Here is a 72089-nt window from a genome sequence, read left to right on the forward strand (position 1 = left end):
GAATTGTGCAGCTATGAACATAGATACACACGCATTAGTTTGGTAGTTTGGTTTCTTTTCTTTTGGGTAGATACCCAACAGTGGTATTGCTGGATCAAATGGTAGGTTTGTTCCCATTCTTCTGAGGATTCTCCATACTGTTTTCCAAAGTGGTTGCACTAATTTGCAATCCCACCAACAATGTCTTAGAGTTCCCACTTCTCCACATCCTCGCCAGCATCTGTTGTTGTTTGTGTTTTGAATGATGGCCATTCTAGTTGGAGTTAGGTGAAATCTCAGGGTTCTTTTTGAATTTTGAAACGGGGTCTCGCTAGGTTGCTGAGAGTTTCACTAGGTTGCTGAGGCTGACTTGGAACCTCCTGTCTCAGCCTCCCAAGTGCGGGGATCACAGGTGTGCGGCACCATCCCTGGCTCCAGGCTCATTCTGACCACTCTGTCCTGCAGAACTTTGGGTTCCACTTTCTCTCACCTCTGCGTTGCAGGAAACACTGCCCCCTTCAAGGGTCAGTTCCAAGGTCACCTTCCCCTTGAAACTTCATTGAAACTTCCTCTCTGGCGGTTGCACTGCTGGCGCGTTCACTGCAGTCATCAACACTGTGTAGCTAACAGATGGATTTTACACACCTGTGCTTCGTCCCAGGGTTAGCACAGTTCCTGACACACAGTAGGTGCCCTGTCAATGTTTGCTGAGCACTTTGAAAGCACTCAGAGAAAGAAGAAATGACTTAAGTGTGCGCAGGTGAAAGGGAACACAGGAGCCACCTGGCCTGGGGCGTCCCAGCCACAGGTTAGGAGGAAAAGCCAACAGCGCAGCGGCGCACACCTGCAATTTCAAGGACTCGGAGGCTGAGACAGGAGAAGTGCAAGTCTGTGGACAGCCTGAGCAACTCTCAGACCTTATCTTGAAAAGAAGGTTGGGGGGGGGGCGCTGGTGCTCAGCTGTAGAGCAAATTTGGGTTCCATCCTCAGCAATACAAAGGAAAAACAAAACAAAACAAATAAATGTAGAGACCACAGTCCATCCCTGTTGTGAAGCCACTCCGGTTTCCCTTGTTCACAATGGCCAGGAGCAGCGGAGTTGGGGGCCACTTGGGTTCAGTCAGCTGGACAGATAATGTGCCCAGAAGCCAGTCCCGAGAACACAGTGGAATCACGATTGCAATTTTAAGAAGTTTTGGAGAGTATGGAGGCTGGGAGAAATGCTGAATCCATTTTTTAGAGTAGCTTTAAAATGAGAAGATTGTTTTAAAGTTTATTTTGTACTGGAGGCATAGCGCTCGATGGTAGGGCACTTGCCTAGCATGCATGAGGGCTTGGGATCGACTCAGCCCTGCAAAAAATATGACTGAATGAATGAATGAATGAACAAGTAAGTAACTATAATTTACTTCATTCTCTCATGCCAAACTCTTCCTAAGACTGCTACAATAATATATTTGTTCCTATTCACTTACAACTGCAAAAGTAACTTTTTTCACTTGGCATCATTTCAGTGCAAATGCCCGCACTCCTTACTAACCCTCCCAGGTATTCCTGGAGTAACAGCCCTGCTTGCTTTTTTCTCCATCCAGTCCCAAACTCTGCCTGAGCTTCCCGGGACTGCACGAATATGAAACGTATGTATCACTTTCTCACTGCTTTTTAAAAAATCTCACATCATTACTGTTTCTTTTCTTTTTTGGGGGGGGGGGGGTTGGGGTTGGAACCCAGAGGCATTCGACCTCCAGGCTACATCCCCTGCCCTATTTTTTATTCTTTATTTTGAAACCAGGTCTCACTGAGTTGCAGAGGGCCTCACTAGGTAGCTGAGGCTGTCCGCGAACCACAATCCTCCGGTCTCAGCCTCCCGAATGCTGGGATGACAAGCGTGCGCCACCACGCCCGGCTACATCATTACTGTTTCATGTGAACATATCCAATCTCTTAAGTGTGACTTTATAATCATCCTAATGAATTAGAAATATGCTTTAACTCTAAACATGCTTGGCTTATCAGACACCATCATACTGAAATGTTGTTGGCATATGCTGATCAAGTCAGTGAAGGAAGATTTATGACCAGGCTCAATGAGTTTGAACTTGGAAGGTTGATCTGCACTACTGCAAGTCCTCCAGCAGGGGGCGGGCCTCAGGAGAGGAGCGCGCCCCCAGCCCCAGCAGGCTGCAGCTGCCATCTCTAGGGTCCACCCAACTTTTGCAAGCGCTCCAAGTGGCTGCCCGCTCTGCCTTGTTCTGGCCTTGACTCCCGTCCTGGGAGGGTGGCTGGATGCAGCGAGAAGTGGGCTGCCCAGGAAGCCAGGCCAGTGGGCGGCCGGTCCCCTGCCTCTCCTGGGCCCTCATCTCACGCTCCCAGGCTGGGCTCACGCCCTTTTCTCTTAAGGCCAGACACAGGTAGACGGCTAAGCTTGCAACACAAAAACCATGTCACAACGCTAACTTCTCTACAACATCAACATTTTTACCATCCAACATTCACAGAGCAGAGCTGAATTAGAATTTGTGAGTTTGGGTCTCTGGTCTGCAAGAGATCGTTCACCTCCTTCATAGGACCCCTCAAAAAATGAGCAAGGTAAAGCAGAGGGGGTGACTGGGACCGGAGGTAGGTACTCAAACATTCATCTGATCTTTTTGGATGTCTGGGGCTCTGGTGCTACTGAGGAGTCAGGACCACTACTAAAGGGGAGGGAAATCGACTCTGGGGGGCACCTGTCAGAGCAACGCTCACTGGGGTAAGATGGCCCGTGGAGCCCAGCAAAGCCCAGCATGTCTGCAGATGACACCATGCCTGCTCCTCCTGCAGATTCTCTTACCTGAGAACAAACACACAGACGCCCGCTTGCCGAGCTAAAAACTCCTACAGCCATTCAAAGACGGCACACCAGAACAGAATCAACCACACAGAAACTCAAAGCTAGTCCCCGAACACGCACCTCACAGGACACACGCTGATGTGCTGAAGGCGCGCAGGGTGGGACGTGTGCCTTGCAGACCGAGCGGGGCCCAGCAAGGTGATGGTTGGCGGGCGGTGGGGACCACAGTAACCCAGGGGCTGCGGAAACCTGGGACCTCCTGGTGTGGTAATATTTTATCTTAGCAAGATGCTGGGACATGTCAGAGCTTATGTAAATGACTAAAAACAGAACTTTGGCCTTCCTAATTACTTCAGATCACGAAACTAGGCCTCACAAAAGTTCCTAATAGACTATTAACTGTCCTAGAGGTAGAGATCAGGCGTGGGGACTGGGGTTGCTCTTCTGCTCATAACTAGGATTCCTCAACAGATAGAAATAGTGCAGGAGGAGCCTGCGTAATTACTTCTCAATAGCAAGTACACTTCCTCAGAGAGGGCGCTTTACATCCCTCCCCGCCACCGTCCGTCAACTCCAACACAGCCTCTGCCTCTGGATCACATCACAACCAGCATGCCCGCTGCTAAGCAACAGGTATTCAAATGAGCAAAAACGGGCAGCTTTGTAAGAAACAATATATTTTATTTTTTCTGACACCACAGCTCTGGCGAGTGGTTTTGTACCAAATTTAATGGAGTTACACAGAACGTTTTACGCGTGGGAGGGGGCGGGAGGAAGAAACCACGGAATTTAAAACAGAAACAAATCCTGGATAGCTTTTAGCATCTGTTCCATTCCCACATTAATAAAATTTACCGGAATCTTAATAAAAAGAGAACAGAAAACAGAAGAGGGCAGGAAAGAGTATGTGGGGAAGAGAGGAGGAGAAGAGGCCAGAGGGCATTCCCAGGATAGAGCCCTCCTGCCAGAGCCGGGAACCAAAGAACACCGGGTATTGCAGCTGCCAGAGGGAAGAGGAGAGGAGGAAGCAGAGGACTGGGGGGTGGGGGGGTCGAGGGGGGAACACAACCCAGGAGACGGGAAGAGTGGGGAGAAAAAAGTGGCGTGGGTTTGTGGACTGGGAGAGAGAGAGAGAGAGAGAGAGAGAGAGAGAGAGAGAGAGAGAGGAGAGAGAGAGAGAGAGAGCGAGAGAGAGAGCGCTGAAGAGCATTTGAACTGAAAAACAAATGTCCTAAGCTTTGTTATTCTTAAAAAGAAAAATTGCCCCCCACCCCCCACCCCTCGCTGAACTTAGTTCCTTTTTTTGTGCTTTTCATTAATACTCTGCTCTGAGGTTGTAGTTTGGTTTTTCTATACACTGGAGTTGAAAGAAAATAGTCCAAAGGTCTGAAGATGGATTGTCCACCTAAAGTAAACAGCCCAGCATTCCTGTTCTCCTCTTGCCCCAAAGACTAAAATCTCTGCTAAAATCCCTTTTACAATATAGTACAGTACACACACACAAAAATATAAAGCCCAAATCAAAAGAACAAAATCAGAAAAGAATCCTGGGAGAAGCCAGTCCGAAGGACGTAAACATACAGGGAACGGTGCAACACAGGACCGATGGCGAGGCTCGAGGCCGGCTACAGGCTCCCGGAAGTAGGTGCCGTCACGGGATACCAAGTCCACAAAAATAATCTTTAAAAAATAAATCTTAAAAAAAACACACCTGTTGATTAAATGAATCATTTGTTTTCAGGTAAATCCGTACATTCTCGAGCCCCCCTCCCCCACAGCAGCCCTCGGGTCTGTTCTATTGCGTGACCAATAGTAAGTACTCCTGGAAGCCTTCGGAGCAGCTCTCAGGACCTGGAATCTCATCTTGACAGGGATCGGCACATCCAATCTTAGCAGCTTAAAACATCATGTTTCCTGGGTTGCCAGGTCCTTGGCTAAATCCACCCATGCCCACGTCAGCAGCCATGCCCCGGGGCCTCATTTGTGGGGGGATCATGATGTTCTGTTGGGGTCCCATCATGCCCTGCATGGACATCATCATGCCCGGGGAGCCCACAGGCCCAGGGTGGGTATAGAGCCCGGCAGGACCCCGATCCTTGCCAGGAATCATGCCCACGGCGGCAGCCGGATTGCTCATCAGGGTGGGCTGGCCGGGCATGGCAGATTGTGCTGGTGACATCATCCGATGGTGAGGTCCCATCATGCCTTGCTGGAGAAAGGCCGGAGGTCTCATTGGGTTGTGGCCTGGCATGGATGGAGCTGTGCCAAGAGGGATGTCTGGAGTGCCTACTGGCCCTGGGCCTCCCATGCCAGGTAACGCTAGTCCCATTCTGGGGGCTTGATCGCCCATCATCCCCTGCATGTGCGAAAACCCAGGTCCAGGCCCCTGGGGCTGTTTACGGCCTGGGACTTCCCCTCGAGGGAAATATTGCAGTGTCTGGCTGGGCTTCTCCGATGGAATAATTCGGGACAGATCGAACTCAGGGATCCCGGTGGCTCCGGGCCGGATGACCTCCTGCAGATCTGGGTCAGTAAACACCGAAGGCATGCTGTTCCCCAGGACGGCAAAGGAGTCGGGACCCCCCGGGCCACCAGGCTTGCAAAGTGCTGCGTCTGCTGAACTTTGGGGCAGGTTGCTGGGGCGGCCAAGGGGACCTTCTCCTGGGAAACCCATCGCTCCTGGGAAGTTGCCTTGTCCTCCGCTGGGGCCGTTGTGCGGGAACGGAACCTGCTGCGGGGGAGACTGTACAGGAGGGAAGCCCTGGGGGAAGGCCATCCGTCCTTGAGGTACCATCGGAGGCTCCTGGGACCCGGGCCCCATAACTGCATTGTGTGACATCAGGCCAGGCCCCATCGGGACACCGTGAGGAGGTATGCTGGGTCCCATGGCATTCGGAGAGGGCATCTGGTTGGAGTGAGAGAGTGGCTGGGTCATCCCCATCGGGCTGAGGGTTGGCATCGGAACCACGGGGTTTGGACCTGAAATTCGAGGATTCTGTGTATTAATGCCCATTCCTAGAAAGATAAACATATCAAAGGAATCAACTCAACCAAAAGCAATGCAGGAAAACTGTAGTAAATCAAGTTACCAACATTACTGTACATCTAGTGTGCATGGTCCTATGCACACCACACACAATCCTTGTCATCAAAAAGACTGCAATGCACTGAGGGGGTACACATACCAGGTAAGATCTGACCATGCAGAGGAGAGCAAGGAAGAAACGCTCCTAACGAAGGACAACCTCCATCACTGGAGACACTCAAGACAGGAAAATAATTTGCCTGTGACTTCAGAATGACCCTTTTTGAAGACAGAAAATTAATCGGTTCTACAAATCTAATTAAGAGAATGAGTAGAGAAGATAGAATTTTATTAACTCTCTCATTCTAAAGAAAGGGCTCCTCTAGGAAACGGGCTGGGATTTCTCTACTGTCTGAAATCCTGTGGCTGCTTGTGGTTTGAGGCTGCCTTTCCAGGAAAACACTTGAGAAGTAAAGATATTTCAATCAACATGTTAAAAAGAAATGGCTTTGTGGACTGTTGCAGGACCAGAAAAGAAACATAACAAAACAAAAAACCCATCCAGGTACACAGGAGCACTGGAAGCATGCAGAAACCTGCTCCCGTACAAATACAGACGTTCCTCTAGTCGAGGCGTTTCAATTCTACTGAAATGAACGTAGGCGGAACGTTTTCCAGCTTGTTCACCTTCCAGCCGTGTGACAGCCATTAGGACCCTTAAAGGAGCGTCTCTCTCTCGTCTTTCTGACTTCTTACCTGGCATATTATTCATTGATGGCAAGTTGGGAGAACGTGCTGGAGGGGAGTCGTCGTCGGAGCTGGCCACGGTCTTGATGGCATCATGGTACAGCGGGGTAGAACTGGGCATCGCAAACTTGGACATTCGAGACATCATAATCGAGAGCGGGTTCTGGGAAAGGGTTGGCTCCGGAGGCATGGTGTAAGGTGTGCTGGAGGGAAGGCTTCCAGGGATATTCACAGAGGCAGGCTGGCTGGCTGGAGGAGGTGGGGGGCCACCTAAGAGAAGCAAAACAGAACAAAAATGGGCAGGGAATTCGATTTCTGTTGAAGGCCATCGGGTGCTCTGAGCAGGCACAAGCAAAGCCAGGAATGAGACAGCGAGCAGGACAGTGTTATGAGACCCAGGACGTGCGTCATCAACCTCCCAGTCAAGCTGTGGGTACACAGGCGGAGCCCCGCGTGGCCCGGCGGTGACGCATCAGCACTGGTGGACACACACACTCTGGGGTGCGTAGGCGGTATTAGTTTGAGCTTGGAGGGAAACACGGTTTACAGACAAGCATTTCACTGAAAAGAATGTAATACACGGAGCTCTTTCCCTGGCCAAGAAGTCACGCGACCGCTGCGACCCCAGGTACTGACATCATCAGCCTTCATAGACTCTCAGCGAATTTCCATACCTAAGGTCCTTGTGTCAGAAAGGCCTGAGGGGACCAGCTGTTCACTCTGTGGCTTTCCTGAACCAGGACAACTCTCCTGTCTTGTTCTGGTTCTAGCCTCTTGAGTGGAGGACTCCTTCTACCGACTACCCCTGGTCCCATTCACAAAGCCACGGTCATCAGCAAGAACCTGTCCTGGGAAGAAACTACTGACAAACTGTAGCTGGTCTGTGAAAACGCAAGTTTACCAGGGAGAACTTTCTGCAATTAACACGTATTTATGAGAATCAAGGGCGTCTTAGAGCAGCCTCCCCTCCCTTTGCTTGGGTTCCGCTGCTCAGGATCTCTTGGCCTGAGGGCTCAAGCGGGTGGATCCAATCTTTCAGGAAGCCACGTTTATCCAGTTAAGACATTTTATTTCCCCAGCATGTGTTTGCTGGGCAAATGGAAATTACTCTGTGAATGGATCCGTATTTCCCATTTTCCCTCCTCCTTTCTTTTTTTTTTTTTTTTTTTTGGTGGTACTGGGGTTCCTGGAAGCCCGTCTACCTCCAGGCTACACTCCCAGACCTATTTTTACATTTTTATTTGGAAACAGGGTCTCCTAAGCCAGCGTTCGCCGCTGGCTTCGAACCTGCACGATCCTCCTGTCTCTGCCTCCCAAGCGCGGGGATTACAAGCGTGCGCCACCACGCCCGGCCTCCCTCCTCCTTTCAACAGTCACGTGACATTCATATTGTTTGCTGGTACTAGACACTTGGGCGTAACCCTGTGCAGGTGGTCATTATTACGCCCCTGCACAAATCCTGGCAGAGGCCTCTGCCGCTGGCTGTGTTATCCACTTAAAAGACACCAGATGCCTGCAAGAAGCTGGATCAGGCTGGAACGGCCTCCAGACAGGAGTGCCAGTGAGGACGCGTCTACTGACCTGACTCCACACTGCCCAGCATGGCTGGGGAGGCCATGGTGAGGGGAGCTTTGTGGTTGGGAGGAATCCCGGGGCTCTGGAGGGGAGGTTTAGGAGAGGAGGTCCATCCAGGTGACGGGGCAGGAAGTGACGGAGACTTGAGGTGAACAGGCGAGGCAGCAGCAGACCCCAGGACTGGGGGGGACTTAATGGAAGCAGCAGCAGCTGGGCCCGCCAGCATGCCTGCCAGCTGTGACGGAGTCTGGGGGGACTTGAGGTTCCCCGAGGGCGAGCCCAGCATCGGGGACTGGACTTGGTGCATCGTGGGCGATTTCAGAGGGTTCATGCCTGGGGAGTGCACCTGGCTGCCTGCCACGGATATATCCAAGGGCTTCCGCCCGAGGCCCCGCTGACCCGGAGGAGCTGTGTTGAGGCTAGTGGGGTTACTGGAAGGGTTGAGAGGTAGTGGTGGCATGTGACTGAGCCGGCTGTTAGTCCTTTGGTCGGGCCCGACTGGTTCTCTGAGGTTCCGCAAGCCACTGTTGCTGCCTGGACCCTGAGACATGGGAAGGAAGGGCCTGGGGCCCATGCCATACTCCTGCTGTGGGTGCTCGCCAAACGGCAGGGGCACCATCTTCTGCTGGGCAGGCAGCATGTCCGGCCCCCCCGGGCGGAGCTTCATCATCTCCTCGGGGCCTGCACCAGCCTCTCTCATCTTCTGAGGTAACATCTGTGCGCTGGAGCCCATGCTGACATTCAGACTGACATCTCCCTTCATCCCACCAGGAACCATCCCAAACTCCAGTTCCCGGCCCGGGCCCATCTGCGGAGGCATGCCTTTTGGAAAGTCGCCCCTAGAAGGACTCAGAGGGCCCTCGACTGGTATCCGAGGGAAAATGGGGTTATTCCCGGGCTCCATGTGGCGCTGGGAGCCCGGGATCATCCGGTTCATCTCTATGCCGGGCCTGATGCCTTCCATGCTCATCCCTGGGGGCAGACCCAGCTGCTTCTCGGCCAGCTGCTGCTGGAACATCTCTTCAGACAGCCCCTGGGGGTTCGGAAAGCGTTCCCCTCGCCCAGGACCACTGAAGACGGCCTGGCCAGGAGGGAAGTTGCGACCGTCTGGGATTTTTGGCACATCGTCTGGCCAGCTGACTCCAGAGAGGCCTGGTCTGGATGCCGGGTTGGGGCCAGCCGGCCCCTCCATCTCGGAGTTGATCATTCCCGCGAATCCAGGGAGGCGCAGCTGGCTCCCCGGCATGTTGGGGTGGGGGGCCATGCCCCGTGGGGGCAGAGAATGTGAAATGTTGATGCCGTCAGAAAAGGGCTCCGCACCCCCCGGGGCCCAGCCTTCCGCGGAGGTCATCTGGTAGGGAGGGGGAGGCCCTCGGACCACGCCCCGCGGCCCGTGCTGATGGACCATCATGTCCTGGAGGGAGCACTGCTGGACGACCACCTGCTCCTGCTTCCTCCTCTTCTCTTCGTAGAACTCCTGCTGCAGCTTCAGCCACGCGATCTGCTCAGGCGTCATGTGGTCCAGGTGGTCGGGGCCGATGGGCCCAGACTGGGAGTTCATAGGTGGAACCATTTCATCCGGAGAAAAGGGCACCTCGCGATGTCCCTGGGGGCCAAACGGAGCTCCCACGTCTGTCCGGGGCCCAGGCCCCTTGCCCAGGCTTTGGGACTGAGCCATCATGGCCTGTATCGGCCCTTCTGGTTTCTTCTGAGGTCCATCTAACACCCCGGTATTCTGCTGGGGTCCCCCACTTTGTCCTCCTGTGAATTCCTTCTCGTCGGGGAAGAGCATGCGCTGGATGTCTCTGAGAGTTTGTAAGGAACGCTCCCGGTGCTCCAGCTGCTCCTGGGACAGGCCATCGGGGTTCTCCCCCAACGCGGGGGGCTCGCCGCTGGACACTGGTGGTGGCAGGGGGGCTTTGGGATCTGCTGAAGAGCTATTGCTGCCCTGGGAGACAGGGGTCACGGCTCGATTATTGGGTGTCGAGTTTGGCCCGGCACCATCTGGGGGCAATGGCGCGGAGCTGGCAGGACTGCCCACGGGAGGAATCAGTTTGCTTTCTACCCCAGGACTGTCCCGGTCCAGGGGACGTGGCGGCGCGGCAGGCTTGGGTGCTGGTGCCGGAATGGGTGGAGTTGGTTGCAGCCTGGTATTCTGGGAAGAATTCTGTTCCTGGCTGGCTGGAGCTGGGGGCTGTTGTGGGAGAGGTTTCGGATCATTTCGTAGGGCAGATATCTGTGTATTCTGAAGATAAAACAAAATTTTAAAAAGTGTTGGTAAATTGAGCAGAAGGGCAATTAAAAGAGCAAGATAAGTTATAAAGAACTTGTCGCCACCACATAAATCTATGCTGACACTTGCTTTTGAAACTGCTCGTGTGTAACTGTTCTTGGGACATGGAGACATTCTGAATTTTTTTTTTTTTTTAATCTGACTGTCAAATGACATCCTTTTTCCCTTGGTGAAGATCAGGTTTCAATAACTTTATAAGCATGCCAGGAAAGAGCCACTCTGCCAAAGAGAATACATTTGAGGATCTATTTTGAGGAACAGGTTTGATATCACGTCTACTATGTGTTTTTGATTCAGGGAAAGATTAGTTCCGTGGTATGTGGGAGGCTACACCTAACACCTTTTCCTTTCCCTTGAAATACATGTGGGTAGGCAGACTTCTGGCTGTCAATCAAAGGACTGATGCTTCCTGCTGAAGGAGAAGGCGGAGCCACTTGCAGCTCTGCACCCCACCAGCTAGAGGCGCGGGAAGGCGGCTCGTGCCCATGCCTCCTCTGGCAGGCGCGGTGGCTGCCGAAGCACGCCCCTCCTTGAGTTTCCAGAGGGCCTGACACCTCTGGTTTCTGTTTTCAGTTTGTGATCACTGATTCCATAATTGATAAGAATCTGTACATTAACTGTAGTAAGAAAATCTGCAGGAAGTGTCTGTGCAGAAGTCTCCGGTCGTCTAGCAAAGGGTGTCCCTCAATCTGTTCTTTCCAATAGACAGCAGGCTGCCCTCTGTAACAGGCTAGATGACCGTCTTATTAAGTACCACCACTCTGCCACGTTCTGGAAAGTGCACGCTCACCTCCAACACGTGACACAGACAGTTTGGGAGGGATGTGCATGTTCTGGGTCTCAATGTCAGCATAAGAGGCTTGAAGGGTGAAGAAGGGTCTGCAGACTCCAAGACCCTCCCCAGCCTCTGGCAGCCTCCTGGTCCCTTTCTGGTGTTTCTGTCTCCTTCTTGCTCCCTTGATCCATTCTGCACTCCAAAGCGCTTAACTTACCTCCCTGCTTATCGCTGGGATTCTCACCTGTGTGCAGATCTGCACACCAATCATCACGTTTATCTATGCAATGTGGAGTTTTCATTTCGTCTACACAAAGGCGTATCTTTGAGCGCTCACATTCCGTGAGTATATATGTAAGTGTTTCACTTGGACGTACCCTGCACGTTTGTCAGTTGACAGAGCCACATGTGGGTGAGACTGCGTCATCTGTAGGACTGCACCGTCGGGCACATTCCATGTCTGCAGCTCCTTAACCAAAGGGTGGAGGTTGCCTTAATCTTCCTTCTAGTGCCATTTTAAGTCTGGGTTTTGGGCCAGGTTTTGTGCATTTGTTGCAGATAGGTACTGATTTTATAGACTTGGTACCACCCTTCTCATTTTAGATTTGCAGAATGGATTTCTATCTATTTCCTGTGTAGAACTCCTATTCTGATTTCATTTTAGTACCAAAGAAGGTAGAGAGGTGTTAAGTGTCATTACATCAATCAAACGTTGGACTGAGTTACGGTGTGCCCAGTGCACTCCAGGACAATAAGCATTTGAAATATAATGAAGCCAGAGGTGGTGGCGCAAGCCTGGAATCCCAGTACTCAGGAGGCTTAAACAGAAGGATTACAGATTCAAGGCCAACCTCAATTTAAGATCCTGTTTCAAAATTAAAAAAGGTTTAGTGATGCCGGGCGTGGTGGCGCACGCTTGTAATCCCCGCGCTTGGGAGGTGGAGACAGGAGGATCGCGTAGGTTCGAAGCCAGCTGCGCTGGCTTAAGAGACCCTGTTTCCAAAAAAAAATTTAAAATAAAAAATATTTAAAAAAAAATAGGTCTGGGAGTGTAGCCCATAGGTAGAAGGGCTTCCAGTACCAAAAAAAAAAAAAAAAAAAAAAAAAATCTCAGAGGTAGAATACCCTTGGGTTCAATCTCCTTTACCCACTCCACCAAAAGAAAAAAAGAAAAAAATATATATATAAATATATATTATAAAACCCATCTGTATCTATCCTGCAGTAGTGGAGATGCATGGGAAATTTCTTTTCTTTTTCTTTTTTTGGAACAGGGGATTGAACCCAGGGGTATTCTACCTCCAAGATGTACCCCTAGCCCCCCCCCCCCTTTTATTCTTTCTTTCTTTTTTTTTCCTTCTTTGTGGTACTGGAGATTGAACACAGCGGCATTCTACTTCTGAGCTACATCCTTATCCTGATTTCTTACTCTTTATTTTGAAACAAGGTCTCACTAAGTTGGAGGGGGCCTCACTAAGTAGCCGAGGTTGGCCACAAACCCGCAATCCTCCTTTCTCAGCCTACCAAAAACTGGTATTATAAGCGTGTGCCACCACACCTGGCTCCCCTAGCCCTTTTTATTATTTTGAAACAGGGTTTCACCAAGTTGTTAAGGGTCCTATTAATTGGCTGAGACTAGCCTCAAATCTGTGATCCTCCTGTCTCAGCCTCTCAAGTACTAGGATTATAGGCATGCACCACCACACCTGGCTGTGAAATTCCCATTCTATATTTAAGAAAGCCCAGGTTCTGCGAAGTCTGGAGACGTCTCTGATGCACAAGATACACAAGATATTATCTATATTATGCTGAATTGCAACTTTGATCATTTGCTGTCCTCTAACTGTCCCCATGTTTAAGACTCCTTGTCAGAGTCTGTGCTCTCTGAAAGCAGGGGCTGTGTTAGGCTCTCCCATCTAGCAAGAAGCTAGAAATAACATTTGGTTTAATTTGGTAAATGAGAAGCATTGAAATAAATATTGCATATGTTTTCTAATACAGTTTTTAGATGTTTGTTTAAGATCCAGATAGAAAACAGACTAATATTTATTATAATAACTATCAAGGAACTATAAGCATTCAGTGGCCCTTTTACTTTGAAATGAGCAATCCTTCTGGAAGTCACTGAGACTCCACTTTTAGTGTTAGCACTCTGTCCTCCTGCAGAGTAGTTTTAGTGCCTGCTTTCTTCTGTGTTCTTCAACTAACTCAAGAGTTTTGTCTTTTTAAAGACTACCTGCTTTATACATAGGTTCAAGTTCAGGTTTTCCTAGAGATGGCTCCAAGAATGGACCCCTGTGTATCTGTCTTAGGTTATTTTCCTTCTTCTTCCCCTGTCATGCATTAGCCTATGACCATTTTTGTAGAAATACTAGTGTGATATGTCCAGGAGCCTAATGCTGGACTTGGGTTAAATGTCCAGAATGCAGCTGCCGCCACGAGGATAATTTCCCCGTGGACTTCCCCCATCCCCTCACAGTCACAAGGAACCATCCAGCCATCACCCGTCTTCTCAGCAACATACCAGCGGGGCTGTGCTTCTCTCTGCCTTGCTGTTAGAGATGTTCTGGAGGTGGAAAGAGACGATTGTTTCAACCTGGCCCTTCAACACGGCTTCTGCGGCTCTGCGGAGACAGGAGGGCGTGCACACTAGGGCGGGGCGGCGCCACCCACTGCAGTCCCAAGCCCTCCACCCAGACCACACTGGCACAGGAAGGAGGGAGGCGTGTAAAGAACCACCGAAACGCGGCAGGAGAAGAAACCAAGGGAGGTCCCCTCATCGGTTATGTTTACCATTTACTAGCAGACATCTGAAAAGAAGACAGCCTTCAGAGAATACTAACAGAGACACTAAAACACAGAAAACAAAACCCAAATATTCTCCTCAAGCCAATCCACTGGGTTAGGTGTTCTACAGAAAATCCTAATTCAAAGTCCCAAACTGAGAAGCGTGAACACAAACCCACAACCACATCTAGGGGTAGAGACAGTCAGGGCTGCCCAGATTCGCTTTTTTATCTTAAGTGGTGGTAGGGGAGGCGCACATGTGGGGTATTTTTTTACCAAAAAAAAAAAAAAAAATACAGAAAAAGTAATTGATTCCTCCATCAATGAGAAACATATCTAGCAAGATGTCCACAGTAGAGTAGTTATGTGTGAATTCTAGAGATTTTTCTTTTTAGTTATATATATATATGTGTGTGTATATGTGTGTGTGTGTGTGTGTGTATATATATATATATATATATATATATATATGTATATAAACACACACATATACATAAATATATTGTTTTTTCTTTTGTGGGTCTGGGGATGGAACCCAGGGGAATTTGACCTCCAAGCTACATTCCCTGTCCTATTTTTTATTTTTTTTATTCTTTATTTTGAAACAGGGTCTCACTAAGTTGTGGAGGGCCTAAGTAGCTGAGGCTGTCCTCGAACTGTGAGGCTCTGGTCTCAGCCTCCCAAATGCCGGGGGTACAAGCATGTGCCAACCACGTCCGGCTTTTAGTTATATTTTTTAATCCTTCCACTTTAGACATTTAGAACTCACAGCATTTTAAAAATAATAATAAGCAGGCTACAGGAAAGTGTGTTGTACCATCAATCTCTTCTGTGCTTGAAAAGTTATACATGTATTTGTACAAGCACAAAAAATTCCTGAAAGAAAAGACAAGGAAGTATCGCCCTTGCTCCCCAGAGGAAGCTTGCCTCTGGGGAGCAAGGGAGGGGAGAATTTTTATTTTATTCTACCTATTTTTGTACCGTTAACTTTACATGATTGGGTTAAAAGGAGGGGGGCTCCACCTACAGCAGGAATAAGAATGTAGTTCCCCACACACAAGCCATGTTCAACAGCAGGACAGGGCCCCAGACTTACTTATTGGCCATCTCAGTAGAAAACACGTACACCACTTTGGCTGGCGTCTTCTGTGCAGGCGTGGGCTCCGGGGCAGTAGTTTGGCCATGGGAAGGGGTGGAAGACCTGGGCGCTGTAGCAGTTGTCGGGGTCATGGAGTGTGGTGTGTGCTGGGAATCCTGGGACTTTATATGATCAGCAGAATTACATTCTGAAAGAATGAAAAGACTCATCGTCATAGGAAAAACACAACTCCCTTTTTTTCCTGCCAGCATTTATAGCATCACAACACAAACCCACCTTGAGAAGTTCAAGGAGGAAGTACCTTGCTAAAAGGAAATCTTTCCTACTCGGAGCGTGTCAAATACTCCTCTCCCTAAACGGCTCATTATAAGCGCTCCTCCCGCCTCCTCGCTCTAACCATGACACATCCCTCAGCTGTTAGCAGAGCCGTCCCTCCTCCTGGCGACCCTTCTGAAACCTCTCGGACTTGACTAGAGGCCTCGGCTCATTGAGCTCATAGCCCCTAGCTCCTCTTAGGTTGGCACTTAGCAAATTTTATTCTACTTTTTTAAGACCATTTTTCTGATGGACACAAATCCTCAAGGACAGTAACTGTCTGCCTGCTGACTGTGGCACCCCTACCACTCAGCACCGTGCTGGCATTCAGAACGGGCCCCCCAAACTTGAGGCAGTCTCCCAACCTGGGGTAGGAAGAGGGAGAAGGGGAGAGAAGAAGGGAGGACCAATCACCCAGGCATTCTTTCTTCTTTTTCCCTGTACTGGAAATCAAGCCCAGGGCCTCAAGCCTGCTAGGCAAGTGTTCTACCCCTGAGCTACATCCCGGCCCCTTTTATTTTATATCCATACAGGGTCTTGCTAAGTAGCTCAGGCTCCTCCAACTTGTGATCCCCCTGCCTCAGCCTCTGAATGCCTGGATTACAAGTGTGTACTACTGTGCCCAGCCAGGTTTCCATTTTTAATTTGGGTTAGAGAATCACACTTTCATTTCTGGAATTCCAGTTTCACATTCTGGGCTACAATGAAGACTTTTGCTCTTACGTGGGGAGGAGTAACCACATCCCTGCCCCTTCCTGGCTCACTCCATTTGGTGCCTGCCAAATCTCTACCACACAGCAACCACTCACTCCTGCCACACTGAAATCAGCTGTGACAAATCTGGACTCGTGCCAGGGCCATTAAGGCTTCCTCTGCATCTACAAGTCTGGCATAGTGGCAATCAGAGAGCACAAGGCCCAAGGCATGGAGAGCTTCTCTGGTGGCGAAGGGGAGGGTGCCAGAACACCTGCTCCAGTGTGGCCTTCGGCACAGACACTGAAAGCTCCTGGCTGGCAAAAGATGGAGGCCAGTACCGTGCGGAAGAACTCGGGCAGGCCTGAGGGCCCAAGCACAACACTCAGGGGCGGGGTGGCCTATCCTTCAGGAAGTGGGGAACAGAGAAAGCGGCGCCGTCAAACCTACGCGGACACCTCACTCCGAGGCCTACTCGCCCCTCTCGGTCAAGCCCAGCCTCCCTGGCCTCCGCCAACATCAGTGGCCTTCCCTCGGGACACCTACTTCCCCCTGAGTCTCCAAGATCTTGTAGACATACCTTTCATGTCAGGGTCATCGTTTGGAGTCCCAGGATCTCTCTGATCAAAGGAGTCGGCGGAAATACTTCGCTCCCTTTTCCCCTTGCCCTTGGCACCATTTCCAGCCCCATTCTTCAGCCCCATGCTCCCACCTGGGCCAGGGAGGGCTTTAGGGGTGTGGCCCGCACTCTTGGAGTCACAGGGGGATGGCTGGGACTGGCCGGCTGAGCCCCCTTGTTTACCCTGATTGGAGAATTTGGAATCCAGCTGGGGGTTTCCAGATGGGGACATCACTGTAGGGGGACGGACCATCACCTCCTGCTTTGACTTAGGGCTACTAAAAGAAACAAACAACAAGAGAAGGTCAGACGCCACGCACAGCTGCGGTGCACACTGGGGGCGGCGTTTCTGTGGTGGGTCGGGCAGGGCTGAGCGGCGAAGGCCACGCTGCACCTGAGCGCTGCTCAGTCCCTCCCCTCCCTGGGCTCCCATCTCGGCGACCGGCGGACCGGAGGCTCAAGTGAGCGGCCTGCCAGGTCTCAGGAACCCAGAGTCACCTGGGGACCCATCTCCAGGGCTTCTGTCAATAAAGGACAAGGTTTCTATGTACACAGAGAAGTGACTCTCACACCAAGACTAGCTCCGAGTAAACAAACAGGCATGTCAGGATCAAAACACTCCCGCCCCGGTAGCAGCACCGGGGACCCCCCACCCCGACCTGCCGCAAATGCAGGAAGGTCCAAGAGAGCAGGCGACCACCGGGGCCTTGAACCCCGCCCAGCAGCAGCGCAGGACCCAAGACAGGACAGGCCACACTGCCGGGCAGGGTGCGGGGAGAGGACAGGGCTGGCGTTTTACTTCTAGAACTTGAGGCCTCCCTCACCATCCCATGCCTCGGTCTCCCCATTTTCCGAGCTTAGCAGAATGTACTGGTGGGTTGCTGCGGTCTCTTGAGTGTGGGTAAGAAGGGAGTTGCTAACGAGAAGAGTCCAGCAGGTGATGGATAAAAGAACAGGAGAACCTCACGAGCTCCGACGGTGGGCCTGTTGCCCTTCCGCACCGTTCGCTGGCGCCTGGTCTCTTCCTTCCCCACCTGGGTCTCACTTGCTTCTAACCGCACCTGTGGCTCCCGAGGCGGCCCTCGCCCTCACCTCTGTGTGTTTCCTGACGGAGAGTTCCTCACTTTCGGGTTACTGGAATGCATTGATTGAAATCCTGAGCTGCGGTCGCAATCAGGGACGTGCTCACCGAGCTCCTCTCGGGTGGCGGCGGGGGCGGCTGGGGGCAGCGGCGGGGGCCCGCGGCTCGCCTGCTGCCTCCCTCAGCACTGGACGCCTGGACGCCTTTTTCCTCTTAGTTTCTCTCCGCTGTGGAAGTGGGTCCTTCCCCCTTGCGGCTCCCGCATCCTCTGGGTGTGTGCCTCCTGCTGCCGAAGGAAAATCTCGCATCTCCAGGGCACTCTACGGAAAAGGCCGCCCCAAAACAGACACGAGACACGGTTACGCCTGGGCCAAGGTGGAAGCAGCAGCTGACTCAGCAGAGGCAGCTGGATCACGCTTCCGCCCGATCAAGGCAAGGGAAGGGTGACGCTCAGATTCCCACCACAGGCTGAGAGCCACTGAGACCGCCCGGCAGACAGGACGCCCCTCCAGCAGCACATGCCGGGCATTTGCAAGTGGAAGGGAGTAAAACCAGTTAGTCTCTTTCTTTTTTCTTTCTTTTTGGGTGGGGATGAGGGTACTGGGAGATTAACCCTACACCTGCAGCCTTATTTTTTTTAAATTTTGAAACAGGGTCTCACTAAGTTTCTGAGGGCCTTGTTCTGTTGCTGAGCTGGCCCTGAACCTGTGATCCTCCTGTATCAGTCTCCCAAGTGCTGGGATTACAGGCAAGCACGATCGCGCCTGGCTCTGGTTTAATCTTTTGGCATCTGTTCTTTATATTTCTCTACTTCTGAATACAACATCCTTACAAACTTGTGTTTTTCTTTTTTCAAAACAATAGTTTTTTTGTTGGTTTTTTTGTTCTTGCGGTATGGAGGATGGAACCCAAGGGCATTCTATCTTCAAGCTACATCTCCAGCCTGATTTTGAAACAGTGAGTTGCAGAGGGCCTCACTGAGTAGCTGAGGCTGTCCGCAAACCACGATCCTCCTGTCTCAGCCTCCCGAATGCTGGGATTACAAGCGTGCACTGCCACGCCCGGCTTTAAAACAATAGTTTAAATAACTTTTTTTTAATACTAGTGATTGAACCCAGGGGCATTTTACCTCTGAGCTACACTCCCTACTCTATTTTTTATTCTTTATTTTGAAACCGGGTCTCACTGAGTTGCAGAGGGCCTCACTAAGTAGCTGAGGCCGTCCGCGAACCGCGATCCTCCGCGGCCTCCAGTCTCAGCCTCTCGAATGCTGGGGTTACGAGCGTGCGCCACCATGCCCGGCTCCAACCCTTTTTATTTTGAAACAAGGGCTTGCAAAGTTTCTGAGGCAGGCCTCAAACCTGCGACCTTCCTGTCTCAGCCTCCCAAGTACTGGGATTACAGGCATATGCCACCATGCTTTGCTGAAAACAACGCTCGGAATCCACCAAGTGCTGCAAATCCACGGTGATTCTCTGCTGTTTCAGCTCAACGACGACACCTGGGTATGACAGGTGCACCCCGATCTCAGATCATGAAGCTGATGAACCTCCGCTTACTTTCTCAGCGCCTCCTGGGTGGGAGAGACGTTAGAGGAGGGCACTCCTGAAAGCAAACACTGAGCCAACACCAGGCCCGCCGGCTCTGCCCGAACTGCCGTGATCTTTCTATGGAATTATGCTGAGCACGTGTCCTGGGGCCTCACTGCTCGTGACACGGAACGCACGTGTGCGTACGCATGGGGATGAGCCATAATTTTGAAGGTAGGAGAACAGCTTTGAAGGCTAAGATTTTTTTTTTTTTGAGCCACATTTGCAAGGCAGATTTGAAGAATAAAGGTCAAGAAAATATTCTCAAACCTAGCTACAGGCCAAATGAGAAAGCCCCTTATTAGGGAAGTCTAGACTAGATGAGGGAAAAGTTTGGCCCTGCTGCCCCAGGGTCTGGCAGCGCTTCCTTGTAACGCCCGCCCCCCACCCCACCTGCTGGTATTTTCGGGAGAACAGGCCTGGAAGAGGATGTTGGTTACAGGAGTTGACAGTGCAGGATAAGGGCAGGCTAAAGAATCAAAAGGCACCGCAAACAGTGCAGGGCGCAGCTTGAGCTCATCTGAGATGAGAACTGGACAATATGGAGGATCGCTATGTTCTAGGCTTTGACAGTGTGGTATTGTCAAGTGTTAGACGTCATCATTTTATTTTATTTTTATTTATTTTTTATTTATTTATTTTTTGGTGGTACTGGGGGTGGAACCCAGAGGCTTTCTACCTCCAGGCTATACTCCCAGACCTATTTTATATTTTATTTGGAAACAGGGTCTCACTAAGTTGCTGAGAGCCTCACTAAGTAGCTGACGCTGGCTTCGAACCTGCGCGATCCTCCTGTCTCAGCCTCCCAAGCGCGGGGATTACAAGCGTGCGCCACCACGCCCAGCTCAAATGCCATCGTTTTATTTAGAGCTTTGCAGTCGTCCCTGATATTTCATCTGGGACACTGAAAGGAATTTATGGAAGTTGAGTACACACAATTATATTTTTGTGGGGGAAGGGGAGTAAAAAAAAGTACTAGAGATTGAACCCAAGGGTGTTCTACCTCCGAGCTACACGCCCAACAAAATTTTTATATTTGAAACTAAGTCTCACTGAGTTACTGAGGGTCCCATTAAGTGGTTGAGGCTGACCTCGAACCTGCAATCCTGTTTCAGCCTCCAAAATACTGGGATTACAGGTGTGTTCCACCACACCTGGCTTACATTTTTCCCTTTAAGTAAAGAAGGCAGAAAAAGAACTAAACTGAAACATTGTGAAATGTTTCTAAGCTGACTCAAGGAGAAAAAATTTACATTTTGGTCTTCATTATATTTACGGTTGTATTTTGATCCCCTACCGCCTTTCAGCATTTCTCTCTCCAGTTTAGGCTATAAAGTAGATTATAGTTGTCACATTCGACATATAGGATCATAAACCATTTTGTGCCTCTCAGTGAACACTGGGGATCGCCAATAAAGTAGAAGCAGCAAGATCTTGCGTGGACAAAGTCACCCAAAAACATTCTTCCCGGGAGGAGAAAAGCAGTTGCCACAGTGTGAACCCCATCTGTAACTGTGGCCCTTCTCGTCCGCATCACACACATGCACTCAGTCACATGTACTGAATCATCCTATGTGTATACTCTACCTCCCTGTGAACACTATGTCTTTGAAGATAAGAACCTTGTTTTAAAGGCCTTTGGTTTTCTTGTAACACTCAGCACGCTGTACCAAGAATACAGCTGGGTCCTTTGTGACTTCCTTGGCGTCTCACAGAATGGAAACACCTGGCGTTTGGGTTGCGCTCTTCTTCCGAAGAAACACAAAACACGTGACAGATACCAGATCGCCTCATTAATCTGCTGGGCCTTTATGATGAGCCGGTAGCAAAGATTGCTTCTAATAATAACGCTGCTGGGAACATAAAGCACTTTTATTTTCAGAGTACTTCTCCATACAGCTTCTCATTCTCACAGTTCAACCATCCTCAAGCCACAGGTATGCTCCAGGTGAGCGCAACGGCGATTCTCTCAGGTTTCCTGTCAGTGCTCTCGGAGCCTGGCTCATCCCTGTAAGCCCCTCCCTCAGCCTGACTTTATGGATGGCTGAGGCGAGCCTGAGGGCTTTCCCCCTGAGTGGGGATCCAATCAGGGCTCTCAACCCCCAACCCAAGGGAGTTATTAAAAGAAATCACCCCTAGAGCCGGGCGTGGTGGAGGACGCTTGTAATCCCAGCATTTGGGAGGCTGAGACCGGAGTATTGGGACAGCCTCAGCTACCTAGTGAGGCCCGGTTTCAAAATAAATAAAAAATAGGGCAGGGGGTATAGCTCAGAGGTTGAATGCCCCTGGGTTCCACCCCTAGACCCGCCCCCCCCCCCATCATCCCATTTGGGCATGGTAGCGCACACCTGTAATCTCAGTCTTAGAAGGCTGAGACAGGAGGATCACAGGTTGGAGGAAATCCTCAGCAAGTATTAAGACCCTCAACAACCTAGTAGGACCCTGTTTTCAAATGATAATAATAATAATAATATAATAATAATAATAATAATAATAATAATAATAATAAAATAGGGCTGGCAGTGTAGCACAAAGGTAGAATGATCCTGGGGTCCATTCCCCAGTACCACAACAAATAAATAAGAGAAACTGTCCCCGGCTTTAGCCAGACTATAGGAACTGAACAAAAACTCTGCATGTATCTTATCACAAGTTCTAAAGAATAAAATCGGGCTCTCCAGTGGGTGAGCGCCCACCTGTATACCTATAATGACTGAAAAAGGTCTTCCACGGGATGATTTTGGCCAGAGAGACTTTTTCCCATAGGAAATCTAACGCCTTCTCTTTTTAAATGATACTTAAAATTCTTATATCCATCAGACATTGTTCCAGGCACTGCACCTACACGTTAGCTCATTCATAGCAGCCTCGAAGGAGATGCGGAAACCGAGGCTCACGCCCAGCAGGCCACTCCGCTCATCCTGCGAGCGCCACTACAGACTTCCGCTCCTCCTACCAGCCCAGCCGGCTCCCGGGCTGCGGTCTTGCCTGGTGCTTAATGGAGGACAGGTACCGCCAGGCAGGCTGCCACCGTAGACAGGCAAGCCTCTTCCCATTCGTACACACTCTCTTCCTTCTGTATGACCAAAGCAAACAGCAACAGAATCACCCACTTTCCCCCAAAGGCCAACCCCGCCACGGGGTCCAGGCGGTGACTCACTGTCCCCTCTGGCCATCCCCTCTGGCCATCCCCTACTGATCTTTCCAATCCACTTTCACACACACTGTGGTAGGGACCCGCACTTAAAAAAAAAATTAAAGCAAAGAAAACCCAGCTCTGCCTTGGGAGCCAAGACTCTCCACGGGGCCACCGGCACAGGGCTGCTGCCTCGGGAGCCATCCACTTCACCCCACGCAGGTCACACAGGCCTGTCTGCCTTGAGGTCACCCTGACCGCTTGTTGACTCTTATCGGACCTAGATTTTGACGGCGGATCCCTTCTTCCTCCAGTCCCTTCTCAACTGGCTCCCCGAGTCTCCCCCATTTCTCCAGTTACCCTGCTTCCTTCTAGGCTCCTTTTCCCACCCACTCTCTAAGCTCCAAGCTCCTCAGGACTCCACTCCAGCTGCTCCTCTCTCCTCCCCTGAGCTTCTCCACACTGACGCCCAGATGTGTACGCCCGGCTTAGCTCCCACTGTGCACCCCTGGGCTCCACACCTCGCTAGACATTTCACCCTGGACAGGATTTGATATCAACTCTTCATCCTGTGTAGCTTTCCTCCAAAAAGTATTTCCCTTCCAGTTTTTCCAGATAATGCCTCCTTTATCCATCTGATTGCTCACGCTAGAAATCCAGGGGTCTAAGCCAGGCATGGTGGCGCACATTTGTGATTTCAGTACCTGGGAGGCTGAGACAGGAGGATCACAGGTTCAAAGCCAGCCTTGGCAACTTAGGCCTTCAGCAACCTGGTGAGACACTGCTTCCAAATAAGAAATAAAAAATTGGGCTGTTGGAATAGCTTGGAGGTAGAATGTCTCAGGGTTCCATCCCTAGTGCCACAAAAAAAGAAATCCAGGGGTCTTTTTTTGGTGCTGGGAATTAAACCCAGGGGGCTCTGTACCTCTAAGCTACACCCCTAGCCCCTTTTTTTTTTTTATCTTTTCATTTAGAAATGAAGTTTCTGAAAAGTCGCAGAGGCTGGTTTTGAACCTGTGATCTCCTGGCTGTGAGTTATTCTTGACACTTTTCTCCCTAAACCCAAGCCCTCCCATGTCAAGTTAAAAGATTTTGTTGAATGAATGAAGTCTCAGCTTAAGTATTTCTTCTTTAAAGAGGAAGGATTCCTTAACACCGTGAATCTACATGAAATTTTCCATGACATTTTTTTCATAGCATCTCTGAGTTTTCCTATGTTTTATAATTGTATGTGTAACCAAGCGATTCATCTCTCCCACTGGACTAAGCTCTGTGAAGGTAGGACCAAGAATGAGTTGTTCGTATTACTAGCGCTTACTACAATGCCTAGAACATCGTGGTATTTGCTCAGAAAATATGTTGCTTTCCAAAGAAAATTAAAGCAGTATAGCAAAGAGACAGGTAGGTGTGGTGGCACACACTTGTAATCCTAGTACCTGGGAGGCTGAGACAGGAGGATCGTAGGTTTAAGGTCAGCTTCACCAACTTAGCAAGACTGTCAGCAATTTAGTGAGATTCTGTTTCCAGATAAAAAGTAAAAGGGTTGGGGGTGTAGCTTAAAGTTCAATTCCTAGTACCATCTGTATGTACATACACACCCATACACATCTGTGTTTATGGGTATGTATATTACAGGTGTCTCAGTAGTCTATTACAGGTACATGTGTATAATCTGTGAAGAGACACCTGCACGCTCAGGTTCGGTGCAGCATTATTTACAAGAGCCAAGATGTGGAACCAACCTGAGTACATCAGCGGGTGAATGGAAAAAGAGAACGCCCACAATATTTCATCTTTAAGAAGAATGAAATTAGCCAGGCATGGTGGTGCATGCCTATAATTCCAGCACTTAAGAGGCTCAGACAAGAGGATCACAGATTCAAGGACAGCTTCAACAATTTAGTGAGGCCCTCAGCAGCTTAACAAACCCTGTTTAAAAAAAAAAAAGGGTCGGGTATGGTGGCGCACGCTTGTAATGCCAGCATTCGGGGAGGCTGAGACCGGAGGATCACAGTTTGCAGACAGACTCAGCTACTTAGTGAGGCCCTCTGCAACTCAGTGAGACCCTGTTTCAAAATACAGAATGAAAAACAGGGCAGGGGGTGTAGCTGAGAGGTCAAATGCCCCTGGGTTCCATCCCCAGACCCGCAAAAAAAGCCAAACAGCCGAGGTGTCCATCAAAAAAATTATGGGATAGCACACAATAGAATTCTACTCACCCACAAAGGGGAAAATTATGTCACTTGCAAGGAAATGGATGGACCTGAAGATTATTCTAAATGAGATTAGTCAGTCACAAGAAGTGAAAGGTCGGATGTTTCCCCTCATACGTGGAAGCCAGGGAGAAACTGGGATCAAAATTGTCTCGAGGAAGGACTCTAGACAGAGGAGGAGACACCCTAGAGGACTGGTGCAGGGTACCTGAGGGAGGGAGATCCAAGGGGAGCCTTCAACGGACATGATGTACGAGCGCAAAAGTACCAGTGCCCATCACCCTGTCCTGCACGGGAGCGAGGCGTGCTGAGTGCACGTGGCCTATCAGTCCCAACTTTATCATGATCTATGACCACAATGTACTAATAAAAAGAAATCAAAATAAACAATGAAAAGGGCTGGAGGCATGGCTTGAAAGCAGAATGCCCCTGGGTTCAATCCCCAGTACCGCGTACATGTACCCACACACACACACTCACGCAAGCCCAAAATACTATCATCGAAGACCTAGATGAACACAAGAACATTATGTTGAGTGACATAAACCAAACCAGAAAGACAAATACTGCATGATCTCATAGGTATTTGGAATCTAAAGTGGTTGAATTCAGAGCCAGGCGTGGTGCTGCACACCTGTAATCCCAGTACTTGGGAGGCTGAGGGAGGAGGAATGCGGGTTTGAGGACAGCCTCAGCAGGTGGTGAGAAAGACTTATCAAGTTAAGACCCTGATCAGCCTAGTGAGACCCTGTTTTCAAATAAGAAATAAAATTGGACTGGGAGGTGTAGCTTGAAGGTAGGATGCCTCTGGGTTCAATCCCCAGAAACACACACACACACACACAAAATGGTTGAATTCAAAGCAGCAGAGAGCAGAATGGTGCTTGCCAGGGAACGGGGAGTGAAGAGTAGGAGTTGGGTGATATTAAGAAGAAAAATCTGTTGAATATAAAAGCTGTAACTTTCCCCATGATCACCTTTGTACGCCGGGGCTGTGCCTAGTGCTATCATCCCGGTCTACTCACCGAAACCCCGAGGGTCAGGACACTGCTGTGCTCATCCTGGTGGGGACCAGTCCAGGAATCCCTTTCCAAAGGCGATGCTCACCTGCACAAAAGTAAATGGAGGGAAACAATTTCTAAGTGGAGTAAGAAAGTCAACATTAGTTTGTCACTGAAAACCTCAAGAAAAAAACAAAAACAAAAACAGGTTTTCTATTTGTTTTAGAACATGCGTTTAAGAGGAAGTTGTCGTCGCCCATGTCAACAGACTCTCCCCCCAACCACTGCAAGGTGCATATACGGTCTGGAGACATCTCGGGGGCCCTTGTGGCTGCCCCTCCCTCCCAAATGCACATTTTATTTTCAGAGGCTGGAGAAATGTTACGTGCAAATGAAATCGATTTTTCTACTTCTGAAATTCTGGGCATTTAGTATGGGCATTTTTTGCTTCTGCCCGTTTCTTGTTAGTAGAGAGAATTGAGTGCTGACTGTAAAGGTGAAAAGAGACAAAATTCCAGGTGGGCTTCTGAATTTACCAAGTGAAGACCACTCAGCCCCTCCCTCCTCTCAGCCTAACTCTGCCTGGCATGCCTCCAGCAAGAATCTGTCTTTTCATAGACATCGGAGAGTACTCGGGCTGGATGACCCGGCCAGATGAGTTCCTTTTATGTGGTGCCCACTGTGTGCGGAGCCCTGTGTTGACCTGAGCTAGACGGCGTCAGTCAGGCACGCGGTTACTAATCAATCTCAACTATTTCCAACACTGACTTTACAAACTAGAATGAGGACACTTGAGCCTCTCCTTTACCCGGAATTTACAGAGTTTCGAAAGTATAAGGGGAAACTAAGTCCCAGACTGTCTCCAGCCCAAATTATTTACAAACCTTCAAAAGAAAACAATATTGGGTTGATGTGAAGTTTTAAGGAAATTCACAAATTAATCTGACCAAGCTCAAAATCACCTCGAAACTTCCCATGATGCTCTCCTACTTCCCTGCTCTAAGAAGTCAAGTTTATTAGAACTATGTCATGTTTAACAAATTTCATTTCTATGCTATGACCACTACTCCATAAAAGGCATAGTGTCAAACTTAGAATGTGGAACTAAAAGGCCTCAGGATTCCATTCCTAGCTCATTCTTCTGGCGAGCCAACTGCTCAGAGGCTTCTTCTCAGAGAAAGTACACAGTAGGAAGACCCAGTCTTTTCTAACACAGAGAGAAAAACAAACTATACCATGGCCGTGAATAGAAAACCTTGGTACACACAAAACAGTAATGTCGGTTCTACTCTTCCTGGGTAATATACATCTACTGTCTTCAATAACTGACATATTTTAAGAAAACATAAACATTCTCATCAAGCTGAAGAAGTTTAGCAAAATGCAAGCATTCCAATATGAACTGCTTAGCCGGGCGTGGTGGCGCACGCTTGTAATCCCAGAATTAGGGAGGCTGAGACCTGGAGGATCGCGGTTTGTGGACAGCCTCAGCTACTTAGTGAGGCCCTCTGCAACTCAGTGAGACCCGGTTTCAAAATAAAGAATAAAAATTAGGGCAGGGGGTATAGCTCGGAGGTCAAATGCCCCTGGGTTCCATCCCCAGACCCGCAAAAAAAAAAAAAAAAAAAAAAAAACTGCTACCATCACCACTTAGAAGGGCTGCCTCCTCTGTGACAACCCTGTTCTCTGTGGCCTATAGCACACTACAACACTTCTAAGACTGTAGCACTGTTATATGCAGACAGGGAACTCCCTAAATATAAGGCCACTCAGCACCTGGGCATGCAGCACCCAGCAGGAACTCCGTGAATGCCTGTTGAGGACTAAATGCATGCTACCTTCACCTCGCATGCAACATACCAAAGGTAACATAATAAAACACCTGTCCAACTCCTCACTACCTGCTCTCACCTCGGCCCTCTGAGATGAGCCCGTTCAAGTCCCTGTTCTCACAGAAAAGTATTAAGTAACTGCACTTGCAGCTTTGCTTTGCATTTAATTTGATAACTTTTACCTGGGAACTGCTAAAATAATAAGTAAATGCTTTTTGTTGTTGTTGTTTTGGGGTTTTTTTTGTGGGTTTTTTGGCAATACTGGGGATGGAACCCAAGGGCATTCTACCTCCGAGCTACACCTCCTAGCCCTATTCTTTAGTCTTTTAAATTTATTTATTTTTTATTTTTTGGGTGGTACTAGGGGTGGAATCCAGGGGCTTTTCTACCTCCAGGCTATACTCTCAGACCTATTTTATACTTTATTTAGAAACAGGGTCTCACTAAGTTGCTGAGAGCCTCACTAAGTAGCTGAGGCTGGCTTTGAACCTGTGCGAGCCTCCTGTCTCAGCCTCCCAAGCACTGGGATTACAAGCGTGCGCCACAACTAGTCTTTTTTATTTTTGAAGCAGGGTCTCACTGAGTTGCAAAGGGCCTCTCTGAAGTAGCTGAGGCTATCCATGAACCGTGATCCTCCGGTTTCCGCCTCCCGAATGCTGGGTTTACAAGTATGTGCCACCATGCCCGGCTAATAAACGTGGTTTTTTTTTTTTTTAGGCTGGGCATGGTGGTACTTGCTTGTAATCCCAGCATTCGGGAAGCTGAGACCAGAGGATCAAGGTTCATGGACAGCCTCAGCTACTAAGTGAGGCCCTTTGCAACGCAGTGAGACCCTATTTCAAAATAAAGAATAAAAAAGAGGGCAGGGGGTGTAGCTAGGAGGTTGAATGCCCCTGGGTTTTCTCCCCAGACCTGCAATAAATAAATAAATAAATAAATAAATAAATAAATAAATAAATAAATAAATGTGGTTTTAACTTACAAGGAACCATATACATAAAGTAACAAAATTCTAATAGATTCAGACTAAATCACAGAAGTTACGGGCTTATCAAGATCTTTACCTTGAGGTGTCCAATCTGCTCTCTCTTCTACATCAGGACACAGAAGAGCTTCCCCAAAATGATTTCTACCACCCAAACAGAACGGGATTTTTAGGTCAAAGTGGAATGACACTAGTCCCACATTCAGTCCTACAAGGACAAGAAGAAAGGAAAAGTTCATACCCAATTTATGCTGATTCCAAAGAAAACGACCAACTCCCCAATTCTCTGTGCCCAAAGCAATATTTGGAAATAGTATGAAGGCAATTAGGTAAAAAATGGGGAAGGGAGGCAAAACCATTGACACTCAAAATACCAGTTGGCGATAGGCTGCAGCCCAAATCTGTCCTACCGAGGAAAAAAGCTTAAATGCAAGTGGCCTCATATATGGTATGTAACTTTAAAAAAAATCAGTTGGGCCGGGCGTGGTGGTGCACGCTTGCAATCCCCGCGCTTGGGAGGCTGAGACAGGAGGATCGCACTGGTTCGGAGCCAGCCTCGCTGGCTTAAGAGACCCTGTTTCCAAAAATAAAAAAAGTATAAAATAGGTCTGGGAGTGTAGCCCGGAGGTAGAAGGGCTTCCAGAAACCCCAGTACCACCAAAAAAAAAAAAAAAAAAAAAAAGTTGGTCTAGAGGGGAAAAAAATTAGTATAAAGCAGGCTTTCTTAACCTGGGATTCACTGACTACCCTGGGGCCTGTGAACAGATTAGGGAGGTTGCTGGGAAAGCTCAGATCTTCATTTTGACTAATCTCTAAGTAAAAGTTAGTGGCACAGCCTTCCAGTGTGAATGTTACTGTAACAACTCATGACAGCATCAGCAACCCCGCAACTGTGTGACCAGTAGAACCACAAGACATTTTCACCTTATGTTACATAGTTGCTCCAGGGACCCAAACAGAACACTCAACTCTGCTTCAAAATGACAGTATCATTAGATCCACAGCTACATTATTTAGTATGTTATAAAAGAAACATATATGTTGCTATATCACAATTAACATTGTGATTGCTATCTCCATTTCATTGGTAATTTTGTGTATTTTGTGAATTAAAAAAATATTCTCAGCAGGGCATGGTGGCACATGCCTATAATCCTACTACTTAGGAAGCTGAAATAGGATCGTATGTTCGAGGCCAGCCTCAATAATTTAGCAAGACCCTCTTCAACTTAGTGAGACCTTGTTTCAAAATTAAAAATGGAAAAGGCCGAGGGTGTCTCTCCGAGGTAAAAAGCCCCTGCATTCAATCCTCAGTAACAACAACAAATCTAAGAAGGGGTCTTGTGCCTCACTAGACTGCCAAAGGGGTGCATGGGATATAAAAGCTAAAAATCTTTGCCGGACGTGATAGCACATGCTTGTAATGAGACAGGAGGGTTGCACAGGTTCGAAGCCAGCCTCAGCTACTTAGTGAGCCCCTGTTTCCAAATAAAATATTAAAAAATAGGTCTGGGAGTAGAGTCTGGAGGTAGAAAAACCCCTGGGTTCCATCCCTAGTACCACATATATATATATATATATATATATATATATATATATATATATATATATAAACCCTGGATCTAAAGCAATAAAAATATCTACAAGCTCTACCATAATCTTCATCAAGGCAGACGGAGACGCCAGTCACTCTCCCAATATTATTTCATAGCTGGAGAACATGAAGCCAGAAGTCAAGAAATATGTCCACCGCCACATCCACACACAGGGTGGCCAGGCCTAGGCCACTACCACAGCATCCAAGTTACAGCATCTGCCTCTCCACTCTCCCGTGGGGGCTGGCCTTTTGCTTATATTTTTACAATTGCCATCGCTAGCACCATCTTGCCACCAAATGGAGAAGACATTCCCTTTCGAAACGAATATAAAACCCAAATTCAGACAGCAGAACAAGACAGATGTAGAAGAAACTCCTTTTCCCTCCTTCATCAAACGCGCTGCTGTGAATGTTACGGAAGCGGAATCTGCTCTGTTAGTGAGACGGTCCTTTTGTAGAAGTGAGAAAAAAAAAAGTTGGGCTACTCAATTTCTCATTCTCAGAGGTGTTCAAAGTATCCTGCAGATAAAGCACTAACTCGTTGGGCTGAAATGCTGTGGTGAGGAGTTAGAGCAGGGAGCATGACCACTTCATAGATGGACAACTGGAGGATGAACGAGAGACTTGTTCAAAGCCGCCCATTAATCAATGGGAGAGTTAACTTGAGTCCACCTTCAAGGCTTCAGCCACTGTACCAAGTCACCATGATCAAATATTTAGTTGGTTACAATGCTGCGAAACCTCTGCATATCCCCCCCCCACTCCAAATCAGATAGCATTTTCTTTTGATCTGTAGAAGCAGGACACTCCTAAATGATACGGAGGAAATATTCCATAGAACAAATTCCGATGCATAGAAGTACTTTTCTGTTTGTACTAATCTAAAAGTCCAGGTAATCCTTTACTTTTTTTAAAAAAGAAAATTATATGGAAATTATTCTTTCGTCTTTTAGCCAATGACTTCCATGTCTGTTTGTGGTATATTTTGAAACTATTACCATCTTTAATGCAACATAGTTGCTATAAAAGAATATTCCAACTGCTAGAGATCAAATATCTAGGTCAGAAAACTACCCAGGGTCACACATTTCCAGCCCCTTAAACTTTTCTCAACCTAAATTTTTATCTTCTTACCGAAACCATCAAATAATCAATGGAACCCCCATTCCTCAAAGTATCACGATACCACTTAAGCAATAGTTCCTCTGATTAATGCATCTCTGTCTTTAATAGTTTGGGTCTTTTTCAATAAAAGTAAATAAAGAGGCCTGTCTTTAAGTTTTACTTAGGACTATCAGAGGATACACACAAATATTTCTTCCTTGCTAAATTTCCCAATCATGAGTATTCAGTCAAAACACAAAACCAACAAGATAATCATGTCCCACAATCTCCACTGTCCTGGGTTCTAAATACAGTTAGCCTCAGCACCCAACATTCTTCTGTGCCCTTCCTCCCCTCAAAACTCTTGTACTGCTTACCTTACTACCTACCAATTCTGATTCGGTGCACAAGAGCCCAATTTTCTGCCCCAACAGCAAGCATTTAATTACCTACTAAATGCTTGGTCCCAGACACTCCATACTCCAGCCATATTCCATCACACATCATTGACTAAAACGTCCCTTTTAACATGGCCACTCAATCCTTTTCCCACTTAAGTCACTGCCAGGAATTTACCTGCCTTAATCAAAGGCCAACTTTGCATCAATTCCAACCCACCTTAGAGGCTCTCCGCTAAGATGCAGTTATGTCCACTTCTCTAACCTGGTCTGTAACTTTACTGGTTCCCCCTGGACTCTCCTCTGAATCACCCCACACTTGCAGCCCGTCTTCCTTACCCTCCTGAAGAGCCAGGCTCTGGAGGACAGGTCGCAGGCCGCCTCCTCCATGCTCCGAAGCCTCCACACAGGCCCCCAGCAGCACACGGTTACAGGCCTTGGCCCTTCCCTCTGGACATAACAACCAACCCTGCTGTTGTTTCGTTAGGACATCTCCATTTCGCCAGACTCGCCCAACACTATTCAGTGACATCTTAATAGTCTTTGCAACTTTGAAAGGCCAGCGACTAGGGCTTCACTTTGGAAACCACTGGTGTGTTCCACGACCCCCACAATGACTCCGTGACCTAAGCGTCGCCAACTCACCTGCTGGAGCCATTACTCCTCACACATTCTTCTTGGCTTTCACCTCCCCCACCCCTCAACAAGTCACTGGCCTGCAAAGTCCCCCGCACCTCCTTACCCTTCTCCGGGGTCTCACAGACCCCGCCAAACTCCGTCTGAATGCCCCCCTGAGCTCTCTAGCTCGCCCCTCCGGGGCCCCTTCTTCCCAGGACCCCGGGGCGCTCCTACCTTCTCGGCAACCTCTCCAAGCACCGCTTGGGACACACCTCTAAACCCCGAGAGATGCCCCCGGCTCTTCCCCCGCCCGGGCGGCACCCCACCTCCCCCGCGGGCTCCCCCAGACTCAACTCTCCGCCTCCGCGACCCCGACCCCCGCCCCTCTCCCGGCCCGCGGCTCCCACCGCGGCGGCGGCGGCCCCCGAACCCGCGCCGACACGCGGACGTGGACCGGCCCCCCCGCGCGCCTCCCCTCCCCCCAGGTGCCACTCACCCGGCGGCGCGGGGGAGGGGCGCGGCGCGGGCGCGCGGTCCCGGGCGGCTCTCAGCCCCGGGGGGCCGGGGCCGGGGCCAGCGGCAGCGGCGGCGCAGCGTCTCCCCCCGGCGGCGGCGGCGGCGCCGTCCCACTCCCGCAGGCACACATAGGCTCCATTGTCCGCCGGCGCCTCCCCCTTTCCGGCTCCCCCCTCCCGGCCCGCCCCTTCCCCCTCCCCTCGACCCTCCCCCCGCCGCACCGCGCCACGAAAGGTACGGCGGCCCCCTCCCCGCCCCGACGTCCCGCCCCCGCCCGCCCGCGCCCGGCCCCGCCGCCCGGAGGGCCCGCCCCCTCCGGGAAAGTCACCGTCCCCCCGGCGAGCGCGATGGTACCACCCGCCGTCCCCTCCCCCACCGCCGCCCCGCCCCGCCCCGCCGCCAACGCTTTACTATGGCCCGCAGGCCCCGCCCACTGCTTTGCATGGACACGCCCACCCCGGCCCGTCACCCGGCCAGAGGGCACGCCCACTCCCACCTTAAAGCCGCAGCGCCTCTTTCTCCGCTAAAAACCTCCCCAGGGGCCGGCGGGGTGGAGGTGGGGCCGGGGAGGGCTCTCTTCTTTTCCCGCACCCTCCTCTTCACGCTCGCTCACCCTGACTCCCGCCGCTCGGGGAGCCACCCGAAGGGGCTGAAAAAGGCGCGGAGGGGGAAGGGCGGCGTGGAATTTGGCCATCTTTGACAGAAACGAAGTGGGAGCTGCTGAAGGACCGGTCCCTCCCCGCTCTCCCGCCGCCTGGGTCGGCCTGGTCCTCGGGCTCCCGGCCGCCGCGCCCTGTCCCTCCTCGGCCTCCTGGCCTCGGGCACCCGGCCTGAGGCCCGGCCCCAGGTCAAGCTCTCCCGCCGCGGGCGCGCCGAGGACCCCCAGGACCCCGGCCCGAGCACCCTCCCCCAGGACCCCGGCCTGAGCACCCCCCCCGACCCCGGCCCAAGCATCCTCCCCTCCAGGATCCCAGCCCGAGCATCCTTTCCCAGGACCCCGGCCCGAGCATCCTCCCCTCCAGGCCCCCGGCCCGAGCACCCTCCTCCAGGACTCCGGCTCGAGCATCCTTCCCCAGGACCCCGGGCTGAGCACCCTCCCCCAGGACCCCGGCCGGAGCACCCTCTTCCAGGACCCCAGCCCGAGCACCCTCCCCCAGGACCCCAGCCCGAGCACCCTCCCCCAGGACCCCGGCCCGAGCATCCTTCCCCAGGACCCCGGCCCGAGCACCCTCCCCCAGGACCCCTGCCGGAGCACCCTCCCCCAGGACCCCGGCCCGAGCACCCTCCCCCAGGACCCTGGCCCGCGGCAGCACGGCCGGGGCCGCCCGGTGCGCTCGTTCCCGGCGGGAAGGTTGGCGCAGGTGGCTGAAGGAAGCCCAGTGCCCGGCGACCCTGGTCTGTGCGCCCTTCGCTGCGGTGACCTGGCGCACACCTGTGGGCTCCGCGGCCCTCCGCAGACACTGCTGCTCAGCTCTGCGCTCGTGCTTTGTGGATCTTGGTGTAGGGCACTTGGGCAACTCTGGGCACTCACTGGCCCAGTCGCTTTTCTGAGTTAAGTGAAGTCTGCCTAGGTTAGAAGGCCTTGCATCTCTCCCCAAGATAGATGGGGAGGAGACAGCCGAGAGTCCTGGATACATTTCTTTAGCCCTTACTTCCATTACCTTCGGTTGTAACCAGGATATCTATTTCGGTGACAGTTTCCTGTCTATAAGATAGGAAACCTTCCTTGGGGCGCCCTTTTAAGGAACGGTGCTGTTGTGAAGAATGGTACACAAAAATCCTAAATGATAAAGTCGATTCACTGCTTTCCAAGCCACTTAAAACTCTTAACTGGCCATGTAAGTTTCTCTACCCTGACTCTCCCGCTTAGAGTAGAGATCTCAATAAAAACTATATATATATATATATATATATATATATATATATATATATATATATATATTTTCTCTTTGTCTTCTGATGTGACTGAAGTTATAAAGAAAAAATAATGGGTATGAACAATATAAGTCTCAAAGCAGTCGAATTCAGATAACAAATAATTAAAATAAGATGCTTTTTGTTAAGTTTCTACAGAATATTTGATGTAGCATAGATCAGAACTTCTATAAAAGAAGACAGCCAAGTGTGGTGGAACTCCACTGTAAATCCCAGTGCCTGGGAGGCTGAGAGAGCAGGATCGCAGGTTTGAAGACAGCCTCAGCTAGTGAGATCTCATCAAGCTAGGGCTGGGGATGTCGCTCAGAGGTATAATGCCTCTGGGTTCAATCCCCAGTACGAAAAAAAGAAGAAAACAGGCATAAAGAAGTCAGGTATGGACATCAAAAAAGACAACAAAACCTAGTATGTGCAAGAGACATTTGGGATATCTGATGGGGAAAAAAAGGACTCTTAGATAGTATAGATTAGATTGTATCTATCAAAGAAAACTACTTCTAAATTAAGCCTTGGAATGGGATATTTCCAGACCAGATCACCTCTGCTCAGCAAGCTCAAAATCAAACTCATTTTTAACAATAACACACATTTAAAAAGTCTTAGTTTTGCTAGATATTCGGCAACCATGCAGCCATATGTGTCAAAGCTCAAGATTCTTTACTGAATCACAGCCCAATGCAAGCAAATATTAGATGAAAATCGCTAAGTACTGGGATTACAAGCATGCATCACCACACCTGGCTCGAGACTTCTTAAAGAAAACTGGTTTTGATTTTCTTTCTTTCTTTCCTTATTTCTCTTTTTCTTCCTTCCTTCCTTCCTTCCATTCTCTCCCCCACCTCTCTCTCTCTTTTTTTTTCTTTGCTTATTGGGGATGGAACCCAGGAGGATTCTACCTCCTAGCTCCACCCTCAGCCCTATTTTATTTGGGAAAAGGGTCTCACTGAGTTGCAGAGGGTCTCACTAAGTAGCTGAGGCTGTCCGTGAATCGCAGTCCTCCTGTCTCAGCCTCCTGGATGCTGGGATTACAAGTGTACGTGACCACGCCTGGCTGATTTTCTTGGTGTCTGAAATGCTTCTCATAAGGATGATAAGCACATACTGTATACCAAACAGGGTGAAGAGAAGTTTGGCTCCTTAGTTCAGAACTAACCACAGCACTTATGTTAGTATTTAAGTTTGTCTGCAGTTTTTTTTTTTTTTTTTAACCTGTATACTCTGCTTCCAAGTGGAAGGAACAACTGCTTTTTGTTTCCCCAGCTCTTGATAAATATGCCTAAATATTAGAATTGGGAGGAATGCCATCCATTTCTCAGTTGGGAATCCAGACAGGGAAGTCTAATGATTTGCCAGGATTATGCTTGTTGTTAGGGACCAGACTTTGAGCCCAGCACTCCCTGGCCCTGTTCTAATTCCCGAGAATTGCTCATTCCTAATAGTACTCTTTATGGTTGAAGGGAACATGAAGTTCTACCTTAGAAACAATGAAATTAAGACCAAGAGAGGTTGAGCCCACTCAGCCCGCTGGTGTTAGGGTAACAAGAGGCCCTAACAAATCCTTCCCGTGGTCAAAGCCCTCAGCTTGTCCGTAGGTTCCTGCTGCTTCGACTCATGTATTACCAATCCTTCTACCTCGTGGTCCAAACCAAAGCTGGCAATTTTCAACGCCAAAGGAATACTACTGAGAAAGTCACAACGACTGAAAATGAAGGGGTTAGATGGAATGGCGTCGCTTGATGTTTAACCTGGGTAGTAACATAAGCAGGAAATGATTTCTTTTCAGGATGCCCAGAATGGAGAAAGGAATCGCCCTCTCTTGGCTTATCCCAGCCCACTGAAATCCCCGAGGGAGTCCTAGAGCTTCAATCCTGTCTGGAAGATTTGGGGCTGTCTCTTTTGTAAGAGGGAAATCATACCCTTTCCTTCCACAGCCTCAGCTGTGGCACTGGTACTCTGATGACAGCTGCGTGGACGTTGCCCTGTGTCTCAGGCCTGCTCCCGTAACCTAGAAACCAGCCGCACCCTACTCGTGACGTTCTAAAGGACCCGTGAGATGACACTAAGACCCTTCCAGAAGGCAGCCCCCATGTCTTCTCCTATGTTCATGTTCAAACCCATACAGCTGTGCCTCATCATTCTGCCTTCTAAAATTCAAGTTGATGGCATTCAACCTGCCATTTTCCTGAGCCCTGGATGACTAAAATATCAGCACTGAAGCCCTTCCTCACCTTTCCAATTTAGCCAGGTAGTCCATAGCAAGAGACAGCGCAAATGTCCCATGTCACTCTGTGTTTTTCTCAGACCAAACTGGTCTGAAACGGGTTCTTTCTAGGTTGCTAAAAGTCTCGCCGAGTTGCTGAGGCCTGTCTCAAGCCTGTGATCCTCCTGTCTCAGCCTTCCAAGTACTGGGATTACCAGTATGTGCCGCCACGCCTGGCTAATTTCCACTCATTTAATATTTCATTTCTTATTCTTAACTTCTTTCTCAACAATACTTCTGGGTAAAGGTTCCTATTACTTCATTTGATTTCCTCCTGGGCATTTGCCTAGGAATTTTGTCCTTCAGATCCAATTATTTTCTTTTCCCTGAGTTGTTCCTTTGCAGCTGCGCTCTTCCCGGTTTCTCTGGAACGGCTACCCAACCACTTCATCTGTGACTTCTCCATGGCCCGCAGCCAGCTTTGCTTTCAGGAGCCACACGGCCCTCTCGGAATCCCTGGCCACCCAAGGTCGCAGCAATGGGAGTCCCCCATGCTGAGGGTCCCCTACTTCTTTGCCTCCACTTCTGGGGTACAAGACATTACTAGACAACGTGAGACCAAAAGAAATAGATCCCACCCGGGATCGGGATCGGGGTGAGGTGACTTGATGCGCTCCGCTCCTCACCGCTCGGCCCTTCTTTTCTGCACCCTGGCTGCCCTGGCACTTCCGGCAGACACTCCTCTCTCCTGGTTTGCAAGATCAGCCTTGTGATCTCACCCCATCTCTGAAGGGCCTGGACCAGTACTTTCCCTTCTGTTGGCTTCGTAGCCTGTACTGTAGCATAGGCTACAGTATACGTAGGCTATATGCCTTAGTCCCCTTTCCTTGTACTCCAAATTTACCCTACAATCTCTGCCACCACGGTTCCGTTTCCTCTCTGGAATAACCAAACCATTCTACCAAATGGTCTCTCCAGGACGGTCAAACTCATTGTCAAATCTATCCAATGAAGTGCTTTTCCTCCACTTTTTTTTTCTTATTGTTTTTAGTATTCTGTTCTAAGAAGTGCTACTATTCTGGCCTCCTCTGCCTCCTCTTCCTCTTCCTCCTTCTCTTCTTCCTTCTTCTCGATTGAGTACCTGTGAGCTACACCCCCAGCCCTATTTTGTTTTATTTTTAGTTTTTCTTTTTTTGTGGTACTGGGGGTGGAACCCAGGGGCAACACCCCAGCCCTATTTTATACTTTATTTGGAAACAGGGTCTCACTAAGCAGCTGAGGCTGGCTTTAAACCTGCGCGATCTTCCTGTCTCAGCCTCCCAAGTGCTGGGATTACAAGCGTGTGCCACCATGCCCGGCTTCGTTTTTATTATTTATTTATTTATTCTTTTTTTTTTTTTTTTTTGGTGGTACTGGGGTTCCTGGAAGCCCTTCTACCTCCGGGCTACACTCCCAGACCTATTTATTTTATTTTTGGAAACAGGGTCTCTTAAGCCAGCGCGGCTGGCTTCGAACCTGCGCGATCCTCCTGTCTCCGCCTCCCAAGCGCGGGGATTACAAGCGTGCGCCACCACGCCCGGCTTCGTTTTTATTTTTGATACAGGATTTTTGTCAAGTTGATGAGGGCCTCGCCATGTTGCCAGGGCTGGCCTTGAATCTATGATTCTCCTGTCTCAGCCTCCCCAGTACTGGAATTACAGGTATGCAACACCAGGCCTAGATTGGTTTTGAGTTATTTATTGATTTAAATACTTTTTTTTTTTTAGCCAGGTATGGTAATGCATGCTTGTAATCTCAGTACTTGGAAGGCTGAGACAGGAGGGTCTCAGGTTCATGGCCAGCCTCAGCAGTTTAGTGAGGCTCTCAGCAACTTAGTGAGATTTTGTTTCCAAATAAAATATAAAAAAAAATAGGTCTCAAGTGTAGACTGGAACTAGAAGGCCCCTGGGTTCCATCCCCAGTACCACAGATAAATAAATAAATAAATAATAAAAATAAATAAATACTTTATTTTGTCTCCTAAACATGGATATTCCTTAGAGTTCTCAGTTCTTTCTCCGATTTCCTGGGACTCTTTCTCACTCTTTAATTTCACGTACCACCTTGTTGCATATAACCAACACATATACAGTTCTAATTTGGGCCTTACTGGAACTTACTCTGTTTCTGTCTACTCTGCGCGCTCATCCAGAGGGGATTTACATGTCAAGCGCAAACGCACCATCTTTCAAAAGGAAGTCTTACCTCTGAATTCCTATGGCTTCCATCTGGGCTCGAGACTTTGCAGCAATCCTGCCTTCACATCTCCATTTATTTATTTTTGGTAACCTCTGAGCCACTCCCACAGCCCCTTTTACATTTTTTTATTTTAAAATAGGGTCTCACTAAGTTACAGCATACTGGCCTCAAACCTACCATTCCCCTATCTCAGCCTCCTGTGCACTGGGATTACAGGCATGTGCCACTGGGCCAGGCTCACATCTTTGGTGTCTTCTCAGGAACCAGTGGTCACAAACTTCTCCTCCAATCAGTTCGTTGTTTTCTGTTTCCAAGGAGGGCTGGTTACAACAGACATCCCTGCCTCCGGTCTCTCTTCATCAGTCAATTCTACCTGCTCTCTCCAGACAAAGCTCCCTAAAAGACCTTTTTACATATATCACAGTCTCTATAGTGCCTTTTCCTCTCTAATTATGTAAGTTACGCTGGCTCTTCCAGGCCCGCCTACCCCAAGATCCTAACGACATAGTTAATAAAAGTAATACCCACATTAAGAGTCCTGTGGATCTGGGTTTGAATATTGGACTTCATCACATTAGATAAGTAACTTCAGGCAATTTTTCTCTCTCTCATATATTTCAGTAACAGTTATTTATATCACCAATTTTAAAACACACCCTGACTTTTAATATCATTTCCCTTTTATTGTGGGTACCAGAGTTCTTCCATAACCCCACAGCCCCAAAGCAGAATCTTATGCCTGTTCTATTTTCATATCTTCTATCATGACTATGTTTGCCAAGCATGTACTTAGTACAGGGCATCCTGGGGAGGGGGGGGCCCAAAAATGAAATTGAAATGCAATTCTGTTTGAGTACACCTGTATGGAGGATTCCTTTTGTTTTCCTCTGTGTGGTACTAGGGTTTGAACTTAGGAGCATTCTACCTCTGAGCTATACTTCCAGCCCTATTTTATTTTTTTATTTGGAAACGGGGTCTCACTAAGTGGCTGAGGCTGGCCTCAAACGTACATAGGATTCATTTACTAAAAAAAAAAAAAAAAAAAGGTAGTAAGTGCTCACTGTGTGCCAGGTACAAAGTACTGAATGTCAGTCACAAAAAGATATGAAATTGGACGCTCTCCCTAATATATGGAAGCTAGAGAAAAAATGGGTCACAGGAGGAACTCTAGAGGAAGAAGGAGATACTGTAGATGAGAAAATAAGGCGACCTGAGGGGATGAAAGGGGGGAAAAGGAAAATTCCCTAATGTACATGATATACATTAACAAACTGGTCAAGTCAATCACTAACTCAATCATGAGACGGAGGGAGGGGGAGGAAATGGGGTGGGATCCGCGTAAGGGCTAATTGGGTGACGTGTGCACGTACGCCTCTACCATCTTGTCCTCCATTAAGATGTACGACTACAATGCGCCAATATAAAAAAATAAAGTACTGAATGAAATATCAAAGTATAAAAGGAAACATAAAGCCGGATGTGGTGGCACACACTTGTAATCCCAGTACTCGGGAAACTGAGTCAAGAGGATCGCAGGTTTGCGGCCCGTCTTAGCTACTTAGTGAGATGGATCAACTTAGTAAGTTTCTGTTTCCAAATAAAAAGTTAAAAATATAATAGGTCTGGGGGTATAGCTTGGAGGTAGAATGCCCCTGGGTTCAATCCCCAGTACTTAACAGAAAAAAAAGAAAAGAAAACATAAGACATATCCCAGATCTATCTAGTTAGGAATACTGACAAGTAAACATTTATAAGCAATTATAATAAGAACTATGACATGGATAAGTAGCAGGTGTTGGGAGCATAGAGAAGAGTGGTATCTACCCAGACAGGAGAGTTTGGGAGTGCAAAAAGACAGGAGCCGAGTCTTGCAGCCCGCGTGGGAGTCAACCAGGCAAAGGACTCAGCAACGTGCCAAAGCTCAGCCGTGTGACAATGTATATAAATAACCACAATGCAAGAAAGAAGGTAATAAATAAGTGGCAGCGCAGAGGCGAAAAGCAAAGTGGCAATCAGAGGAGCCACAGTGTTTGAGGAGGAGGAGGAGGAGGAGATGAGCCAAGCCTGCTCCGGAGGCGGCGGCACTGGAGGCAGCTTGATTCAGGAGCCCGGTGGGGCCGATGCCCTCCGCTCGGGGCCCCTTGGGGGGCGTCCTCGGCCTCCCCAGCACTTCATCTGCCGGGATGATGACAAGGATGGGATGCATGATTTGATGGAGCCATTGCTGAGGACAGGGGCCCTCACTGAAATGGTCTGGCTTTGAACCCCAGATCTATTGTCTGCAGGCCGCGTGACCTTCAAAACTGACTTCACTACGCCGGGATTCATCAAATGGAGTAATAATATTTTCTTCCCAGGGCAGTGTGGGAAAAATGAGTGACAGTAAGTGCCCGATAAATGTGGGTTGTTACTATTATTATCATCGTTATTATTATTGTGTTTGGAAATCTCTGGAGTGCCAAATGGAATTGGGCTGAGGGGAGGCTTGAGGGGCCATTCCCCTTACCCTCGCTCATTGGCATGCCCAGTGCCACTCACCAGTACCTACTTAACGCTCAGGACACCCGACATTTATTTATTTATTTATTTATTTATTTATTTATTTATTTATTTGCTTGCTTGTTTATGGTGGTACTGAGAGTGGAGCCCAGGGGCTTTTCTACCTCTGAGCTATACTCCCAGACCTATTTTATATTTTATTTGGAAACAGGGTCTCACTAAGTTGCCGAGAGCCTCACTAAGTAGCTGAGGCTGGCTTTGAACCAGTGTGATCCTCCTGTCTCAGCCTCCCAAGCACGGGGATTACAAGCGTGCGCCACCACGCCCGGCGACACATGACTTTAGATCCCGCCATTGGAAATCCATACCTTCAGATTTATTTCTTTATTTTTGCAGTACTGAGGATTGAACCCAGGGGCATTCTACCTCTGAGCTACACCCCTAGTTCTGTTTTATTCTTCCTCTTGAAACAGGGCCTCATTAAGTTGCGGAGGGTCTTACAAGTAGCTGAGGCTGTCTGAGAACCTACAATCCTCCTGTCTCAGCCTCCCAAGTATTGGGATTACAAGCGTGCACCACCCGCCCGGCATCCATTTCTTTTTATTTTAAGAAGTTATCCAGTCATAACTCTATCTTCTTTAGATGCTAACTGCACTGAAGGCATATTGTGGGGAAGGAAGGAAAGGCTAATTCTGAAGCTTGGAGATCTTTCCCCAGACACTCAAGCCAGGAGGGAGATTAAGAAGGCTTTCTTTTTTCTCTTTCTTTCTTTCTTTCTTTCTTTCTTTCTTTCTTTCTTTTTTTTTCTGGTGGTACTGGGGTTCCTGGAAGCCCTTCTACCTCCGGGCTACACTCCCAGACCTATTTTATATTTTTATTTAGAAACAGGGTCTCTTAAGCCAGCGCGGCTGGCATCAAACCTGAGCCATCCTCCTGTCTCCGCCTCCCAAGCGCGGGGATTACAAGCGTGCCCACCACGCCCGGCCTTCAGAAGGCTTTCTGAGGGCAGCAAATCCTCTGGGAGTGGAGGAGGGGGTTGAAATTGGAGAGAGAGGCCAAGAAGTAATGAAGCAAATATAAACAAGGTTATTTGTGCCGCTAAAGAGGTTTTACAAACTTCCCCAGCGCAGAGCCTGATCGGGGACGCTCCGTTCACCACCTTTTTCTCCACACTCTGCCGTGTTTTGAAGTTCATGACTGTGCTCGGATCAGTCTTGATCCATGGTAATTGAGGACACTAGCCAGGCGATCAAGGAACCCCTGTTGTTAAAATTTCATACTGATATATTTGCTTTCTGATTATTTATCAGCTAGGAATGAATAAACACCATAGGTCTAGTGCCAAATTAAGTAGGATGAGACTTTCATTAGAAGTGGAGGAAATCTTATAGTCCAGTTGAGGAAACAACAAAGATGGCTAATAATAGTTAATTCTGTAATTAAATTATAGGGATGGCACAAGCTATAAAACTTCTGGAGGGGGCAGTGAATAGAATCTGGAATAATGAGTGATCATTTCATGAAAAACCAGAAGTTGAATTGGCCTGGAAGAATGTGATTTGGGTGGATCTAGGAGAAAAATGATGACGGGGAGAGGAAGACGAGAAGCCAAGCCAGACACTGAATGTGTGGGCAGAAAAGAAAGGCAAAGATGATTAGTACTTGGGAGGCTGAGCCAGGAGGATCACAGGTTCGAGGCCAGCACCAGAAACTTGGCAAAACCCTGTTCTAGCCGGGCGTGGTGGCACACGCTTGTAATCCCCACGCTTGGGAGGCTGAGACAGGAGGATCGCACTGGTTCAAAGCCAGCCTCAGCTACTTAGTGAGGCTCTCAGCAACTTAGTGAGACCCTGTTTCCAAATAAAATATCAAAAAGGTCTGGGAGTATAGCCCGGAGGTAGAAAGCCTCTGGGTTCCACCCCTAGTACCACACACACACACACAAAAAAAAAACAACAACAACAACAACAACAAAAACCTGTTCTAACTAAAATAGGGCCGAGAGTGTAGCTGATAGACTGCCCCTGGGTTCAACTTTAGTCCAAAAAAAAAAAAAAAAAGTGATTGCGAGCTGGATGTGGTGGCACACACCTGTTATCTCAGTGCTTGGGAGGTTGAAACAGAAAGATTGCAGGTCTGAGGTCAGCCTCGACAAATTAGTGGGACCCTGTTTCAAAGAGCTGAATGTACAGCTCGGAGGTAGAATGCCTCTGGGTTCAATGTCTAGTATCAAAGGAAAACAAAGTGATCACAGTTGATAGCTTCATTTTGTGTGTATGTGGGGGGAGTGCTGGCTACTGAACCCAGGGGCTACACCCCCAGCCCAATTTTATTTTGTATTTGGAAAGAGTCTCACTAAGGACCTAAACAGCTGGGTCTGGCTTCAAACCCCTGATCCTCCTGTGTCAGCTTCCCAAGTACTGGGATTACAGTTGTGTGCCACCACGCCCAGCACCTGCCATGTTTTAGCATTTAGTATGTGCACCTGCCAAGCACTGTTCTAAGGACATTCTGTTATCTTATTTAATACGTACAATAATCACATGAGGTATGAATTGCTACTTCTGTTTTACGGTTAGGGGGATTTATTTCTGCGGACTAAACCTAGGGCCTTGCACACGCCAGGCACATGTTCCATCACTGAGTCACATCCTCAGCCCTTTATACATTTTTAAAAATGTCCTGAGACAGAATCTCAGCTAGTAAGGCTCTCCTCAAACTTGTCATCCTCCTGCCTCAGCCTCCTGAGCAAGTGGGATCATGGGAACGTGCCACCTCATCCAACAAGGGAACCTTGTGACTTAGACAGGTCAGTGACTGTCCTGAGTCCCACAGCCAGAAAGCGGCGGGGATGACATTAAAACCAGTCAGTCCACGGCAAAGGAGCTTATGTTTCCACACTGTAGCCTCTCTTCAATGTGCAAGGCAGGGTCCTTGGGGGAATATAGTTGGATAAATAAGATGGGAATTAGTTACAAGGAATACAACCTGTAGAACGTATACAAGAAGGCTATGCTGAGAACTTATTTATTTTTTTAAATTTAGCCAGGCATGGCTCCACCTATAATCCTAGTGCTTGGGAAGCTGAGATTGGAGGCTCACAGGTTTGCAGCTACCTCAGCAACTTTGTGAGACTGTTTCAAAATAAAAATAAACATCGGGCGTGGTGGCGCAAGTTTGTAATCCCCGCGCTTGGGAGGCGGAGACAGGAGGATCGTGCAAGTTCAAAGCCAGCCTCAAACTGGTTTAAGAGACCCTGTTTCCAAATAAAAAGAATATAAAATAGGTCTGGGAGTGTAGCACGGAGGCAGAAGGGTTTCCAGGAACCCCAGCACCACCAATAAATAAATAAATAAATTAAATTAAAAGGGCCAAGAGTGTAGCTCGGAGGTAGCATGTCCCTGGGGATTTAATCCTCGGGGTGTGTCCTATCTCTCTCTCTCATATGCATGGGTACACGCATGCGCATGCACACACACACACACACACACACACACACACACACTCACACACCTACTACTACAACAAACTAAAGTTTATGGATATGGTGGGAAACAGACACCTTCCTTAAAGCATCATCCCGGAGGTGACTTATCATTACCCATTTTACAGATGAGAAAACCAAGTGGAGAGGGCATTTGCCTTATTCGAGCCTCACGACTCTTTACGTGTACCTACGGTGCTGGGAGTCAAACCTGGGGCCCCCCACACACTAGGCAAGATACCACTGAGCTACACCCAGCTGTTCTCAACTGTTACACAGCATAGTGGCCAGACAAAGCCTGTCTGCTTGCTGTTGTCCTGCACTGCCTCTCCTTAAGCAAGGGGAAGACCATGTAAAAATAACACCCCTGAAGCTAGGCAAGGTGGAGGATGTCTATAATCCCATCCTTGGGAGGCTGAGAAAGGAGGCTTGCAGGCTGAAGGCCAGCCTCAGCAACTTAGTGAGACCCTGTTTCAAATAAAAAATATAAAAGGTTCAGGGGTATATATTGGAGGTAGAATGCGCCTGGATTCTATCCCTAGTACCCAAACAAACAACCAAACAAAGGCAGCGTTACAATTTACATGGTATTCTCCAAAACATTTTCATATTCAGTCACATTATTTCCTCATTAAAAAAAAAATACCTGTGATAGGCTTGGGTGACTACTCCATCATAATGACTAATAACAATGGCCATGACAGTCACTAAAATGACGACAGGGGCCGGCACTGACGGAGGGCTTGCCTCAGTGGCTGGCACTCTGCTGAGAACTTTATAGACACTTTTTAAGCATGGAGCAACTCTGTAGGAGGGGGTCTGTCATAACATACTTCGCGAACCAGGGAATGGCTCAGAGAAGTTAAGTCACTTGATAAGGGAGCTGGGCTCAGGTAAGTTCCAGGAATAATTCAGAACCATGTGACGGTGCGGGGTGACTCCTGATGTAGCTCTCGGTTCCCTGATTTCTCCTGTCATATTTATTTATTTATTTATTTATTTATTTATTTATTTATGCTGGAGAGTGACCTCTGAGCTATTATTATTATTATTATTATTATTATTATTAATTAATGGTACTGGGGTTCCTGGAAACCCTCTACCTCCGGGCTACACTCCCAGACCTATTTTTATACTTTTTTATTTGGAAACAGGGTCTCTTAAGCCAGCGCGGCTGGCTTCGAACCTGCGCGATCCTCCTGTCTCCGCCTCCCAAGCGTGGGATTACAAGCGTGCGCCACCACCCCGGCTAACTTTTCTTTTCTTTTCTTTTTAAAAGAAAGTGAAACTGATTTGTGAAGAAAGAGAGCTGTGTTTTAGGGCTGTAAGTGACCACTGGGTAGGAAAGCAGCAAGGTCCTTCCAGAGGAGAGAGTCGGCTGGAGAAACCCAGCAAATGAAAAAGAAAAGGTATGCAAGAGAAAAGGGAGACGCCGAGGGCAAAACCTGCCGCATCTCTCCCATGAGGGGCAGGGATGACGATGTGCCTGGGCCAAGAGGTACCACCCTGGCAACAGCTTCTCTCGTTAATATTGACTTGTAAAAAAAAAAAAAATTCCTTGTATTCGCTTAGTAGGTACCTACTGAGAACAGGGGTATGTGCCCCTCAAACAGGAGGGTGAATCTGTCGGGGGAAGAAATTGCCGCCAAGTGACCAAAATACACAGGATGGCTGGGAGTGGACTGAAGATTTTATATGCGCGTGTATATTCCCTCTATTTCAGTGTTAAAACGACAACGGCGCAAACCCTCCTACCCAAATTAGAAATAACATCAGTGTCAGGGAGCATGATGTTTCAGGAGGACTGAAAGGCTATCCCACTCGGTCACTAACTGCTGAGATGCAGACCACGCAGACCCCTTTGGCCCTAATACTGACTTCTGGGCAGAGAAGGAGCCCGGAGAGACGCTGGCTCGGGTAAGCTGTGCACCGCCTCCTTCCCAAGGGAGGGAAGCCGCGGTCCCCTCTGCCCCCATGCCCTCACATCTTCGTGTCTCTACAGAGGAAGGGAGGACCCAAACATTTTATTCTTCTTTGTTTGTTTATTGGTACTGGGAATCGAACCCAGAGGCATTCTGCCTCCCAGTTCCACCCCCAGCCCCTTTTTACTGGGTCTCCCTAAGTTGCTAAGGGCCCAAGTTGTTGAGGCTGACCTCGAACCTGCGATCCTCCGGACATTTTGTTTCTCTCTCTTTTTAAAAAATATTTCGGATGTAAATGAAGCAGTTAAAACTACTATGTTGTGCAGTAAAGTATAAAGAGTAAGAATCTGGGCACTCCAGGAAGAGGCAGGGGTGCAGAGAAGGAAGCCAGCAAGGCACTGGCTCCAGCAGCACAGGGTAGGGGACTCGGCTGAGCCGCGCGGCTGCGCTCCCCCTCTCTCTCCTGTGCGCTCTCTCTTTCTCTCCTTTTCTCCCTCAAGCTGGGGATTCAACACAGGAGCGTTCTACCTCTGAGCTAGCCTCCCAGCCCTCTTTTATTTTTATTTTGAAACAGGGTCTGGCTAGGTTGATGAGAGTCTCACTACTTGCCGAGGCTGTCCTTGAACCTGAGATCCTCCTGTCTCAGCCTCCCGAGTTCTGGGATTCCAGGTGTGTGGCACCACGCCCGGCATAAGCAGCACCTCTTAATCGTGGTTTCATGATGGAAACCAACATTAGAACTTGGACGAAGGACAGATGGCTTTCCTTTCACAAACTTCTAAATAAAATTTATCATTTCCTTCAGCCAGGATTACAGGCAACAGACCGAGGCAGTATGAGCTGTTTGTTACTCTTTCTTTCTTTCTTTCTTTCTTTCTTTCTTTCTTTCTTTCTTTCTTTCTTTCTTTCTTTCTTTCTCTTTTCTCCCTCTCTTTCTTTCTTTCTTTCTTACTTTCTTACTTTCTTACTTTCTTTCTTTCACCAGTAGAATCACAGATATTTAGCCAGGCGTGGTGGTGCACACTTGTAATCCCCTCACTTAGGAGGCTGAGACAGGAGGATCGCGCAGGTTCGAAGCCAGCCTCAGCTACTTAGTGAGGCTCTCAGCAACTTAGTGAGACCCTGTTTCCAAATAAAGTATAAAATAGGTCTGGGAGTATAGCCCGGAGGTAGAAAAGCCCCTGGGTTCTACCCCCAGTGACACACACACACACACACACACACACACACACACACACACACGAATCACAGATAGTTCAAATATTGTTGATAGTCATCACTACATTACGATAGTGATTAAACCTGGCACTAGACTTTATTAATGCTTTAATAAAGAAACAAATAATACTGTGTTACAAATTTGATGCTTTGAATATTTAGGTCATTATCTTTCGTTAGAACAATATTTCCAATCTTACATATTTATTTATTTATTTATTTATTTATTTATTTATTGCGGGTCTGGGAATGGAACCCAGGGGCATTTGACCTCCGAGCTACAGCCCCTGCCCTATTTTTTGTTCTTTATTTATTATTATTAATTAATTTATTTATTTATTTTTGCGTATCTGGGGATGGAACCCAGGAGCATTCGACCTCTGAGCTACACCCCTAACCCTATTTTTTATTCTTTATTTTGAAACCGGGTCTCACTGAGTTGCCGAGGCCCTCAGTAAGTAGCTGAGGCTGTCCGGGAACCGCGATCCTCCAGGTCTCAGCCTCCCGAATGCTGGGATTGCAAGCGTGCGCCACCACGCCCGGCCCAATCTTACATATTTACCTTCAGGTGTCTAAAATCATTATGCTGTCAAGAGGCTTCCCCAGATTGTCTAGTGGGCCCAGACACAGAAAAGCCGGAGGACCCTGGGCTGGAGTAGCTCTTCCTAGATCCTGTCCAGCCTAACTAAAAAACAAAGGGCTTCTCGCCAGGCCTGCAATCCCACCATTAAAGAACATTTCCTTTGGGTTTTTAAGATTCCCATTAAAATGCAAATGCCCCCGAAGGAGAGGAACTTCTCAGAATGTTATTAGTTAACCCCTTAAATGGGGCTCTTTAGCAGCTAGCTGAGCACAACATCGTACAATTCAATTAAACAAACATTTAGTGACCTCCCGCCAGGGATAAGGAACCAGGCTTGCAGATAGGGAGCAAAGTCCTCCAGGATCTCTCCCCTCAGGGGGTCTGCAGTCTACTAGAGCGAAGTTCAAACGAGGCAGAGGAAGAGAATGGAATTCATGGAGCCTGTGCCTAGGTCTGGGTCTACCTTCAAGCTACATAGATCCCTCTCCCAACCCTATTTATTTATTTATTTATTTATTTATTTATTTTATTCGAAACAGGTTCTCACTAACACGCTAAGGCTAGCCTCCAATCCGTGATCCTCCTGTCTCAGCCTCCCAAGTACAGCCTCAGGTGTGCACCGCCCAGCAGACTGAGCTTGCGCTGTGGGACAGAGTATAGACTGGTTATGTGCCAGGCCTGGGTTCCGTCTTTCCTCAGAAAGGCAAGGTCACTGCCGAGGAGAGAAGATAAACAGGTGAAAACACCGCAGACCTGTCACTGGCTTCTCTGAGAGGCTACCGAAGGTTAAGGATGCACAGGGGACTTGTGCTTGGGGGCTGGGGGTTCTAGAAAGACGGTGGTGCTGAATGTGCCAAGGGAGAAGTTATGCAGGAGTCAGTCAGGAGGGGAGGGGAGAGCCGGCGTTGCTGGGGAAGGCACACACATTCTTCTGAGGGTGTGTTCCCAGGTGCCTGGAGCTTAGGGGAGGGACCAGGCAGACCATGTGGCTGGCAATTGTAAAAGGGGGCTGTATTTTTTTTTTTTTTTATGGTACTGGGGTTCCTGGAAGCCCTTCTACCTCTGGGCTACACTCCCAGACGTATTTTATACTTTTTATTTGGAAAGAGGGTCTCAAAGCCAGCGCGGCTGGCTTCAAACCTGCGCGATCCTCCTGTTTCAGCCTCCCAAGCGCGGGGATTACAAGCGTGCACACCACGCCCGGCATAAAGGGGCTGTGTTTTGGAAGGTTCTTAACTTTATTGCTGAGAAGTTTGTATCCTATCCCTTCGGAACAATCAGAAGAGGCTTCGGGAAGAAAGAGATACTTGAGCTGGGCCTTCAAGCATGAGAAAAATGTCCACAGGTGGAGACAGGGCCAGGAGAGAATGTTTCAGGCTAAAAACACAGCCCGCCCAGGGGCAGGCTGCGCGCTCCAGCCGGGTAACGTTAATAAGAACCCGCCAGCACAGTGAGTGGTCCAGGGAGCAGGGTGATGGTGCTGATTTGGGTTTGTTGTTGCTTGTTTGCTTGGGGGCTTTAGGGGTACAGAAGATAGAACCCTGGGGTGTTCTATGGGCACTCTACAACTCCAGCCCTTATGTTTATTTATTTTATTATTTATTTTGAAACAGCAATCTTTCCAAGTTGTCGAGGGCTCTCACTAAGCTGTCAAGACTGGCTTCGAACCTGCGATCCTCCTGTTTCAGCCTCCCAAAAACTGGGACGACAGGCATGCGCCGCCTTGATTGTTTCGAGGTAAAGTGCCAGGCATGGAGAGACCCGTCAGGGATGGCGTTGAGCATCCTACTGTGACCAGGGGGAAAGGGTACGCAGGTGACATGCAGCGGCCGGGCACCGGCAGAAGGCTGCTCGGGCTGAATTTACGACCATTTTGTTGAGGATTCCCTAAGAAGGTGGCAGGAGGTCTGCAAACCCAGGCAAGTCCCTTCTCTTCTCAGGGGTTCCCTTTTCATTTTCTTGTTGGAAAAGCAGACAATACTAAAACTTATCACCCACTCATCTCTTGGGAGTGCTACAAAGAGCAGCCAGTATCCATACATAAATAAGTTTAAACCTCTCAGCAAGAACAAAGTGTGCCAGAAATACTCGACAATAATAAATCCAGCCACTCTTTTCACCAGTATAGTAAACAAGGTGTCTTTAAGAGTACTAACCGTGGGGCTGTCTGTAATGCCTCTAACAACAAGTCATTCAACCTAAAACCTTGATTTTTGAGAGTTCCCTCACTAGAGGGTCTGAGTGACCCCAATATCCCCATCAGAGGGAGCCCAGACTGCACAGCAGTTAACATGAAAATTACCTTAGCATCCACGCTACGAAGCCTCGTCTTAGTGGCATATGTGTAGCTAATATCAATATCCAAATTACAGGCGGCCCCCACCACCCCTGCCCCGCGCTCTGTCACCCCCCTGAGGTCCTTCTCTTGGCAGAATGGTGCCGGATAAAATATTCAGATCCGAAAGAGGCTGTGTGCAACCTACATGGGAAGGAGGCTGTCAGACAGAAACACTAAAGGGGGAAAAACACCAGCACTCCTCAAACGACAGAGATCGCAAATCCAGTTTTAAAGGAACACATCTCTAATGATATGTTCCATGCATAGCAAATCTCTTAATAAATCCCATCACAGCCGCGGCTCCCCTAAAGAGCAGACCTGCGCGGTGATAACTCCCCTCCTCTGTGGTCAAATCCAATTTTCACACCTGGTAAATGAAATAACTCCACTGTGAACCAAGGGCAGGCTGGGGTGAGCCGTTAACAGAAAGTCAGGGGCGATGTATCGTGGAACAGCCCTTCCGGGAGCCCCTTCCAGAGACTTGCTCTTTTTTATGCCAGTCGATGCTATTTGCCCAGGAAACTCCCAACCTCTGAGGTTACAAGGCTCGGGTTTTTATCACCTAGCTGGTTACGAATGAGCGCTGCGGGTCGTAGTTCCTAAGCGGACAAGATCTGGCGCTGACCTGTTTGTCCTATCTGGTAGGAAGGGGCCTTAATGTTTGAGGACTTTTAGGAGATAAGCTTAGACTGCATCCTTGACATATGGACCAAAAGGAAGGAAGGATGCTGCTGAACTTTACAACGGGAAAGGGGTAATACATGGGAAATAGAAAAACACAAATGGAGAAGCCTAGCCAGGGTCTGTATCCGTGGAACGCTCATAAGAGACGACACAGTGGGTACCACGAGGAAAAAGCCATGAGCACACGCGCACGCACGCACCACTGAAGATAACTGGGCCGCGGGTCAGGAACGCATCCCAGGACACAGAAGAGTTTAGTAAAGGTGACGTCACAGATAAATGGAGACTGGAAGGATTACTTAGCAGATAATGTTAGATTGATTGTTTTACTGTTTGGGAGTAAATTTAAGATCCTCATCTCATCCCATATAATAAAAAATTCCAGAGGGATTAAAAAGATAAATTTAATAACGAAGCCAAACATGGTGGCCCATGCCTGTAACCTAGTGCTTGGGAGGCGGAGACAGGAGGATGGCAGGTTTGAGGCCAGCCTTAGCGATTTAGAGAGGCCCTCGATAACTTAGCACGACCTTCTTTCAAAATTAAAAAAAATAAAAATAAAAAGGGCTGGGGGTAATAGCTTAGGGGTAGAATGCCCCTGTGTTCAATCCTCAGTACGAAACATAAATAAATATATAAAAAGAATCAGTTAAAAGACAGAAAAAATGTAGCTAAATATTTAAAGTTAGGGACAAGGAAATATATTATTAGAATAAAAATAATAATTGAATAGATTTGATTCCATACAAATATAAGTTTTTGTATGTAAAAACCTCATAAAACAAAAGGCAGACAACTTAATGGAAGCAAAAATATTTCCAACAACAAACATGACAGAAAATAAATCAGTATATGAGGAGCTCATACACAGAGATATAAGATATACGTGTCTGCATTGAAATTTAGAATTTCACACAGAATATTAACAGAAACATGTAATTTAAACTTATGGAAAACTTATAGCTATTAATCAAAGACATATAAGTAAATTGTATTTTCCATGAGGGTTTGGCACATGGAAAATACTTGATAAATACTTGTTGACTTACCTAAATTAACAAAAAATAAAAAGTCGTCAAAGTCCACTGTTAATGTGCGTGTGGCCAAATGAACGCTCTCCTATGCAGTTTGTAGGACTATGCAGTAAAGCAGGACTCAGTAAATTATTTCTATAAAGGGCAGGTAGTAAATATTTTTGATTTTTGGTTTGCAAGCCATGCAGTATCTTTTTTTATTTTTTCTTATTTATTTATTTATTCCTTTATTTAGTGGCACTGGAGTTCCTGGAAGCCCTTCTACCTCCGGGATATACTCCCAGACCTATCTTATATATTTTTTTATTTATTTGGAAACAGGGTCTCTTAAGCCAGCGAGGCTGGCTTCGAACCTGCGCCATCCTTCTGTCTCCGCCTCCCAAGTGCGGGGTTTACAAGCGCGCCCCACCACGCCCGACTCTCTTTTTTTCTTTTTGGTGGTGGTGGTACTGGGGACTGAACCCAGAAGCATTCTACCTCCCAGCTATATATGCCCTCAACCTTTTTTTATTTTTTGGTTTTGAAACAAAGTCTCGCTAGTTGCGGAGAGTCTTGTTAACTGCTCAGAGTCTCGGTTGTTGGACTTGAGCCTGCGCTCTTCTTGCCCCAGCCTCCCAGGTGCTGGGATGACAGGCCTGTGCCCCGCGCCTGGCAATACAGCATCTCTCGACACTAAAGAAGCAGCCGCAGACAATGTAAAAATGAATGAGCATGGCTGTGTTCCAAAACTACTTATGGATATTTAAATGGGAATTTCACATAATTTTCATGTATCATAAAATAATATTTGTCTTTGAATTTTCATCTTAGCCTTTAAACAGGTAAAAGCCATTCTTATCTCATGGGCTGTCCAAAAAGGGGCCACAGACAAATTTTGCCCTTGGGTCTTAGCTTGCCATCTCCTAGACTACAGCAACAATTCTGGAAATTGATTTGACACTAGACATTAAAAAGGCAATGTATACCAGGCATATCTATAATCCCAGTGCTTGGGACACTGAGACAGGTTCGAAGCCAGCCTTGGCTACTTAGCAACTTAGTGATCCTGTTTCAAAAAAGAAAAGAAAAGAAAAGAAAAGGCAAAAAGACTGGGGTGGGTATAGCTTCTGGGTTTAATTTCCAGTAACACACACACACATACACACACACACACACACACACACACACACACACACACCATGTACAAGCCAGATGTGATGGCACACACCTGTAATTCCAGTATTTGGGAGGCTGAGATGGAGGACTGCAAGTTCCAGACCAGCCTCAACAACTTAATGAGATCCATTTCAAAATATACAGGCCTTTAGCCGGGCGTGGTGGTGCACTTTGTAATCCCCGCGCTTGGGAGGCTAAGACAGGCTGATCGCACAGGTTCGAAGCCAGCCTCAGCTACTTAGTGAGGCTCTCAGCAACTTAGTGAGACCCTGTTTCCAAATAAAATATAAAATAGGTCTGCGAGTATAGCCCGGAGGTAGAAAACCCCTGGGGGTGGCACCCCCAGTACCACCAAATAAGTAAATAAATAAATAAAATAAAAATTACATAGGTTTTTTTGTATTAAAATAATCAGACACAAATACCTTGATAAGTAAAAAGTTAAAAGCTCACACTCTGTCCTAATTGCCCTAATAATTGCTTTTCTGGGAATAACTTATAAGGCAAAAGAAAACGACGAAACTGAGACAGAAATTATACAAAGAAACATCTAGACATCTGGCAAATGGAACGGTACATTAAACCTTGGTATATTCATACAATGCAATATTATACAGACATAAATCTTTCACAAGAAATGTTTTATGACTTGCAGAAAATTCTAGTAATATAGTTTTGTGAAAAGTCAGGATGAAAAAATACACACATTATCCTGTCCCAGTTTTGCAAAGCACATACGTACGTACAGTGTGTATGGATAGGAACTTATTCACAGAGAAAAGATGGGAGGGACGCAACGAGATGTGAATGGCACTCTGGCTGCTGCTTTATGGGCGATTAGATTTTTCTGTATTCTTTTGTTCTAATTTTCTACCATGAATGGCCATTACTTTTGTAATCAGAAAAACCCACAAATATCATACTTAAAAGAAACCAGGAGGCAAAAATACAGAATCTGAAGTTCATGTAGATTAGCCAGAGAAGAAATACAGAAATGCTTTTCCAATGCAACTGAACGTAAGATCCTGACACAATTGCAATGAAAAACAGACCCAGGCAACTGAAAGTCGCCGGGGTCTAAAATTCATGCAAAAATCACCACAGGAGAAGAAAAAAAAAGTTCTGATCAAGAGCAGCTGAGACCTGGAATCTACAAGTGGCCCTACACTGATGTATGAAGGAAAAGTAACAGGAGCACAGGGTGGCCGGGGGCTCTGAGGCCTCCTCCCGCCCGCCCCAGGCCCCAGCCTTCTCCCCCAAAGCGAGCCAACAGACAGCCCCTTTCTTCCAGGAGAATGGACGTCTACAGCCGACCCTTGACTGTTTCACGGTTAAAGAGTTATGGCTTCTCTCTGCCAAGTGTTAACAACCATTTACCCCCAGACATATCTTTTTCTGGAGAGCGAGGGTGACAGGGACTAGGGAGGGTAATTTAAGTAAATGGGGGGGGGGGCTTAACCTACTTAATATTTTGCAGTGTGGTCCAGAACCTGCCCTACCTACAACCAGTCCATGGCTGTCATTTTGAGGAGTCTACTGTACGCCAACCAGTGTGCGGAGCCTGTTTATCTGTTGCTTCATTTAACCCTATTAGGAAGACACTAAGAAAGCCTTTTCTCAGTGTTACCTAAATTGTCATACTAGCCAAGACATACCTCATTAGGCATAGAGGGGTCAAATAATTTGCCCGGGGTTATATTGATAATTAGCCATGTTTGAAACCTGACCTCTCAAGTTTGTGACATCTATCACTGAAATACTTTTCTCCTTTGATTCTAAGGATTGAACCAAGGGCATTCCATGCTCCAGCCCCAGCCCTTTCTATTTATTTTTTAAAAATTAATTGTGTGTGTGTGTGTGTGTGTGTGTGTGTGTGTGTGTATGTGTTACTGGGGATGGAACCCTTCTACTTCCGGGCTACACTCCCAGATCTATTTTATACTTTTATTTGGAAACAGGGTCTCCTAAGCCAGCGTGGCTGGCTTCGAACCTGTGCGATCCTCCTGTCTCCGTCTCCCAAGCGCGGGGATTACAAGCGTGCCCACCACGCCCGGCTTTATTTTTTAAATTTTGAACTGGTCTCCCTAAGTTGCTGAGGCTGGCCACAAACCTGCAATCCCCCTGTCTCTGCCTCCCAAGGACTGCAATTCCAGGTGTGAGCCACTGCGCCTGGCTTGAAATACTTCTAAAACCAGACTTTCCAGAGGCAGGGTAGAAGGCCAGAGCTACCGTGCAACCGACCTGAGTCCAAGTTCAAGATCATAGTATGACTTTAGGCGAGCGATTTTTATTAGCTTCAGTTGTCTTGCCTAAAATAATGGGAGTCGTAAAAACCTGTCCCTCAAAAATAATACAAGGAGCCGGGCGTCGTGGCGCATGCTTGTAATCCCCACGCTTGGGAGGCTGAGACAGGAGGATCGTACAGGTTCAAAGCCAGCCTCAGCTGGCTTAAGAGACCCTGTTTCCAAATAAAATATAAAATAGGTCTGGGAATGTAGCCCGGAGGTAGAAGGCCCCTGGGTTCCATCCCCAATACCACACACACACACACACACACACACACACACACACACACACACACAAAATAATAAAATAATAATAATAATAATAATAATAATAATACAAGGAAAATACTCAGCACATAGTAGGCTCTCAATAAAAGATGGCTATTCGAGGAACAGAACTGCTAGTAATTTTTTTTTTGCTAAGTCAAAACAGTCACAAGGTCTCTCCCAGGAAACACGGGAAAATAGAGGTGAAGGTAACTTGGGAAAAGCACTTTCCCTTCTTCATTTCTCAGAGACCTTCATCTTTCTTTTCCCATTCAAGATAAGGGAAGTGTATTTGGGATAACAGGTTTAGAAATGGAGGTGCTTTAAGGCATCTTTATGCTTTAAAAATCAAGCTCAAGTCGTGTGGTGGTGCTGTAATCCCAGTGCTTGGGAGTCTGAGACAGGAGGATCGCAGATTCTGCGCCAACTTCAGCTACTTAGTGAGACTCCCTGCAGCTTAGTGAGACCCTGTTTTAAAATGGAAAATAAAAAATTGGGCTAGGGGTATAGCTCGGAGATGGAATGCCCCGCCTCTGGGTTCAGTGCTCCTGGATTCAATCCCCAGTATTTAAAAAATAAAAATCAAGTTCAAACTCTTTAAGACCACAAACCACTGTGCTGGTGCTTGTGCGGATGGACAGGAGCGATGAATGCTTCCCTCACGGAGGACTCGGCCTCAGAGCCTGTGAGATGAGCCAAAGGAGAATCTCTTACCCACAGAGAGGAAAGTGGCAAAGGCCTGCACTTCCTTTGTGGTTTAACCTAAACCACAACTCCTCCCCGTTGTTACAGAAGTGTTTTTCTTTCCGTACATTGTGATGTGAGTAGCTCCGTCCGTCTAACCTGTCCTTCCCTCCCTGCCATGTGGAAGCCTCTGGAGCACTGCTCTTCTCCGAGGCGAGCCTCTCCAGCTCGCAGGGCAGTTCTGAGCTGCTCTCCCAACCCGGCCATTCTCTCCACAGTGCCTGCCCGGGATTCCAGGAGACGCTGGAAGACCCCAGAGTCCTCCGATGCCCAGGCCAGGGCACACAGGAAGAGGGGACGAAGGAAAGCCAGCTGCACATTGCTTAGAGGCAAAAGAGACAAGACTGCTGGGCGTGGTGGCGCACACTGGTAATCCCAGCACTCGGGAGGCTGAGACAGGAGGATCACGGTTCGCGGACAGCCTCAGCTACTGAGTGAGGCCCTCTGCAACTCAGTGAGACCCGGCTTCAAAATAAAGAATAAAAAATAGGGCAGAAGAGACTTCTGCTCTGCGATATACAAGAACATCAGCGTTTCCAGTTAGAGACGAATGGAGGAAACAGAAGGTCTTGACTTTGCTTTTTATTTTTATTTATTTTCTTTTTTTGGTGGTACTGGGGAAGGAACCCAGGGGCCTTCTACCTCCAGGATACACTCCCAGACCTACTTTATGTTTTATTTGGAAACAGGGTCTCTTAAGCCAGCTGAGGCCAGCTTCGAACCTATGTGATCCTCCTGTCTCCGCCTCCCAAGCTCGGGGATTACAAGCATGTGCCACCACGCCCGACTTGATTTTACTTTTTAAGAGAAGGAAGAGCCCGGGCAGTGGTGCATGCTTGTAATCCCAGAATTTGGGAGGCTGAGACAGGAGGATCGTGGTTCGAGGACAGCTTCAGCTACTTAGTGAGGCCCTTTGCAACTCAGTGAGACCCTGTTTCCAAATAAAGAATAAAAATGTAGGGCTGGGGGTGTAGCTCGGGGTAGAATGACCCTGGGTTCCATCCCCAGCACTGCAAGGGGGGGGGGAGAGAAGCCAGGCACAGCGGCACATGCCTGTAATCTCAGTACTTGGGAGGCTGAGACTAGAGCATTGCAGATTTGAGACCAGTCTCCACAACAAAATGAGCCTCTCATCAACTCAGTGAGACCCTGTTTCAAAATAAAGAATAAAAAATAGGGCTGAAGGTGTAGCTCGGAGGTAGAATGCCCCTGGGTTCCAGCCCCAGAACTGCAAAGTAAATACATACATACATACATACATACATATATACATACATACATACATACAAAATAAAAAGGGCTGGGGTGTAGCTCAGAGGTAAAATACCCCTGGGTTCAATCCCCAGTACCACCACCACTACCACCACATCAAACAAACAAACAAAGAAACAAACAAACAAAACAAACGATAAAGAGAGGAAAGGAAGAGATAACACACACATGCTCAAGTCAAGGAAAGGAAAAATCAGAAAACGGCCCAGAGAGGGAGGCTCGTAACTGCTGCTGTGTTCCGAGTTAATATTTGCCAGACTTAGCATTCCTGCAAGTGCCTCTGGGATCATGGGCCCCGGCGTCACGTGAGTTCTCCATCTCAGCGGAGGGACAGGATTTCAACCGTATCACACACAGCTCTCGTTACTTGCAAGGAAATGATCTTACTGAGGAAAGCAGTGCAAACCATAAACACATTTCCTTAAACCGGCAAGGCCGTGAGGTGCCCTGGGGCTGACGCGGGCTCCGCCAGGGCGGCTCTGCGCCCCTCAGGGTGCGGGCTGTGGAGGGACACCCTCAGCTCCAACTTTCTTGCTAGAGGGGTGAAGCAACAGTCACAAACTGAAAAGAACTTATCGAACACCATCGATTCCAGAGTGTTTCTCTTCCAAGTAGTAGAAGAAAATTCTCTGCCTTTGAGAAGTTTTTGTTTGTTAAGAAAGCAAATAATTAATAATAATAATAATAATAATAATAACAACAATAATAACAATAATTACTGGAGATTGAACTCAGGGGCATTCTACCTTCGACCTACACCTCACCTTAGTATTGATTGATTGATTGGTTAATTGATTGATTTATATGCCCTTCATATTTGAAACAGGGTGTTACTAAGTTGCTGAGGCTAGCCTCCAACTTGCAATTCTCCTGACTCAAACTCCCAAATACCAGGATTATAGATGTGTAACACCAGGCCTGGCTTCCTTTTTTATTTATTTATTTATTTATTTATTTATTTATTTATTTATTTATTTATGGTGTTGGGGATTGAACCCAGAGGCATTCTACTTCTAAGCTACACCCCAGCCCTATTTTGTGTGTGTGTGTGTGGGGGGGGTACTGGGGGTGGAACCCAGGGGCTTTTCTACCTCCAGGCTATACTCCCAGACCTATTTTATACTTTATTTGAAAACAGGGTCTCACTAGTTGCTGAGAGCCTAAGTAGCCGAAGCTGGCTTCAAACCTGTGCGATCCTCCAGTCTCAGCCTCACAAGCGCGGAGATTACAAGCATGCGCCACCACGCCCGGCTTAATCTTTATTTTAAAAAAGGGTCTCGCTAAGTTGCAGAGGGCCTCACTAAATAGCTGAGGCTGGCAATAAACCTACAATCCTCCTGTCTCAGCCTCCCAAGTACTGGGATTACAAGCGTGCTCCACCATGCCCAGCCTTGTATTTTATTTTGAAACAGGGTCTCACTAAATTGTTGAGGGGCTTATTAAGTTGCTGAGGCTGGCCTGAAACCTTCCATCCTCCTGTCTCAGCCTCCCAAGTACTGAGATTACAGGTGTGCGCCACCATTCCCAGCTAAGAATGACCATTTTAAGGCTAGAAAAACCCTAGGTATCATATGATCTACTTCCGTCTCCCTCCTTCTTCTAGCTTTTGGGTTGAGACTGTGAAAATTGAAGTCGAGGGAGGCTGAATGACTGTTCTCAGTCACTCCACCAGGAAATCAGCAGAGATGGGCCAAATTTCCTAACTCCAAGTCTGGATACCTTTCCCTTGCAGGCTTTTTAACAGTTCATTTATACTTAAAAAAGAATAAATAAAACCAGTAATCATGTGAGTTAATATGACACAAAGCATGTCCACAGAAGTTTTCAGGAATGCAAAATCTGAGGTTAGTTAGGCCAGAAAGATTTCTTTTGTTTCTTACCTTTTGTGTGTGTGTGTGTGTGAGTGTGTATGTGTGTGGGCACTGGCAATTGAACTCAGGGACATTCTACCTCTGAGCTATAGCCCCGGCCCTATTTCTTTATTTTCTACTTTGAAACAGGATCTTGCTCGGCTGATGAGAGTCTCACTACTTGCCGAAGCTGTTCTTGAACCCGCGATCCTTCTCCTGTCTCAGCCTCCCAAGTACTGGACTTACAGGCGTGTGCCACCATGCCCAGCTAGAAAGGTTCCTCTGGATGTGATATGTAGAAATTGTCAGGAACTTGGTTCAAATCAACAGCCATTTTCTAAATACTGGTCTACGCAAAGCACTTGAAGTATAGAGGAGGAGAGCCAGTGAGATGCGTATCACACTGTCCCTGCCCTGAAGGACAGTGTACGGACTGGATTCATTGGCTAGGGGAATAACTGAAGTAACCCGCACAGACAGGCGAGTCAGCAAGAAAGAAAGGCAGACTCTCAGAAACACTACGACAAAGGAAAGTTGGCCAGAAACTTTGATGGGATATCGCTGGAGAGGGAGAATTCAAATTGTATTAAGATATGAAGGGGTAGAGTTTTCTAAACTTAAGCTGGGCCAAGGGGAAACAATTAAATAAACTTTTATTTCAAAAGTCTTTGAGCTGGACAAAGCGGTACGTGCCTGTAATCCTAGTACTTGGGAGGCTGAGACAAGTTCGCAGCCAGCCTCCGCAACTTCATGAGACCTTCAACAACTCAGTAAGACCCTGGTTCAAGATAAAAAATAAAATAGGGCAGGGCGTGGCGGCGCACGCTTGTCATCCCAGCATTCGGGAGGCTGAGACCTGGAGGATCGCGGTTCGCGGACAGCCTCAGCTACCTAGTGAGGCCCTCTGCAACTCAGTGAGACCCGGTTTCAAAATAAAGAATAAAAAATAAGGCAGGGGGTGTAGCTCGGAGGTCAAATGCCCCTGGGTTCCATCACCAGACCCGCAAATAAATAAATAAATAAATAAGATAAAATAGGACTGTGTAGTATTTGGAGGTAGAATGCCCCTGGGTTCAATCCCAAGTGCCCACAAAATATTTATATATATTTGAAGTTTGTCTTTATAGATGAGAATAAATATGATTTTTTTTTTTTTTTTTTTTTTTAGGAACCAGGGATGAAACCCAGGGGCATTCTACCTCCTAGCTACATCTCCAGCCCTATTTTTTTTTTTTTTTTGGTCTGTTTATTTCTTACTGAGTTGCAAAGGGCCTCACTAAGTAGCTTAGGCTGTCCTCAAACCATGATCTTCCGGCACTTGGGAGGCGGAGACAGGAGGATCGCAGTTCTCGGACAGCCTCAGCTACTTAGTGAGGTCCTTTGCAACTCAGTGAGACCCTGTTTCAAAATAAAGAATAAAAAGTAGGGGCTGGGGGTGTAGTTCAGAGTAGAATGCCCCTGGGTTCCATACTAGGTACCACAAAAAATAAAAAAGTAAACAAACAATGAGCTGGTGATGGCCTTGGCTGCTGTGCTCCTTGGGTTTTATAAGGTACATATCAATTTTAGCCCAGTTTACCTGTTAATTGTACAAGTATAAATGCAATTATTTTAATATCATGGTTAGGTTCTTTCTTTCTTTCTTTCTTTCTTTCTTTCTTTCTTTCTTTCTTTCTTTTTTTTGTGGTACTGAGGGTGGAACCCAGGGGCTTTTCTACCTCTGGGCTATACTCTCAGACCTATTTCATACTTAATTTGGAAACAGGGTCTCACTAAGTTGCTGAGAGCCTCACTAAGTAGCTGAGGCTGGCTTCGAACCTGTGCGATCCTCCTGTCTCCGCCTCCCAAGCGCGGGGATTACAAGCACACGCCACCACACCTGGCTCATGGTTAGGTTATTTCTAGTTACTCAAAAGCCAAAAACAATCCCAAATTTTAGTGTCATAACTGTGGGAAGCTCTGTGGATTTTCTTGCACTAAAATAGCTCTCCAAAAGATTCATCAAGCCCAGTATCATTCTACCTATGAACTATATCCCACCCCTATTTTATTTCGTTTTGACACAGTGTCTCCTTAAGTTGCTGACAGCCTTGCTAAGTTGCTGAGGCTGGTCTTGAACACATGATCCTCCTGTCTTCGCCTCCCAAGTCCTGGGATAATGGGTGTGCATTTTTTTTTTTTTTTGTGGTACTGGGGTTCCTGGAAGCCCTTCTACCTCCGGGCTACACTCCCAGACCTATTTTTACATTTTTATTTGGAAACAGGGTCTCCTAAGCCAGCGCACGTGGCTGGCTTCGAACCTGCGCGATCCTCCTGTCTCAGCCTCCCAAGCGCGGGGGTTACAAGCGTGCGCCACCACGCCTGGCTAGATGATGCTTTTGACAGTAATATATTTAATGAATTCATCTTCTTTCTCACCCCAATCCTCCAGTGACCAGAGGTCAGCAGTAAATGAAGTTGCTTACAGTCTTCATAACCTCTCACCTCGGCCTCGTGGTTGCTGTTTTTGAGAGAAACAGCCGAGTGGAGACGTCATCCTTTGAGTTAGTCAAAACAGAAAGCCCAGGAAGAGTTGGGACTCATGCTCCATGACGTCATCACTGTCCTGAGTCAGGTGACATTTCTCATTCATTAGTACCATATTCCACATTTCTATATCTATATGTCATCATGATGTTTAGTAATCTTTTTTTTTTTTTTTTTTTGCAGGTATGGAGGTGGAACCCAGGAGCTTTCCACCTGTGAGCTACACCTCCAGCCCTATATTTTATTTTCTTTTTATTTATTTATTTATTTATTTTTGGTGGTACTGGGGTTCCTAGAAACCCTTCTACCTCTGGGCTACACTCCCAGACACCTTTTATTATTATTATTATTATTATTATTATTATTATTATTAATTATTTATTAGTGGTACTGGGGTTCCTGGAAACCCTTCTACCTCCGGGCTACACTCCCAGACACCTATTTTTTATATTTTTATTTGGAAACAGGGTCTCTGAAGCCAGCAAGGCTGGCTTTGAACCTGCGCGATCCTCCTGTCTCCGCCTCTCAAGCGCGGGGATTACAAGGGTACGCCACCATGCCTGAGTTTTATTCTTTATTTTGAAACAGGGTTTCACTGAGTTGCAAAAGACCTCACTAAGTAGCTGAGGATGGCCACAAACTGCCATCCACCTGTCTCAGCCTCCTGAATGCTGGAATGACAAGCGTGTGCCACCACACTCGGCTTAGTAATAGTTTGGGGGGAAAAGAGATAAAGAGAGAGAGAAACAGACTTTCAGGGCTTTTTTTCTAAGGACTTTGTGTTTCTAGGGACTGAATTCTTGTTTCTCCTGTTTTTGCTAAGATGGAAAGTGAGAGAATTGACCTTTATGTTCAGTGTGTGCCATGGTGGTCTATTAAGAGATAATGCATTTTAAAATGTACGTATTTGTATATGTATAGTGCACAAAAAACCTGGTTATCTCTGGAGTGGTTGGGCTGGATCCCTTCTACCTTCCGGCTACACTCCCAGACCTATTTTTATATTTTTTAATTTTTGGAAACAGGTTCTCTTAAGCCAGCACGGCTGGCTTCGAACCTGCGCAATCTTCCTGTCTCTGCCTCCCAAGCGAGGGGATTACAAGCGTGCACCACCACGCCCGGCAAAAGGGAGCTTTTCATTTCTACTTTTCTTGTGAGTTTTATACTTTGTGCAAGTATCATCAGCCAGGCGTGGTGGTACACACCTGTTATCCCAATACTTGGGAAGCTGAGACAGGAGGATCACAGGTTCAAAGCCAAGAGACGCTCAGCAACCTAGGGAGACCCTGTTTTAAAATAAGCAATAAAGCCGGGCGTGGTGGCGCACGCTTGTAATCCCAGTGCCTGGGAGGCTGAGACGGGAGGATCGACTGGTTGGAATCCAGCTTCAGCTATTTAGTGAGGCTCTCAGCAACTTAGTGAAGACCCTGTTTCCAAATAAAACATAAAATAGGTCTGGGAGTATAGCCCGGAGGTAGAAAGCCTCTGGGTTCCACCCCCAGTACCACCAAAAAAAAAAAAAAAAAAAAAAAAAAAAAGCAATAAAGTAGGGCTGGAGGTGTAGCTGGTATAGCTTGGAGGTAAAATGCCCCTGGGTCTATACCCAGTACCATGCACGTGCGCGCGCATGCACACACACACACACACACACACACACACACACACACACAAATAAAAGCATCATCTACTCGCTTCAGAAAGACAGATGTTTAGCTGGGTGTGACGGCACACACTGCTGTCCTAGCACTTGAAAGGGTCACTTGACCCCAGGAGTTTAGGGCCAGGCTGGACAACGCAGCAAGCCCCTGTCTCATAGTAAATAAATATTTTTAAAATGTTTTTAATAAATAAACAAAAATCCTTGGTGTGTGTGTGTGTGTGTGTGTGTGTGTGTGTGTGTGTGTGTTACTGAGGATTGAACCCAGGGGCACTCTACCTCCAAGATATGTCCCCAGCCCTTTTTATTTCTTATTCTGAAATACAGTCTCACTGAGTTGCAGAGGGCTTCATTTAGTTACTGACGCTGGCCTGAACCTGCGATCCTCCGGCCTCAGCCTCCCAATACTGGGATTACAAGCCCGCGCCTCCACACCCAGCTTTGTTGAGTTTCTAAATGCCTGGAATATTTCAGCAGTGATCAAGATTAAATGTCAGTGATTTCCAAAGTCTTAAAGGGCTGTTGCCATACGGATCTAGTCTGATCCTACTCCCGACCATTCTTTGAATGGTACTTTCACATTTGAATATCTAGTAAAGTTAATTTGGAAAAAACAACCTGAGAATTTTATGTCACTGTTGGTAATAACTAAACACTCTCGAGGTGTACCAACTGGGAATCACTGAAATACTGAATCCACTTATATAAAATGCACATAAATTTTATGTGGTTTATTTTAATTTTCTCAGGGTTATTAAATTCAATTATCAACTATTAGAATATGGGCAAAATTTCCAAAATTATATACAATCGAAACATTAAGCTGATAAATATTCATGAGTGGTTAAGAGATCTATTGGAAATTGTACAACAGCATTTTGAAAAGAGAAGAAAGAAAATCTTTGTTCCTCCATCTTTCCCCAAAATATGGTTTTGTTATATTATCTAAAAAATTTACTTTAAGTTTAACATTAAACAAAAAAGTATTGCTGGGCATGGTGGCACATATTTTGTAATCCCAGTACTTAGGAGACTGAGACAGGAGGATCATAGATTCAAGCCAACCTCAGTAACTTAGCAAGGTCCTCAGCAACTTAGTGAGACCCTGTTTTAAAAATAAAAAAACAAGGCCGGGCGTGGTGGCGCACGCTTGTAATCCCTGCGTTTGGGAGGCTGAGACAGGAGGATCGCACAGGTTCGAAGCCAGCCTCAGCTACTTAGTGAGGATCTCAGCAACTTAGTGAGACCCTGTTTGCAAATAAAATATAAAATAGATCTGGGAGTATAGCCTGGAGGTAGAAAGCCTCTGGGTTCCATCCCCAGTAACACACACACACACACACACACACACACACACTAAATATAAATAAATAAATAAATAAATAAATAAATAAATGAAAAATAAGACAGGGCTGAGGGTGTACCTCCAAGGTAGAATGCCCCTGGGTTTAGTCTTCGGACACACACACACACACACACACACACACACACACACACCGTGATGTAATGGAAAATACACAGCTTAGAGAACCACACAGACCTGGATTTGATCCTGTAGGTGGCCAATAAATTGGGTGGCTTCTGACAATTCCTTTGGCTACTCGTCTCACCGCCCCCTACACTGCTGGCACTATGCTCGGTGCTGGGCACTGAACACCGAATGAGGCAGAGGCGAGCGCTGGCCGTAGTAGACACTTACATTATAACAGAGTGGGGAAAAAATGGCAAGAAACTCTTGGGTAGCCTCAGAGGTGGCCTCCAGTGAGGTGCTGTTGAAGGTAAGGCCCCAAAGCCAGCGGCAAAGCCACCCCTTCCTCTTCAGGTCCTTGTTTATGAAACAGAGATGATAACAATTTGTCTCAGAGTTTCCCCTGAAGTTCTAACATGTGCAGATATTCAAAGCACTTAGCACAGCAGCTGGCCCATGATAGATGCTGACCAAATGGTAGCCAGTAATATTATTTTTGGTCTCTTCTGGGTTATATCTGGATCCACCCTCCAAAGCATAAAACAGAGAGAGTGACCCTTCCATCAAACACCTCCCTGCTCCTGCACAGGCGACACAGGTGTAGAATGTGAAGATAGTATGTAGATGTGGAGGGCCCGAGGTGGACCCTCTTGGCACAGGTGGCGTGGCTCGGTGCAGGCCCCTTACCTGCCCACCGAGGCCGGCTCCACGGCTCTTTAGTCAAGGCGTGAACAGGTTACGTGAGTCAGAGCTTAAGTTCTGCCCCCTCCAAGGCTGCTGGTTCTCCCTGTTTAATCAGACATGAAACAAATCGTGTGCCGCGGCAGAGGCGTACAAACACGCTTTAATTACAATATTGTAACACCAATTAGAGATCTATCTAATCGAGGACTCGGCACTTCCTGCTCGGATATTACTCCCATGTTGGGATAATTACTGCTAATTAAGCTTGGAACTAATTAGGCTAAATGATCTCATTTATACCAACAAAGATGACTTCTAGGAGTTCATAAGAAAAACCAGGGTGATTTGATCATTCCTGGACTCCTGGCGTTTCACACTGCAAAGAAAACACCTTCCCTGGCCGCCCAGGTAGGTACACACGCGGTTCCATCCTCTGAAATCCTGGACCTAAATAGGAGCAAGTTCTTCATTTATCAACAGGGGCTCTCTTAAACACTGAAACGACATTGCCTATTCAAATCAGATACGTCCTGCCACAAGTAACAACCGAAGTCTCGCAAAGGGACGGCCACCAAGAGCGGTGGCGGTGGCAGAGGGCGACCCACTCACAGCCTGGTCCTGAGTCCTTTTGGCCTCAGTGACATTTCACGGTAACTCGATATTCTTACTCGGTCACCACAGCTCGGAGGAAGGCACGCCTTTGGGGATCAGATGGAAAGACGGAGGTTGGCGCAGATTTCTGATTGTACCTAAACGTCAATTTCCCACCTCTGTGTAGGGAAAACAATTTTGCCATGTAGCGTTTTTGTGGAGATTATTAGATCATACATGGGGCATGCAGGATAGTGCTTGGTACACGGTAGCTCTTAACCAGTAATAGGAAGCCTGTAATCCCACTATATGGGAGGCCGAGGCACGGGGATCACAGGTTCCAGACCAGCCTCAGCAGTTTAGTGAGACTCTTGGCAACTGAGAGCTTGTTTCAAAACAAACAAACAAACAAACAAAAATAAATAAATAAATAAATAAATAAATAAATAAATAAATAAAAATGGGGCCTGGGGGTGTGGCTTGGAGGTAGACTTCCCAGTCCCCCAAATAATAGTAATAATAGGAAGTGATAGGATATATTTTTTCCCTTCAAGGCACCATTAACACCCACGTCTGAACTAAGTTTCACACCGAGCCCACCTGGTACTCTCTCAGACGTGGGGCAGTGTGGTATACAAAGGAACATGACGAGGAGTTAGGAAAACTAGCTATTTTCAGGTTTATCTCTAAGAGGCTATGTGACTTGAGAAAGTCACTTCTTCCTGGAAAATAAAGGCGGGCAGGCATGGTGGTAAATGTTTTCCGTGAACTCTCTGACCTGACCTTTACAGCAACCCTCCCCATTTTAGAGATAAGGAAACTGAGACCTAAATCAGTAAGTAACTTCAAAACAAGCTGGGCGGCGGCGGTGCAGGCTTGTAATCCCAGTTCTTGGGAGGCTGAGACAGGAGGATCACAGGTTTGCAGCCAGCCTCAGCTACTCGGTGAGGCCCCCCTTAACTTAGTGAGACTCTGTTTCAAAATAAAGAATAAAATATAACGCTGGGGTTGTCACTCAGAGGTTGAATACCCCTGGGTTCAATTCTCAGTACAAAAAACAAAACAAAACAAAACAAAAGCCCTCAACTCTATTAAATGAAGAACTGAAACTGATCTCACCCGAGAGCTCGCCCTCTTAGTCACACACTCCACCACTCCCCCGACTCCATTTGTAATGAAAGGTATCCCTAGTCCCTTCTGGCTCTGAAATCTGGTTCTGGTCCATGGAGGAAGCATCGCCACTTTCTTTTTGGACAGCAACACTCACCAATTATGAAGTCCTTTGGGTACATATGCAACAGGAGAGACCTGAGCCCAGGGGTGTTCTGCCTCTGAGCGACACTGCCAGTCTTTTTTACTTTGAAACAAGGCCTCACTCGGTTGCTGAGGCTGGCCTCAAACGTGCAATTCTATCTCAGCCTCCTGAGTACTGGGGTTACGGACGTGTGCCATTACGCCTGGCTTGTGATCCCACATATTTGTGGCAGATCTTTTTTTTTCCATGAACTTATCAAAGTACTCACTTCAGAAAAAGAAAAATGAAACAGCATTCTGAATTCTCAGAAGATTATGATGCATTTGACTATAAAAGCTCATATTATCCAAATTAATGATCTGCTTATTAAAGTTACCAATAAAAATAAAATTATTTTTAGGTTTATGTATAACTTTATTTTAAAATATCATAAATTTAACAGGCACCTTAAAGGTAGAATTTAATAATGTAAACTCCCAAATACATTGAAGTGCATGCATTTTCATATTCAATTTTATTTGGAAAATAATATTATTAATTATTAATGATAACATAAAGCATGTAATGACTTTTTTTCTTTTGTTTTGTTTTGTGTTTTGAAGTTCTAGGGATGGAACCCAGGGTCATTCAACCTCCGAGCTACACCCCCAGCCATATTTCTATAGACTTTATTTACTTATTTATTTTGAAACAGGGTCTCACTGAGTTGTGAAGGGCCTCGCTAAATAGCTGAGTCTGTCCACAAATCGTGATCCTCCTGTCTCAGCCTCCTGAATGCTGGAATTACAAGTGTGCACCACCACGCCCGGCTTCTTACCCCTATTTTTTATTCTTTATTTTGAAACAGTCTCACTAAATTGCAGAGAGCCTCACCAAGTAGCTGAGGCTTGCTGCGAACCGCAATCCTCCTGGTCTCTGCCTCCCAAATGCTGGGGTTACAAGCGTGCGCCACCACGCCCGGCATGTGATGACTTTTTAAATGATGCTAAAAGACAGTATTGCATGTTGATTAAAAGAATAAACACAGCTGGGCGTGGTGGCGCACGCTTGTAATCCCCGTGCTTGGGAGGCAGAGACAGAAGGATCGTGCTGGTTTGAAGCCAGCCTCAGCTGGCTTAAGAGACCCTGTTTCCAATTAAAAATATAAAAATAGGTCTGGGAGTGTAGCCTGAAGGTAGAAGGGTTTCCAGGAACCCCAGTACCACCAATAAACAAACAAACAAACAAACAAACAAACAAACATAGCCTGGCGTGGTGGCGCACGCTTGTAATCCCAGCATTCAGGAGACTGAGACCGGAGGATCGTGGTTCGCGGACAGCCTCAGCTACTTAGTGAGACCCTCTGCAACTCAGTGAGACCCAGTTTCAAATAAAGAATAAAAAATTGGGCAGGGAGTGGAGCTCGGAGGTCAAATGCCTCTGGGTTCCATCCCCAGACCTGCAAAAAAAAAAAAAAAAAAAGAATAAACACTAGAATTAGATTTCATGAATTAAAATTCTAATTGTAAAGCTCACCAAGTGCTGTGCGTGTATGCCATTATCATTATGAACTAATTATGATGTGACTATAATGCACCAATAAAAATACATTTTATATTCATTTATTTATTTATTTATTTTTGGTGGTACTGGGGATGGAACCCTTCTACCTCCGGGCTACACTCCCAAACCAATTTTATATTTTTATTTGGAAACAGGATCTTTTAAGCCAGCGAGGCTGGCTTCCAACCTGCGCGATCCTCCTGCCTCCGCCTCCCAAGCGCGGGGATTACAAGTGTGCGCCACCACGCCGGCTTACTTTTTATTTTTTATCTGGTACATTGTAGTCATCCATCTTAATGGAGTACAAGATGGTGGAGGCGTACACGCACACATCACTCATTTAGCCCTTCCCCAGTTCCCACCCCATCCCCTTCCCCTCCCCCTCTCATTTACTGATTGACTTTGATATGATCGTGAATATACATCATGTACATTAAGGGAATTTTCCTCTTCTTCCCTTCCATCCTCCCTCAGGTCGCCTTATTTGCTCATCTACAGTATCTCCTTCTTCCTCTAGAGTTCCTCCCATGACCCTTTTTCTCCCTAGCTTCTGCATATTAGGGCGAGCATCCGATTTTCTAGTTTTTGTGACTGACTAATCTCACTTAGAAAATGTTCTCCAGTTCCATCTATTTCCCCACAATATTTGTGGCAGATCTTATTAACCTTATTTGTCAAGGTGTTCGTGTTAGGGGAACATGCTATTTTCTATACAACGGTACACGTGTTAGGCATACTAAACGCTTTATAATTAGCTGGATGTGGTGGCACACGCCTAAAGTCCTTGTACTTGGAAAGCTGAGACAGGAGGATCCCACGTTGGAAGACAGCCTCAGAACTTTAGTGAGGCCCTCAGCAATGTAGTGAGACTGTTTCCAAATAAAAAATAAAATAGGGCCCGGGCATGGTGGCGCACGCTTGTAATCCCCACACTTGGGAGGTGGAGACAGGAGGATCGCGCAGGTTCGAAGCCAGCCTTGCTGGCTTTAAGAGACCCTGTTTCCAAATAAAAATATAAAATAGGTCTGGGAGTGTAGCCCGGAGGTAGAAGGGCTTCCAGGAACCCCAGTACCACCAAAATAAATAAATAAATAAATAAATAAATAAATAAATAATAAAATAAGGCTGAGGGTGTAGCACAGAGGTTAAACATCCTTGTTTTCAATCCCCAGTACTAAATACATACATACATACATACATACATACATACATACATACATACATGGGGTTGGGGGCATAGCTCAGAAGTAGAATGCCCCTGGGCTCAAACCTCAGTACCGCAAACAAAAAAAGGAAAGAGAGGAGGAACACTTAAGACCCTTAGACCTAAGTAGCAGATAGCACATTTAATGGTCTTCCTGGCTTCTCTCCACGTACATTTCTTTGCTGGGGCTAGTTTTATATAGATGAGGCCATGGTGGCATAAGCTTGTAATCCTAGTACTAAAGAGGTGAGATGGTGGATCACAGGTTCGAGGACAGCCTCAGCAAGCAATGGGAAATACTCAAAAACCTAGTGAGACCCTGTTCAAAATAAAACTAAAATAAGACTGGGGGTAGCTCAGAAGAAGACTGCCCCTGGTTCAATCCCCAGTGCCCCTCCATAAACACACACACACACACACACACACACACACACACACACGCGTGCGCGTATATATATCCGAGGACCAATGGGAGCAAAGGACTGCTCCCTCATTTTCTACGGTGCACAAGGGTTGCCTCCCCATCATTGCTAAGAGGACAAGCACCTTGGTAAGTGAGTGATTCTTGGTCACAAGGAACCTCAGTTTGACTTACTCGAAGAGCATACTTTTAAGGACTCTGAAAAAAGACAGGAACCTACCTCTTA

At 47.4% G+C, this 72089-nt stretch overlaps 1 protein-coding gene across 1 annotated transcript; it reads right to left on the reverse strand.

Moving 5' to 3' along the window:
- Nucleotides 1-4706: 4706 nt before the first annotated feature.
- Nucleotides 4707-17882, reverse strand: BCL9 (BCL9 transcription coactivator; the record flags this gene model as incomplete). Its single annotated transcript, XM_080691829.1, has 7 exons — nt 4707-5824; nt 6591-6851; nt 8163-10401; nt 13749-13848; nt 15108-15297; nt 16699-17015; nt 17830-17882. 7 exons carry the CDS (start codon nt 17880-17882, stop codon nt 4707-4709), a joined length of 4278 nt encoding a protein of 1425 aa, XP_080547955.1.
- Between the last annotated feature and the right edge of the window lie 54207 nt (nt 17883-72089).

The sequence above is a fragment of the Muscardinus avellanarius genome (genome assembly GCF_963383645.1).
Source record: "Muscardinus avellanarius genome assembly, chromosome: 3".
Lineage (NCBI taxonomy): Eukaryota > Metazoa > Chordata > Mammalia > Rodentia > Gliridae > Muscardinus > Muscardinus avellanarius.